At 35.6% G+C, this 72,089-nt stretch overlaps 4 protein-coding genes and 3 long non-coding RNA genes across 8 annotated transcripts; 4 read left to right on the top strand and 3 right to left on the bottom strand.

The window, feature by feature from the left end:
- Positions 1–9,511: 9,511 nt before the first annotated feature.
- On the top strand, positions 9,512–11,388 carry LOC131012336 (uncharacterized). Its single transcript, XR_009097292.1, has 2 exons — positions 9,512–9,629; positions 11,067–11,388. It is a non-coding gene; the product is annotated as an uncharacterized LOC131012336 (long non-coding RNA).
- A 1,867-nt stretch (positions 11,389–13,255) lies between these two features.
- Positions 13,256–15,410, top strand: LOC131012309 (ABC transporter G family member 10-like). The gene has a single exon (XM_057940239.1). The coding sequence runs from the start codon at positions 13,598–13,600 to the stop codon at positions 15,392–15,394; it is 1,797 nt and encodes a 598-aa protein (XP_057796222.1). The 5' UTR covers positions 13,256–13,597; the 3' UTR covers positions 15,395–15,410.
- Positions 15,411–18,073: 2,663 nt separating this feature from the next.
- LOC131012326 (heavy metal-associated isoprenylated plant protein 28) lies at positions 18,074–20,196 on the bottom strand. The gene is made up of 3 exons (XM_057940267.1): positions 20,047–20,196; positions 19,485–19,560; positions 18,074–18,548 (listed from the first exon to the last, which is right to left on the bottom strand). Exons 1-3 carry the CDS (start codon positions 20,050–20,052, stop codon positions 18,211–18,213), a joined length of 420 nt encoding a protein of 139 aa, XP_057796250.1. The 5' UTR covers positions 20,053–20,196; the 3' UTR covers positions 18,074–18,210.
- A 2,075-nt stretch (positions 20,197–22,271) lies between these two features.
- Positions 22,272–59,385, bottom strand: LOC131012318 (B3 domain-containing protein At5g25475-like). 2 transcript variants are annotated; one of them, XM_057940260.1, is made up of 5 exons: positions 59,283–59,385; positions 50,610–51,119; positions 50,283–50,525; positions 24,954–25,004; positions 22,272–22,663 (listed from the first exon to the last, which is right to left on the bottom strand). In XM_057940260.1, exons 1-5 carry the CDS (start codon positions 59,331–59,333, stop codon positions 22,547–22,549), a joined length of 972 nt encoding a protein of 323 aa, XP_057796243.1. In that variant the 5' UTR covers positions 59,334–59,385; the 3' UTR covers positions 22,272–22,546. The 2 variants fall into 2 exon arrangements, with proteins under 2 accessions (XP_057796243.1, XP_057796242.1); XM_057940259.1 differs by lacking the exon at positions 22,272–22,663 and having other exon boundaries at positions 24,813–25,661.
- LOC131012332 (uncharacterized) lies at positions 54,079–55,288 on the top strand. Its single transcript, XR_009097288.1, has 2 exons — positions 54,079–54,302; positions 54,999–55,288. It is a non-coding gene; the product is annotated as an uncharacterized LOC131012332 (long non-coding RNA).
- Positions 57,840–59,039, top strand: LOC131012331 (uncharacterized). The gene is made up of 2 exons (XR_009097287.1): positions 57,840–58,053; positions 58,750–59,039. It is a non-coding gene; the product is annotated as an uncharacterized LOC131012331 (long non-coding RNA).
- A 4,221-nt stretch (positions 59,386–63,606) lies between the features above and the next one.
- On the bottom strand, positions 63,607–66,921 carry LOC131012308 (B3 domain-containing protein At5g60142-like). The gene is made up of 8 exons (XM_057940237.1): positions 66,784–66,921; positions 66,534–66,635; positions 65,252–65,660; positions 65,098–65,178; positions 64,514–64,600; positions 64,306–64,380; positions 64,076–64,215; positions 63,607–63,999 (listed from the first exon to the last, which is right to left on the bottom strand). Exons 2-8 carry the CDS (start codon positions 66,591–66,593, stop codon positions 63,751–63,753), a joined length of 1,101 nt encoding a protein of 366 aa, XP_057796220.1. The 5' UTR covers positions 66,594–66,635; positions 66,784–66,921; the 3' UTR covers positions 63,607–63,750.
- Positions 66,922–72,089: the final 5,168 nt, after the last annotated feature.

Genomic DNA, 72,089 nt, shown 5'->3' with positions numbered 1-72,089 from the left:
AAAAATGAGAGTTCGGGACATTTTATGAAAAACACTGAAAGTTCGGCACATAAAACACAATTAACCCTAAAAAAATGATCAACTTAAGTTGATCTGTCTTCAAAAAATGGATGATACGTCTAACAACATGAATTATTTTAACGGATGATATGCCTAACAACATGAAATATTTTTTACTATGCTAAAAAACTAACAAAAAATCTTAAATTGTCACAAAGGTCCTCTACAACCTACAAAGTAAAGCTAACTCAGTTTTTATTCAATAAATCTATGAGCTTAGAAGTATTTATGTGGACACGACATTTGGAACGTGGGACGAGATTCACCTCTGATCAAGAATGTTTTAAGTATTTGGGATCGAATTCTCCATGACTTTAATGAGGATCATGAGATTATCACACTTCTACTTGAAAAGTGGTTCTCTAATAGTGGAACAACTGATGCGTATGACCACCTACGTGGAAATGGTGAAAAGAAACATTGATACAAGTTTATCTGGAAAAATTATACACCTTTCGTCCCTCATACTTATGCATACTTTTTCTTTTTGGTACGTCCTCCAAATTTATGCACACTCTATTTTTGGACACTGCCTCCACATAATTTTCATAATTTTACCCTTGTAACTTACACTATTTACTCACAATCTACTTAACAATACCTTCAATGTGGGACCATTTCTCCACTATTAATACTTCATTATCGATTCATCTCTCTAAATTCCCAAATTGTGCCCTAATCTCTAAGCCACAATTTTACCGCCTGCACTGTAATTTGCAGAGACGTTGTCACTTCTAGGCTCGCGCTGCTCCGCCTGAGTCCGGCATCTCTCTCTCTCTTTCTTCTTCTTCTTCACTCTCTCTCTGTTTCATGCCGATAGCACACACATATACAAAAAATACTGCTGCTCTTCTTAAATCCGGAGTCGCATCCTCGTATTGCTTCAATCGTCGTCTTACGTTGAAGCCATCGTCTGATGTCGCCACTGTTAAAGCAGTGAGTCCTGACGCCGCTGCCCGGAGCCTCTAAAACTCGTTCATCTCTGTCATCGCGTAATTAAAATCGGCGAGATTCCCTCCACCTCTATTATCTCTCTAGAGCTCTAACGAGCGGTGAAAGCTTCGTCGTCGTCGTCCTCTTTGGTTTGAAAAAATAAGGCAGTCAGCATTCCCCCTCACAAGCTAAGCCTTAATCTTGCTATATGTGTAATAAAGTGCTTGATAATTCTTATGCATATGTGAGGTCTTTGTTTAGCTATTGTAATATGGTTCCTCTTTGTTTGTTCGTCAAATACTCGTAACATAGGCAAAACATCTCCTACAAGCTCCTATTTTCTAAAGTTAAAGAAGTGTAGTCTGCTCCATTTCCTTTGCTTAAGGAAAACTTCATTGTATTGTACTTATGTAGACACTCATCTATTGACTTTATAGGAATAAGGTCATCATACTGTGTACTCCGTCATTCCCGCTTCAAATGTCTCCTTTCTTTTGGGCACGGAGATTAAGAAATGTGTAAAAAGTAGATAAAGTGGGTATAAAGTAGATAAAGTGGGTTGGTGGAAATTATTTAAATATTAGGTATAGAGAGAGAGTGTATTGCCAAAAAAGGAATGAGACATTTGGAGTGGAACAACTCAAAATAGAAAATGGGACATTTGAAGTGGGACGGAGGGAGTATTTCTTAAACTGAACATAAGGTGCGAAGCATGTAAATGGAGATAGTAAACTAAGATAGTAATAAATACCTTGAAGTATTGGTGTTGGTTGGTTGTTGTGTGGTATTAATGAGTTGAAAACTGAAATAGTATCATTGTTGTGTGGTATTAATGGGTTATCTATTTTTGTGTTTTTCACGTGATTTAGCAGATTACTCACCATCTTCATCTCCTTGTTGCGGCGGGAAAACTCACTGTGATTCATTGGCGTGGATGTGCTCCCCTGGTTGACTACATGCCTCCAGATCCACCTTTGAGAAAGATTTTTCTCTCTACTATGGTGCAATAGATTCCCCCTGATTCCTCATTGTTGAAGCTGAACACAAATGGATCTTACGACTCTCAGACTCAAGGAGTTGCCAGCGGAGGCGTGGTTTGCGATCATACATACACCATACTCATTACTTTTTGTGCCCCATATGCTGTCACTTCTAGCTTTGAGGCCGAGTTATCTGCATTTCTTAAGGGCCTTAGACTGGCTATTATTTCGCATCTTACATCTAGGTTGAGATGGATGTCGAGGTGATTGTGATGCTCATGTCTATGGCATCATGGTTATGCTAGTGTATTACATTCTATTGCCTGGATTCGGCAGTTTACCTAACATCGGCGGGTCCGTTTCACTCACATCCACCGCGAGGGAAATGAGCATGCTGACTTTATGGCGAATAGGACGCATCAGACCCAGGCTTTGACTACATTTGATCAGTTTTCTGCTCCACGATACTTTATGACTTTAGTTATGATGGACCAGCTTGGTTATCATAACTTTAGATTTCATTTTTATGATGATAGTTAGTCCGCATAGGTTTGTCTCTTGGTTAATGATGTTTCATTTGTTGTATAGGTGTAGTTATTTTTGGACTATATCTATGTATGTTTTTAGTTCGTTTGATTTACTTTTTCCTTCTTGATTCCTTTGAGCGTTGTCACTTTTGGGCATCATTGTGCATGAGATACTGATTACAGGTTGAGGTCTGCCTAACCCCTTACCCTCCGAGTGTTTTTTTTGTTTTTAAAAACCAATAAATACAATGACTATGCAATCGTAGAGGCTATATTTGTTTTTGTACAAACATAATGTTTGAAGTCAACACACTCATTTTATTAACATAAGGCTACTTTGGACGAGCCACTAAGGCAGAATGAATTTTATTTACATTAGTTATTCACACACACAAAACACAAACGTATATATAGTATTCTTGCAAATAACCAAACCCCTTGCGTACCATCGTGACAAGATGAAGCTACATCCAGTTCCCTGTGAATTCGATCATGGACTTGTCATTAACTAAAATTAGTTGTGGGTACATGACTACAAATTTATTTGTCCGAAGCTAAACGAAGGTTTCATCAAAGTCACATGATCATTTCCTTTTCTCTTGCAAACTATCGAAAGTTGTTGGGGAATGAATTAAAGAATGACTCTGCATTACAAGAAGGATGACGACTATCCTCTAGCGCCATCAAGTTCTTTCAAAGAGAAATGAATGATCAATTATACAAAAAGTAAAACTAATAGTTTAGGCCGCCCCAGTAAATCACATTTGGTATGCACAAAACTAGCTTATATTCGAGGATATACCTTACGTTGTCAATATGATTGTAGACAACATTAAGGTACGTGTTTACATGGTCATGTATACTCAATTTTTACACCACCTTGTAGCCCATCTTAATTTTCGCACATTAGGTCGTTAGGTTGTATGGTTGTATAGATGATACTGTTGAGGGTCATATTTTGATATTTTAGTATTGGTAGGTTCTGCATAGATCTCATTTTGGCTACGGTGTATGATTATCCCATCGATTATATGTTCTGTCGTGGTTTTCAATTTTTTTTCTTGAATTTGATTCGGCCCCTTACTCTTTGAGTGATAGGTTTTTCCCTCCCTACTGATTATCTAGTCTCAGTTATTATCACTTAGGTATGCCCAAAAACCTTGTACTTGTATTTTTTATTTGTTTAAAAAGAATCACTTCTATCAATAAAAGAATCACATGAAATTTACGGTATTATTATTTTCATTATAAACTTGAATGAATCAATTAGAACATAAATAAATGACATGAGTTTGTCATCACCAAAATTGCAATACCTCATATTTCCGTCATAGGCTTAGAAATATCTTAGAGATATTATAATATTAAGATATGTTCATAATCCCGGTAATTAAGAACAATTATCTCACATGATAATAAGATTCTTGATATCTAGTGAGTTAAATATTTGAGACGGTGAATAAAATAATAGATTTTGATTTTCTAAAAGCTTATAATTGATTTAAAGTCAACAAGAATTTATGCATTTTATGAGCATAATACAGTGAGTTTCAATTTTCATAAGATCTCGATTAAGTGTGATTTTTGTGTGATCGTGTGCTCATGTTTTGGGCCGAGTGAGAACTGATTTTTAGGGAGGAGAGTGGGCAAATTTTGGGCCAAATTATAAGCCCAATTTTCAGCTATTTGTAAGCTAATTTTTAGCCAATATTTGAAATTTAAAAAATAGACCAAGAGGCTATCATTGCTATGCATGGGGAAGGAAAAATCATCATTGTTGAGTACACTAAGGCACTACATGCATTGGTGAGAAGGACTCCCTCTCTTTTCTCTCATTTTCAGCCACCTCCTCCCCCTATTAAGTGCATATTTTATTCATTTGTCTTCCACTCTAAACCCTAGCACAAGTAAAATAAAGAAAGTTCTCTCTGTCTCCCTCATTCCCCCTCCATTTCGAAACACACACTCACACATACCTTGCAACTTCTTCCACCACCTCAAAAGCATCATGTTGACTGTTGAGGCTTCAACTAAGCCAAGGCGGCGAGTGAAAGGGGCTAGAGTGAAGAGTTATCAACAAGGGTAAGTTCCATTTTGTTTAGCATACAGTGTTCTTGAGCATGTTCCCTTGCTTCAAAATGGCATAAGTCCAGTTATGTTCCGTGAAAACCTTTAAAATGTTAGTATGTTGTACTAGACCCTTCCGGTTTTCTATAGCCGCAAACGTCACAATTTTGGGATGAGAAAAATGACCGAAATAAATTTCTCAACTTCAATGTTGCCCAAGTGATCCTCCTAGTGGGTTATGCAAATCTACGACTTTAGGAAGGCAAGTGCCAACCCAAAACACCTACTCCGAAGCCCATTTTTTCACAGAGTAACAATTTAAATATTTTGGACCTCTATACCAAGTTTCACTATTTTTAGTCGAGTCAAAGTATGATTTTCCTATTTTTGTTTCGGATCTACTGATTTGAAGCCCAGTTTGAGCATCATTTTTCAGACTTGAATATCTCCTAAACCGTATACCTTTTTGGGGTTGAGTTCAAATAATTTCAGTTAATTCGGTTGGTTTATTTAGTTAATTTGATTTGATTTTTATTTTAAATTAAATATAAATTTAATTTAATTTTAGCAAAAAATCTAACTGAAAATTAAATGCAGAGTCCTACTAAATTAATGGATATCGTATTCGAAACAAATTTGTGCATCCAGGTCCATTTTTTCAAAATTTTGGGTGTTAAAAAATGTCGACCCATTATTGGGCCCGGATTTGAACCCTATTTTAAATTTTGGATTTGGATATAAGTTTTGATTTTTGAGATTTGGATTTGGGCCGCTGATCCATTTATATTATATTATTATATTTATATATTTTATTTTATTATTATTTTAATATTTATTTAATTTTCTAATTCTAATATTTTCAAAGTACAAATTTGCTTATACTATAAATTTATAGTTTTTTCTTTTCTTGAGAGGATAATAAATTTATAGTTAAAAAACAAGAATAGCTCTCCATTTGAAACTACAAACCGCAGAAACAAAATTGTGTGAAATAGTATGTCATATATGAATCTCAACTTGAGTAATCTAGATGTGATCTGGACCTATGCAAAACAAATTAAATTTGAATATGAGTCTAACGAAATTCGGTACAAATTCGATTCATCAATCATCATACCTAGATGCTAGCAAGCTAATTGAATCGGTTAATTTACAATATTTATTTTGAGTTTGACTTGTGCTCAATAATATAATAAAATATTGAATTAAAAGATTATAATAAAATCTACAAATATTGGCATTGATCGGTTTGCAAATTCCTGCGAGACTACGATTTTTTTTTTGTCAATATTTATTTGAAATATGAAGGGCTGACTTACAAAGAAAATGATCAACAACTTGAAAATTTGATTTTGTATTGTCATAAAAGGATTTACCGTTTCACAATTTGCGGCTTCAAATGGATATTTTCTTTATTATGAATATGTTTTCAACGGGTCAAGTTGGAAAATAAATATTATAAATATTTAAATAATTATATCTACTAATTAAATTACAACAGCAACGTATCAGACAATCGAGCTGCAGTCGAAAATAAATATTTCTCTGACTTTTATTAAATTTTTATAGTTAAAAAATGTACTCCACAATAGATTTTGGGCAGGTGAAAGGTTCCTGCGAGCATGCGCAGCTGCTATTTGACATCGAAGCCTCGACTTTTTTTTTTTAATTTTGTTACACCCAAAGAAAGAAGAACCACACTCACACTCTAGCCTTCTAGGTGACTCGAACCCCCGATTTATTAGTTAGAGGAAAAGCGTCTTACTAACAGACTGCGCTTCATCGTCGTATTTCCTCCCATCTTATATAGCCCCATCCAATATATATATATAGGGTGGGGTTAACATAGAAACCCTCCCTAAGATGAAAACTAGGAACCAATATATACCATTGATTACATTAAAATGGAAGGCCCAGATTAACTTTTGAATTGATAAACAAAAATCTACACGGCAAATTAAAAGTGGAATAAGGATAAAAAAGTAAATTTAGATTTGTGACTAACTTTTTTACACTTTCATTCCGTAATTAGCGCACATTAATTTTACCATTTATTGTTTTCAAATATGCATGACAAATCATCCGTGCAACACGAAAAATAAACTATGCAACAACATATTAAAAGATTTCACAATTTTTCTTATGTGCAAGGTCAAATCCAAGCAATAAAATACAACAACCGAGCAACACAATAATCTCATCTAACTATGCATCTACAAAAATACTTAACTATGCAAACTACGAATCATTCAACCATGCACCTCAAAACTTCAAACCCTTCAAATATGCAACTATGCAATTACGAATCATTCATCTATGCAACTACAAATCCTTCAACTATGCAACTCAAAAACTACTAATCTTTCAACTATGCAATTCAGAACTTCGAAACCTTCAACTATGCAACTATGTAACTACGTTGATTGCATTAAAATGTTGCACAAAAGAATTTGTAATTGAATAGATTAAAATTTGTGCACAATAAATAATATGTGTTGATCGATAATATTGTGTGTTGGTTATTTACATAAGTTTTTCACTATAAGATTTTGTTAGTGTAACTTGGTGCATAGAAATATGTTTGTTGCACAATTAGAATATGTTTGTTGCACATTTGAAATTGAAATTGCATAATTATTTTAGTGTGTTGCATACGTGAAAATATAAATGCATAGATTAATTTATTCCAATTGTTCCTCAATTTTAATGTGTTGGTTTAATTGTTTTGTGTTGCACATGTGAAATTTTAGTTGTATAAATTAATTTTTGTTGCACATATATTGTTTTCGGTGCACATATTAAATATACAGTTCAATAGTGGCGTTTGGACAGAAATGTGTTTTACAGTTCAATAGAGTTTTAGTTACACAGATATTCCTTTAGATTAATTATAATTGCACAGATTAATTTTACTTGCACAATTATGTAGTATTTATTTTTATAATTGCATAGTTGTTCATAGTAATTACACAGATATGATCTTATTGTTACATAGAATAAATTAACATTCTTTTATTGTTACATAGAATAAATTATGATTGCATAGTTGTTCATAGTAATTGCACAGAGAGTACCAAATACAAAAATTAAAAAACGTGTAAAACCTAGATGGAACGTGAAACTTTAAAGAATAAAGCTCTTTAATTTAAAAATATTATTAGAAAAAAAAACGGCTAAATCAAATTAACCAACTAATTTAGAGTGATTAATTAAATAAGAATAGTAAAAGGACATAATTAACCTTCTAATAACTTAAAAGAGAAAAAAACGTGACTAACCACTAATGACTAATTATTAGGCGTCTATTTTAAATAATTAAATCCTAACCACTAGATCTAAATTTTAAATGGTCAAGATTAGGTTCCTAGTTCTCATTTTAACAGAGGTTTTTATTAGAACCTCTTCCTATATATATATATATATATATATATATATATATATATATATAGGGGAGGGCTACGGTAAAAACACTTCTTAAAATATAAATATAAACGTTTTTTAATGTACGAATTTTATCCAACAAGGTTACGAATTCATCAAACATAATTACGAATTATGAAAAATAATTTTTTGCTACCTTTGGGATTCGAACCCTGGACCACGAATTCATCCAACAGGATTACGAATCAACCGTAGATCTTGATGATCTAAGGGATGAAAATCATTTATATTTTATACACTTAAGAGTGTTTTTATTCTAGCCCTCCCCTATATATATATATATATATATATATATATATATATATATATATATATATATATATATATTTTATCATAATTAAACCTAATGTTACTATAGTGATATGTCATACAGAAAGACAGTTCACTATATTTTATTCGTACTTCAAATTTAAAGAGGAGTCACTACAAGAAAATCGCTCAAACTACGACGAAATGGACGATGGAACGACGGACGTCGGCGATTCCTGACGGCATTATCGCCGGAATATAGATGGAAAACGGGATGCCACATTTATCGACGGACTACGACACAAAAAAATTTCATTGACTTTTCCGACCACTTTACCTACGGCCGTCCAACGGACAATTTACCGACGAACTGAAATCCATAGACAAATTGAAATATTTTTTAATTTATATTTAAATTACCGACGGAACACCATTGTCGGCCATTATTGACGACCGGCGCCATTGGTAAGCCCTAATATAATAAGTACTCTAATACTATCCTAAATCGCGAACTTTCTCTGAACCACTGTGACGCCCGGGGACGAAGTGCAGAGTGATCGCTGGTGCAAAAGAGGCACAGACAAGGAGCGGCTCCGATTAAGATTTCCAAGCGGAGGGGCACAGGGATGAACCGGAACACACCCGAACGAGAAGGATTATGAGAATATGCAGGTATGAGACTGCATATTCGAGGAGAGTTTAAATAATTTGATAGGGGCTACTCATATCAACAATATATGCATCTTCTTTTCTGGAGCCCATGTGGAAGAAATTTCAAGGTTAAGCGTGCTTGGCTTGGAGCAATTTCAGGATGGGTGACCCCCTGGGAAGTTTCTCGGGGAGCGTGCGAGTGAGGACAAAACACGCTAGAAAAGACTCGTGTTGGTTTGTGGGGACAGCCGTCAAGTCTGGAGCCGGACTGTTACAACCACTCTCTCTCTGTATCGGCTATCAATCTCCCTCGCGGACTTAATCTCCGCCGCTCGCGCCATAAATCTCGTCGCCGTCCCCTGCCCCCATCCCGCCGCCGTCCCTACCCGTCCCTGCAACTAGCTACCGCCAGAGAAGAGCTTGCCCCCGCCCTGCTCGCGTTGTCCAGTCGTTGGTTGGAGCGCCGCCCCAGCTCCGCCCTGTCCCGCCAGCGTCCCGCTTAGCGACGGTCGCCGGTCCCCGTCACCCTCCGTCGAATCTACGGTTTATTTATTTAATTTTGAGTTAGCTTTTCTCTTTGATTTTGATATGTGTTCATTTGATTTCTATTGATTTCTGTCGGTTTCAGTCGTCCCTCCGTCCGTTCAAGTCACCAGTTGCCGATCAGGAAGCTACCCCCTCCATTCGTCCAGTCGCCGGACGCGGGGCAGCCATCTTCCTGGTAAGTGATTTTTTTTTTTTTTTAATTGTATTCTTATTCCATTTGTTTCCTTCTTTTTACAAGAGTTGGTAAAATTAATTAATGTGGGGATTTGGATTTTGGTGGAATTAGCTATATATGACTTCATTCTTTAGACTTTGCTTCCACTGTTTAGTAGATTCATCAATTCACGATCATCATGTTAAATGCTATACTATGAATTATTAAATGTAACTACCTCTGCTATTTAATTTTATAGGATGTCTATGTATATTTCTTTGTGACCCATGGTGGATATCCTTAAATTAAAGTAGTACATAGTTTCTCGTTTTTTTTTAAAAAAAAAGTAGTATATAGTTTCTGTGTATTTGCCACCTCTCCATACTACAAAAACACTATTGAAATACCCATGTAATAATATAATCCTTGCCCAAACCTGATGAAAAACTCGCATGCATATCTATACTATATTAAAAAGGGAGTTCTCAATTTCAAATTGATTTCAAATCAATTTCAAAATTGAGTGGCAAATTTGTGATTATAATAAAATTAAAGGTTTTTTTTTACTTGGGGGAATAAAATTAAAGGTTTATTTATAACCTATACATCTTTTTTTTTCCTTTTTTTTCTATTTTATTTCTTTTCTAAAAATGTGAAATTCGACTAATTATAAAATATTTGATATGCATATATATCAAATTAAAGATCATGACATGAGCTTTAATTTGATACTGTAAATATTAGATTTAAAATATAAAAATTATATTTGTTTAAAGATTAAAACTTAAGAAGATTCTCTCTCCTCTCTCCTCTTTTTTTTTTGAATAAATCTATTTTTTTTCAATTATCTTTTAACTTATAGTATTGTTTTCTTTTTTTCACAATATCAATTTTTATTAATGTGGATTATTCTTTATTTTTTATATTAAACTAAAATATTTATCTTAAATTACAGTATTTTTTAATTATATTTAGATTTTGTATATAATAATCAAATTAATATAAATTTTATATATAATAAAATATAAAAATATGTTTCGCGCGTTGCACGAGTGCAAATGCTAGTATGCAAAACTGGAACAAGAAATTTATTCATCATTGGAGCTAGAGTATTTGACTAATTAATGGAAGAAGACCAAATATAAACTGATGATTCATCCAAATCCCATATATAAGGAATATCAAAATAAACATATAAGGAATATGAAAATCCTTGCAATTCGAGAACTATGTTTTGAAAGTCTTCACAGATTCATTATCAGTATTAATATATTATTTATAATTAATTATTATAACTAAAGTGATTAGTATAACTATAATGATTAATTATTAATATTTCTTTTTTTGTATTCTTATTCATTCATTTTATTTTCTTATTTTGATGGAATTTATGTAAAGTGATAGCTAATTCTAAAAAATTTATATGTTTGTTTATATATGTTGTTGTAATGGAGTAAGACAAAACAAAGGCAGAGACCAAGGAAAGAGAGTTGCTACGAGGGTAAGTATTTTCTTCATTTTTTATATTTAACTATGGCTCAAATAGCGGCTATGGTCTAGTTTTAAATTTTAGATGAGCATGTATCCAGATAGTAAATGAAGATTAGGTTGAGGGATAGTTGTGTTCCATCTCATTTTATTGTTAATTATATGGTGATGATCTGGAGTCGTTTACATATTGTTGTGTTTGATTTGCTTTTTAGTTGTTTAAAATTCAATATTCTATATTATCATGTTAAAATTCAATGTCCTAATTATAAAATTATAGGTTTTGTTAAAATTTTCTAACATCGTATTATTTAGACATTAGATAAAATGAGCGAAAATCGTGAGTGGATATATCGGCGGTTTCTACGCGATGGAACTTTCAATCCCAAATTTCAAAGAGGTTTTCAAGAATTCATAAATTTTGCTAATAGTAGATGAGATTTAATGGATGGGAAAAAGGTTAAGTATTCGTGTAGGAAATGTGATAATATATATTATAGCACTAAAGACGTTCAATATCACATTGCAAAAAATGGATTTGTGCGAAAAAACTATAATTGGAGGTTTCATGGAGAAATTGACATGCCCACGACTGAATATATATCATTACTTTGAAGATATATATTGAGGACAATGAAGATAATTATTAGAATATGGTGATGGATATTGCTGCATCTCAATATAACATTCATAACATTGAAGAACCCCCAAACCCTGAAGCACAATTACTATATAATAAGTTGATTGTTGCTGATAAGGAACTGTGACCTGGTTGCAAGACTCATTCACAATTGTCTCTTGTGGCTCGTGTAATGTGTTTAAAAGATTTAGGTTTTAGTAGGCCTTAGTGACATATTTCCTTGAGCTTGATTTTTTTTAACATTTATTAAATTTATATAATAAATTTGTATACAAAAAATTAATAAGTCTTGGATTGAAATAGTAATAAATTTATATGTGATAAAATCTCATGAATGAAATAAAGATTTTATTAAGAAAAAGAACAAAAAACACAACAAAAATCCTTGAAGCACAAGACGCAGACAAAGGGCCGAGTCTCGTTAAAACCTCTGACAGACAAACCCAATGAAAAAAAACCTAACAGAGGAAAAAGAGTGCTCGTCATAAACGAAGTCAAAAGACGGGGGAGGAGCGGAATTGGGATTGTCTCAAAAGCTCCGGCGGAACCATTGCCCCTAAACAGCCCCCGCTCCACCCACCCGAAACAAACATGAAAACGCGACAACAAAAACCACTAACAAAGAAAGCAGAACCAAGCAACGACGAAAGAAGAGACCCAAAGAGTCCGACCGAAAACATGTGATAAAATCTTATAAAATCTTTAGAATTGTGATTGGAGTGGAATTCTTGAATGTTTCATGATTATGATAATAATTAAATAAAAAAAGATTAGGCTAATAATAATAATAATAACATTATTATTATTATTATTATTATTATTATTATTATTGTAAAATAATATGAAATGGGATCGATTGTGTCTACTTGTTAAACAATTTTGTTGGGAAACAATAAAAAATCCCAAAAAATTAAAAATTTAAAGAATCTTAAGCATATATAGCAAAGTTTTAATGGCAAGTGGCAACCACTGACAATTTGCAGTCGTAGTCGCCTAGGTTATAGTAGTGAATGAATATACGAAGTTGGTGTACCCCTAATGCTGGTCCCTGCATATTAAAAACACTACTATATCTTTTGACATTGGTAATATCAACATTTAATACTATGGTTTCGCGAGAATAGGTAATAATGGTGATGCTACGTTACAACACAGTTCTAATCCATCCACTGAACGCTTTCATCAAGTTAGTGAAATTAATTGATAGCTTCTACTAATTAATTTTCTGTACTTATTAATTTGAGGTCCAATATATTTTTGTGGATTTATGAACACTATTTTCTAATTTTGATATTGTGATATAACCTAAAATGATATTACAATTATATTATAATTATTATTAATTATCTCTAATATTATTTTAAAAATTAATCTTATTTTTTCTATAGATTACATATAATTGAACCCTCCTAAAAAAATATTTGGCTCACCCATATATATATTCAAATTCTTGAAGCAACAAACTGTATATCATCGCAATAATTATGCTAACCCTATATGTACCATGTCTTCTCAACAATAACGAAAAACTTTATAACTACCATGTAACATTTCATGTGTCTTTCTCTCTCGCTCTCTCTCCCCAACAAAAATCTCCTTGTATAGTGGGATAATTCAACTTGAGGTAGCCCACATGATTAGTACCATTTCTGATTGACTAAGTGTTACCTGTCCAAATTTAAAAAGAAAGAAAAAAATATCTCAACCGTTTGAGGCGCAATAGGGCCATGAATCACGAAACAAATGCCCATGCATGCATTCATACACCTCTCTCACTACCTATAAAGAAAAGGGTTTCATTTAATTTAAAGAATTAGGTCATCTCCCTCCTCTACCTCACTACCCAATTATTTCTCTACCAATGGAGCTACCCATCCAATCTCACCTACAAACTTCTCACTACAAGCTCAACACCGATAACGTCTCCTACGAATTGTCTTCAAGATACAACGATTATTTCAACCGGCTACCTTTCATCTCATGTCTCGACCACAACCAATGTTCCAAGTTCCTCCTCAAAAACGTGACCTGTGACGCTAACCCGGGGAAGCTCACCGCGGTCGCGGGCCCCAGTGGCGCCGGCAAGACCACGCTGCTGGAGATTCTGGCCGGGATGATCGTCCCGGCCAGACTCTCCGGCCGCGTCCTGGTCAACAACCGACCTATGAACCCGCCCCATTTTCGGAGGGTTTCGGGGTACGTGACGCAAGACGACGCCCTCTTCCCCCTCCTAACCGTCGAGGAGACGCTCACCTACAGCGCCCGCCTCCGGCTCAAGGCCGGTCGCGACAAGGTGGCCGCCAGAGTGCAGAAGCTGCTCAATCAGCTCGGACTTGATCACATCAGCGGCGTTAGAGTCGGCGATGAATCGAGCCGGGGAATCTCCGGCGGCGAGAAGCGCCGGTTGTCGATCGGGGTGGATCTAGTGCACGATCCCTCCGTTCTGCTCCTCGATGAGCCGACGTCGGGGCTCGACTCCGCGTCGGCACTGGATGTCATATCGCTGCTCAAATCAATGGCCAAGAATCAGCACAAGACGATCGTGGTAACCATTCATCAACCCGGGTTCCGGATTCTTGAGTTGATCGATCATGTTATACTGCTGAACAACGGCGCAGTTGTTCACAACGGCTCTCTAGCTCTCCTCGAGGAGAGGATCAAGGCCGCCGGTCACGTCATCCCTCCTCGTGTCAACGTGCTCGAGTTCGCCATCGATGCAGACGTCGAAGCTCAGAAACAGAGCGATGTTGATGAAGACGAACATTTCTTGATTAATCACGAAGAAGGGAATCATAACTCATACTGCAATTCTCATCTCGATGAGACTATCGTCCTCGGCCAGAGATTCGCGCGTAACATTTTCCGAACCAAACAGCTATTCGTGACGAAAACAATCCAATCATTAGTAGCAGGAATTGTGCTAGGCACGATCTTCATGGACGCATTCGGAGACAAGGAGAGAAAGAAGGTGCAAAACCAAGTAGGTTTCTTCGCCTTCACTCTCACATTCTTGATCTCAACGACAACGGAGGCTCTGCCAATATTCCTGCAAGAGAGGAGGATTCTAGAGAGAGAGACGTCGAGGGGAGCGTACAGGATGTCCTCGTACGTGGTGGCAAACGCTCTGGTCTTCCTCCCTTTCCTCCTAATAGCGGCGCTATTATTCGCTACTCCAGTATACTGGATTGTGGGACTGAGCCAAAATATTGAGCAATATCTCTACTTCGCTCTCGTGGTCTGGATGGTGATACTGATGGCCAACTCCTTCGTGGCGTGCTTCAGCGCGCTGGTGCCGGATTTCATCACGGGAACGTCCGTGATTGCGGGAGTGATGGGCTCCTTCTTCCTCTTCTCCGGCTACTTTCTGAGCAAGGATTCGATGCCCAAATGCTGGACTTTCATGCAGTATTTGAGCGTTTTCAAGTACCCTTTCGAAAGCTTCCTCATAAACGAGTTCGGCGGCGAACAAGGGAAGGGGAAATGCTTGGAGAGAATTGAAGGTGAGTGCTTGATCTATGGCGATGGCTTCTTGATTCGACAAGGTTTGAAGGAGCCGCAGAAATGGACCAACTTGTTCATGATGATGATTTTCGTCGTAGGATATAGATTCCTTGGTTATCTGTTTATGTGCTATAAATGTTACACAACTAGAAATTAGTGTTTCGGGGACTAAATATTCTTTTTTATCTAATCTACTCTTATTACATTTTGCGGTAACTTATAAAAACTATAAAAATAAGGATTAATTGGTTGTAAATCCGACCAAATTCTGGGTTTTGCTCGAATTTTTATATAAAGTTGGTGAGTAAATACATACACTTAATTTGGTGCATTAATTTCGAAAATTTCCACAAATTTGCAATTTCACAACTGTCAAAATTCTTTCGTGGAGAGAACCTTCACGGAATTAACATTTCGTATAGAAACAATCATTTTTAATGTAAATAATTTGCATAAAGTAATTGAACAAGGATTTTAATCGAATAGTTGAGCTTCCATGCTGTTAAATGTGCAAGAAAACAACTGGCATGTTATATATATATATAGAGAGTGGCGCATGTAAATCTATACAGATTTAGATATTAATAATAATTAAAAGCAATTAAGGTTTCCCTAAAAGAATTTATTTGTGGTGAAGATAAAAGAAAAATAAAAATCCGAGAGGAGAATATGCTAGAAGATATTATAAGATCATGCTCATAAATATGCAATGAAATTATTTCTTCGATTTCTTAGCGACGATGAGAAGATAGCTTTCAAGGGATTAACACTTCGTACCTAAACCAAGCATTTCATCGAGCCGGTGTGTAGACATTTGCTAACATATATGAATATTGTAAATTTGGCTTAATATATCATATTATTTCTATCTATCCATTACTTTGATACAAGAGATAATAAGAATAAATGAATAAGAATAAAGGATCTTTTTCTCACATTTCCATGGGAGACTATAATTTTCTAAGTTATATATATGTTAGTCAAAAGAGCTATTCTCTATTTTGTAGCTCTTGCATGCCCAACATTTATGACAACATGAATTTCAACTTTTGCTGCAATATGTTGCATTCCAGCTAGTTTTTTGCCTATAAATTGAAGGTCTCGCAGCAACCTTGAAGACACACCAAAATCAGAAACATTTCCGATCTTTAATAAAGAGAGAAACATGCATCTTGTGAGGAAAAATTTCAGTGTTGAAGTTACACGATGATAAAAGTGAATTGAGAAATAACATCTGTGCGGGCAGATACAAATTAAATACAATGTGGTATTTGTACTCCTTCTTCTTAGATTGTCTAATATATTGATGTGTGTCCGTGGATGTAGGCTGAAAGAGTTTAGTGCCCCAAATTATCAAAAAGTATAAACTGTGTAAAACGAAAAGTAATATTGATAGGAATGTTATCAACAGAATGTTAATAACATTGAAACCAACATGCAGCGGAAATTAATAACACACAGAATAACTTTTTCACGGATTATATAACTATAATCTGTGAGTGCCTCAAGGTTAAAATTACTATGATAATCAACAATACAAAGTACAGATTTGGATCTCTTGGTGATCTATCTTTACAGATTGGCTGCCTAAGATAAATCAACCTACCTACTCATTGCACTAGAATGTCGAATCAACACAGAAAGAAAACACAACTGAATAACAAATGTTACACAGCCAAAACAAACAACCTGCTACGCTCCAATGGCCTTGTACTTCAACTCTTGCCCTTGACCTCCCGTCAATATAAAGAGAGACTTTACAAATTAGTTGTCTAAGCCTCATTCGTCAAAGCAATCCTTGAAGAACCGGTATCATATTTGCAGCAGGAAAATAACGAGATGGGTTGTGAGTAAATGTTAGGCCACTAATTTTGCACTTCCAAAACGTAAGAATGAATGAGGTTTGTTGCTGCTTTTATAGACCTTCATGTAGTGGTCACTTCTCTCCACTTCCCACTTCCAAAATGTTCCTATAACCGCTGCAATCCACCTCTGAAAACTGTCAGTCAACCAGTCTGGAATGTTGGTTGAAGAGATCATGGATCCTGAAAAATAGAAACTAACAGTCCACTACTTTGGACCATGATAAATTACCTTTCCACTTATTAAAAATGTGGTCAACAAGCATAAAACCTTTATTCTAATACCAAAGAATAATAAACCGTAAAAAGAAGGTAAAGATTAAATATATACAGTTATAAATGGAGAGTCAAAGTACAGCTTCAAGGCAAACTCCAGAATGTTGGCTGGTTCCCAGAAATATTGACAACAAGAATGTTATCAACATTCAATCCAACATTGTCGGAGTCAACATTGACTCTAACATAGACAATTTGGTTGAAACACGTTAAAAATATCAGTGCTATTTTTTTCATTTTCATATCGGTCGAGCTTAAATATTGTGTCACACTTATATTGAGGGCGGAATTAATTAGTACATCTAATACCCAACATTATATATAGTTTTTGGAGTGAAGAGAGACTCTAAATTTTAAAATGCTACAAATTTGTACTCTTTTCGTCCAGAATATATACAGCACAACGTGAGAGATACACATATATTTGCATTTAGAAATACTAAAAATCAATAATATCCTATACTTCATCAGAAAAATAAAACTACACATATATTGTTATTATTATTATTAGAGAAAAACATACCGTATTATTACTCCGACTTAAAATCCAACGATACAATAGCCACAATAAGCTACATTGAAAAATCAGATGAGCACATGGTTCTACAACGCCATTCCTCGCAAGAGGATATGCTGCCGAATTCACGATACGTGCAACACTAGTAATCAAAACTTGCTTAATTACTAAAATTAATTAATGTTATCAAAATTAAATTTAATTTCAAAATTTGACGTCACTATGATTCACGCTACATGATATAGATACTTAATTCTATAACCAACAACACAACATAGAATTAAAAATGTTACATGAAAATCAAACTGTGTGTTGTGATTACATTATAGAACATGCACGTGGGTTCTCGTCACTAAAGGTATCCCCCGTTCGAGTTCCAAATATAGTGGAGCTTCCAGCATAGGTATAGGCATGGTGGTCGTAGCCGTGCTTGTAGTAGTTGTAGGAGGAGCCCGGCGTCGGGCCGCCGTAGTTTTGTTGGTTGTGGTCGTGGTGACCGGTAACATTGTGGTTTCGCATCTCTGGATTGTACGGAAATTGCCACAGCTCGGCTCTTCTTCCGGTTTTCCTGACGCTTTTTAGGACTTTCTTTTGATCGGCCCACCCGGTTGCCGTCACCTTCTGCAGGCCCATGTCTATGTCTACTTCGTCCACTCCTGATTTTTCATCCAATATTTATTTACTTTAATCAATTTAAAACATTACATATATACTTTCACTAACTTTGAAATTTTTTTAAGCAACTTTATGTTTTGGAGAGAACATATTGTTAACAAACAATTATGTGATATTGACATAAATAATCTAGTAGTATTATTTTTATTTGCTTGTGGAATTAGTTTGATCTTATTTGAATACATATGAATGTATATCTACTAAGGAAAACAAACTTTTTGGTTTAAGTTAATTAATCTGAAGATGTTGTTTCCCAACATATTCCATTAAAGATATTTAAGTAAGAAAAACTAGATTTAAGTTTAAAACTTTAAATTTGAAAGTAATTAAATCTACTATAAACAATTAAATTGAAGTATGCATAACTTATGCACGTCTAATATTTGTACAAATAAATAACTTCATATCTTAAATTGTGATGTTTTTCATTTTTAATTTAAATTCAGATATATAATAGTATTTGAAATAACACGAAAATGATTTTTTTTCTAGCTAGCTGAAAGCTATCACGTTGAAAATTAGGTATATACGCTATATTGGCAATTCATTTAAGTTAGCTCATCTACTTCCCATTTCCCAACTTATATGCTTAGCTTGTTCCTCGTAAGAATTAGGACTAAACTCGATTGACGTCTTCAGATTATAGTTGGGCTCAACAATTCACATTTATGAGAAAAGGAGTAGAATTTTTGGAGGGATAATATTATCCATTTATAGAGTGAAAATAAGGAATGGAAAAAGGTGAAATTCTTTTTTGTAAAAAATAAGAAATTTAAAAGGATAATTTTTTTTATCCTTTATTTTTCCATGATAAATTTGAGAACACATCCTTAATAAATTAAACGTGATAAGCATAATAAAAATTTGAAGCAATAGAATTTGAATAAAATTTTCACGGCGAAAAGAAATTGATGTACCTTTGACCTTGTGGAGGGCTTTCTTGATCTTGCTCTCACATCCGGCGCAACACATGTGCACACGCATTTCCGTGGTCTGAAATGGCCGAAAAAAATTCATTCAAAAAAATAAAAATAAGGGCGAAAATTATTTTTGATTTAAAAATATACCAAAAATAATTTAATAAATTCTATCGAAGTTCAAACTCATTATAACTAGAGGTGTCAAAGTAAAGCAGTCAGACCACCAGGTGGTTCCAATTCTGTCGGGCCGGGCCAAAATGATTTTTTGGGTCATGAAAAATGCATCCCAACTAGTTTGGGCCGGAGCAGGACGAACTGGCAAGTAAGGATGGCTAGATTGGGCAGCTCAAATAATAAACATACAATTCCATTCAAAAATAAAAATAAACATACAATGTCTTTTCCATAAAATTTATAACTTCATAATCCATATATTTATGTTCGCTCTCGGAATGATAAAAGAACAAAGAAAAAAATTAACCTACCTTATTTCGAAATGAATAGATACATAACAATTTTACACACAAATGTCTGAGAGAGAGAGAGAGAGAGAGGTTACCGTCATCTTGGTAAGATCTTGAATCTTGATGAATTCCTTGTTCGTTGGCAACAAGTAATCACTCACAACTTTGAAGATAGACTTACGTTAATTAGTATATATGAAACAAATCAAACAAGTTTCTTGATCTATTTCCCTCTATTCATGTGTATATATATATTTCACAACAATCATAAAATATTAGTACCACGCCGACCTTTTTCTTGTCTTTCGCTAGCGGCAAAATTAAAATAAGCTACCAAAGAGTCAACAGAGAATAAAATAAAAAGTTAACGCTATTTAATGAAATAATACACGTTACTAATTCTCATAGTTTAAAAAAGCATCGAAAGTCAAACCTAGGTTGTCAGTACACATCATTTCGTCTATGTAGAGGGTAGAGTATGGAGGAATGTCGATGTAACCTGAAACTCATAAATTTGCCCGATATAGTCTGCCACTTCGCAAGGGTTAAGATTGAAATTTTTAATCCGATAATAATAATAGTCCGCAATCTCGATAGTCCGACATCCGATAGAATTGGCTTGAAAATATATGACCCAAAACCTTAGGGTTGACCTGAAAATAATATTTTTTTTTAATTATTTGATTTTTTTCTTCTTTATTTGATTTTCAACTAAATTTTTGACTTCTGAAAATTAGTATGATAAGATATTTTTTTCAAAAATTTGTGAAATGTGTTTTAATTTAATATTAAAAATTCAATATTAGAAAATTACGCTCATCATTTCAATTTTCTGTACTTTTAATTCAATACTTAACATGAAACATTTATATGTAAAATTAAAAAATGATGATTATTTAACAAAAATATTGCATCTTTATATCTATGAGAGTTGCATATTAGTTATTATGTAAGTTGGTGTTGAAACATCACTTATTTATGTGTGTATTTGTTTATTACAAATATTATATTATAAAGAAAAAGATATTAGTTATTTTTTAAAATAAATTTTCGAGTCTGACTAGTCCGATTGGTTGGCCTGAAACCCAAACGTTTAGGATTAGGGTTGAAAAGTTTAACCCGAAAATTTTTCAATTTCATTAATATGCACCCGAATAATTTGATAATTTGATAGATTTGCCTGAAATTCGATTAGTTAACCTTGACATCCTTACTCAGATGTTACTGGCTGATTCTATCAAATAGTAGTTCGGGTTTGGTCCATCACCAATCCAATTCCACCTATTCATTATTTTTCTATTTTGAATTATAAGTTTAAATGATCAGATAATAAAGAAGTAAATCAAAGTCGTTCACTCGTAAAAGGCTGAACGTCATTTACAGCAAAATTAATTAATTCATAATTAAGATTTAATTAGACACAAATCAAGGTTAATTGGGATTGGCGAATAACATTTGCCTACCTACGAGGTTAAGTCGTTGCCGATTGCATATGATTGCCTGTGCAATATGCATCCTGCAAATTAACACTAATTTATATAAGGGATAATTGCGTGAAAATACACAAATTTTGCCAAAAATCCATATTTGACGCGAAGTTAGGATTGTACATTTTAATACACCAACTTTCGTTGTTGTCCAAATTTGACACGACTTAATTCTTAAAAATTCAAAAACAACCCCTTTTTGTAAATAATTATACAAAGACCCACTTATGTTATTATTTGGGACATTTAAACCAAAACAAGATATTTCCTTATGATGTTTTCTTTTAATCTTTGATCCGCGCCTAAAATGGTTTAAAAGAAAACATCATAAGGAAATATCTTATTTTGATTTAAATGTCCCAAATTATAACATAAGTGGGTCTTTGTATAATTATTTACAAAAATGAGTTGTTTTTTGAATTTTTAAGAATTAAGTCGTGTCAAATTTGGACAACAACGAAAGTTGGTGTATTAAAATGTAAAATCCTAACTTCGCGTCAAATATGAATTTTTGGCAAAGTTTGTATATTTAGGTTCAATTTTCCCTTTATATAATAAGCTTTTTGTGCATGAAAAGCAAAGAGTGTATAATTGAACGTTGGAAACGGAAATAATTGGAAAATGCATGTGAAGGGCGACTCAAACGGATCATGTCTTCATCTCTTGTCTCTTATTTCCCCCACTAATCTTCTTCAATTATTAGACTAATAATGAATATTGTATAGCTTTTTTTTGACGAAATATTATTATTATTTTTATATAATTTTACAAGTTTTTTTTTTTTTTTTTTTTTTTTTTAAGAATTACAGCTCGCACCATTTTAAAACAAGATTTTTGTGCACCATTTGGTCAAATCTTGTGCAAAGTGGCTCACCAAATTTGGAGTTTCTATATCATAGCAAATTACAATCGAACCTAATTAAGTTCCAGCACAACATACAATCTTTCTGCATTGTTCTAATCTTTCCCAATTAAAAAGAAAATGTACATTCTTTTTAACGATCTCCACCTTTTGCTGCTTATCATGCACGGAATAAACTTACCTTGAGGTGCAGATCCTCATTTTCTCCACTGCCGCTTTGTATGAACTCGCAGATGAGCTTGTCCCCTATTCCCGCCAAATTCGATCTGCCCAACCATCCTTCCATGACGTGCGCTTCGTCTCGAACTTTCTCCCTACCGAATCCACCAGCAACATCATCTCCGGGAGTTGTAGCTTGTAGGACTTCACCACATTTGCTGACTTATTAATTCCTTGTTTAAATATAATTAATTAGGATAATATCACGACATTATCAAAACGTAGTTAGGTTATCACATATTGTAGTAAATTGACCTCTCAGGTATTGTACTCACTTAAGTAAATTCCTACAAAAGATGGGTCATGGCTGTCCAACTTACAAATCAATCTCTTTTGATAGAACAAAATCTAACAATACAAACTAACAAAAAAAAGATTGGTGTAAATTGAAAAAAAGCAAATAAAGCAACAAAAGAAAAGAGTGCACCAAAATTGATACAAATGGAGAATGCTAAAATGGCAAAACGCAAAGTACAAAAACAAAAGAAATGAAGCACAATACATTTGATAATCGACGTTTGCTAACGTTTCATGTACATCCACACGTCACCATCTACAATCAATCACTTTACCAAATTATAGCAAAGCAAAAATTACTCTTAATGGTGTATTTATTTTAATTGTATAATTTTCACTAGAAAATGATGGATAAAAAAATAAGAAAATATTATATTTTTCTCATTTTTATCATATGTTTATTAAAGATGAAAAGTATTAGGATAATATAATTCACAAGGATTGTATGTTGTGCTAGAACTTAATTAGCCTCGATAGCAATTTGTTATGATACAGAAACTCCAAATTTGGTGAGGCACTTTTGCACAAGATTGACCAAATGGTGCACCAAAATCTTGTTCTAAAATGGTGCATATATGTCTGTGCCGCATGAGTTAATATTGGTATAAAGGAAATGTTGAAAAATATTTTCACACCATTATCTAAAGATAATATTTTCCAATATTTGAGAGAAAATGAGTTGCCCGAGAAAAAATATTTCATGTCCGGATAAAATTTTCTATCATAGTGAAAATATGGAAAAATAGTGAAAAAATATTTTTTTCGCTCATTTTTCATCAAAGTAAATTGACCCTAAGGAATATTTTGGTTGGAAGGAAAAAAAAAAGAGCTCTTTTATCAATAAAATAATAAATTAAGTAGTATTTCAAGTATGGTGTGTGTGTGTTGGCCTAACGACATAATGATTAATGCTTAAAGTCAAAGATATTGGGTTTGAACCCACTGTAGTGCAATCATTAAATTTTTTTTGTTTAATAATCATTAATTTGTCAAAAAAAAAAAGTATTTCAAGTATGAGTTCAATGTGAGATAGAGACTATCCAAAACATTTCTTTTTTTGAGCTCCAACCAAAACATTTCTAGTACGTACTATTTTGGTGTAGTAACGGCAACAAAATAGTCCAAAGCATTGAAGTTAGTCTAATATTACATTGCAAGCATTGTTTATTATTCCTTACATCTTAGAAAAATAGTCTTAATTTGTTATTTTGGGATGTCTACAAAAAAGTTTCATTTCATTTATAGGCACTACCTCATAAAAAAGTTTCAATATATCAACTTATTTGCTTATTTTATCCCATTATTTACTATATCACTACCCTTAAAGTAAAAATATTTCTTCACTTACAATACATTAAACCACTTTTATTAAAATTTGTGTCACTCATTTCTATCAATATTTCTTCAAAATTGAGGGACTACTAATAATGTTGGCATCGTTTTCATTATCATGATATCATCACTTACTCCTATGTATATCAAATTACATAAAAATTCACATGTTGCAACTTCAAGTTTAAAAATGGTTGTAATTTATGCTTCGTGTGCTTTTTATTTTCTTCTTCTTTACATTTACCATTGATTGTGTTGTTTATTTAGAAGTTGTTCCCATTCTCAATGTATGTCCTCTAAAGTAAAATATAATTCTTTATCACATTATAGATTGCTCATTTTAGTTTGCTTCTTAATTGCATTTATCAATTATAATTTTATTCTTTTGTGGAGTGAATTGTTGGAACAAATTTGCTAGCGTAAGCCACTATTTATAGGAATTTCATTTCTTCAATTTCACCCACTTTTTTAACGGAATATAAATCAAACAGAACTAATTTATTTATATGATAAAATAATTAAAAGTCTTGAAATATACCACGTTTTAATCCTATTAAGCAAATAAAAGATTAATATAATTATTTTTTTATCTATTAAAACTAATCGTTTGTATTAAGTAAATAAAATATTAATATTATTATTTTTTATCTATTAAAGTTAATCCTTCAAAATAAAAGTCCCTTATTGCTGTAAATTGAAAAAAAAAGAAACCATTACAATAAAAGAGCGCACGAAAATTGATACAAATGGAGAATGCTAACATGGTAAAAAGCAAAAGTTAAAATTGAAGGAATGAGGACAATACATTTGGTAATTGACGTCTGAAAATGTTTCGTGCACCCCCACGCGCCGCCATCTACAATCAACCACTTTACCAAATTATAGCAACGCCAATAGTACTCTTAAATTATGAAGATTTTGGTGCCAAGAAAAGAAAACAAGAGCCCTTTTATAGATAAAAAAGAATAAGCATTTTGAGTATGAGTTCGATGTGGGATAGAGAATATTCACTACGAGCTCGATGTGGGAAAAAATCGAAAGACGGTTAAAAAAGATTGCATCTTATACCATAAAATGCAACATTAGAAAAGATGATTATTGCTAAATGGCGAGAGTAAGATCTGTGCAGCGATGACTAAGCGCACAAAGCTGACGTCTAATCCGTTTATGTCAAAAGTTATGACCGTTGTTCACGGCATTCTTCTTCATGTTGAGCTGTATTTATCGCCTTTTAGTGTGTTCATTAACTCAATGTTGGTGGCTAGGATCATGGCTGGACCAAATGATGACAGAGACTTCCTTTCTCAAGACATCTGCGATATCCTTACGGTGGCCAAAGATAATTGTTTGCTGGGAGTGTTCCACATGTATCGCACGACGAATGAGGCCGCGCACAGCCTGACACAGTATGTGCGTAGTATTGAGCATAGGAAGGTTTGGACGAGTGATTATCCCATGTGGTTGAGGGATATTGTATGCAATGATCTTGAGTAATAAAATACACGCCTTCCGCCTAAAAAAAAAAGATGATTATTGTGTGGGTGTGTTTGTCAAGCGGCAGAATGGTTAATGATTATTGTCTGATAATAGTTAGGCATAATAAAAAAAAACTAGCAACATAAGATGCATTTACTAAGAAAATCTCCTTATATATTAGTATATTACTAGGCTTACACCAATTCAACTTGCATTTTATGCAACCATTCTCCTTTTCTCATAGAACGCCTCTTGAAATAAACAAACTTGTACATGTTATGGTTTCGTAGCCCTGCATATATACTCGTGCAATCTAGTTGGACTTTCATTGCATAAAGATAAACACACACATGATTAATTAGAGTTGGACTTTCATTGCATAAAGATAGACACACATGATTAAAACGTATTATTATGTTAAGATTTTGCAATAAAATGAATGAAAGTTTTATTTTCATGCTTTTTAACTACTTCCATCTATCATCATTGTTTCACTTTGGGATAAATGCTACATTAGCAGATGCTTACTCCCTTTGTGTTCATGCCTAACTTGGTACAAACATTTTTTCTTTTTGGGGATTAAAGTTTGGTACAACTTCTAACATTATATTGGTATTCAATTAATATTTACAACCTGCATCAAATAGTTAAAAACAACGAGGAAGTTGGATCATTTTATTGTGAAAAAACGTGTGCCTTAACTCAGAGAAGGACATTACAAATGCATCAAATGAAAGCATTTTTAAATCCATATCACATTTCAAACATGTCCGTAAAGATTCACTTCAAACTTTTTTAATGGGAATCAAGAAATAGTTGAAATACAAGTGCCGAAATTGGGGAGTGGTAGATCATTTCCCTCAATTTCATTTTATGTTTCAAACTTGTAAGTAAAAAAAAAAATTACTGCACATATAGTGAACGTTATAATAGTGCGCATACATATATAATGCATTTAGTGGGAAAACCTGAGCAACCAACTCAACCTAAGATTGGAGATTCCTAACAATACATTTTTTATTTTTTAGATTGCGAAAGCGCAAAAATAGTATAGTTATGTTAGAAATGTGATATGGTGTTATTCGCCATAAAGCACATAGATTTTGTATTAGAAACTATAGTTTCTCTTTGTAATGAGATCTCTCTATAGTTGCATATATATATGTGGATTCAATGAATTTGGATATGCCTTAAAATGACCACATAAAATCAAGAAATGAATAATCTACCATTTTATGCTTCTATCAACCAATCATGATATTATAATATAAAAATAAACTAAGGCAAGAATGTCGTTGAGAAAGGAAAAAAATAAAAAATTAAAGGCTGGAAAAAGTGGTTGTGAAAGAAAAAGAAGAAAACAAAAATAAATAAATAAATAAAATCGGCAATGGAGCTGTTAGAATTCAAATTAAAGAATTTATTATTATTTTTTTTATATATATTCAGCCCATGTCACTATAAAAAAATGCATAAATACCGGCGGCCCACCGACGACGACTGAGATGAGCTGTGTGTTTCAAAATTGCGGCACCGCCGCTGCCGCCTGTATTCGTAATATGAATTAATTTATATACGTAAATAAGTTACCGGCGGCGATGGGCCGCCGCTAATCACCGGCGGCGGAGCCCGTCGGTGACGTCTGGCAATAGAACCACCGCCGTCCGGCCACAATTACCAGCGGCAGTGCCGCCACCGCTAATCACCGAAAGCGCTCGCCGCCGGTATATTTAATATTAACAAATTTATATATTTAAAAGATTTACCGACGACCTTTCCGCTGCTATTTACCGCCGGCGGCTAGGTGCCGCCGCTAATTTAGTCTTTTTTTTTTTCCTTTTGTTCATTTTATTTTTTGTAGTGACCCGCTCTTTTATATATTTTAAATCCAGTAATGAGTGTTTATTTTTGTTCATCAGTGAATGAAAACAGTTATTATTCTGATATGAATTCAGCTTATGATCCTGAATTTATATTGTTAAAGCAGTCAATGATATTATTTCAGAGTTATAACTGACTTAGCAAAGTCACGTTATTTATTTATTTTTTTTAAGCGAGATGGAATTTGATTTTATTTTACTCAGGTCGGGAATTATTTCCGACTCAAGAAGTTAATTAAATCTGCGGATTTAATTTACATATCAGAACAACGAACGAATTAAATCTATGGATTTAATTTAGATTCATTTTATAACTTATCGATTTTAGCGAGATATCACATGTCAAAATCGAGATTTATTTAAATAAACAGTACAAGCAAATATGAGCACGCGATCCACTTTACAGTTACAGAATCACGGAGACATAGAAAATACATCATTAATTATTCTCTACATTTTTTTTTATTTCTTTTTCTTCCATTAACCTTTGTTCCCCAACTCCTCCACACCATTATCATCACTTTTCCCCACCACTACTCAATTTTTTTTCCCACTACAATAATCCTCCACTTAGCCTACATCAACTCACGTAAACCAAATACACTTAGTTGACTCCATCCAAGAACACCATATTCTTCATCCTTCACTTAGCAATTTCAGAAGAACAGAGATCTTTCTTCACTGCTCCTACCAACATTCAAGGTAAGACTTTAACTTCGATTCTTCCAATACCTCTCCCCGTTTCCTCCTGCATTCATTGAGGAAAAACAAATAATCAGTTTTCATTTCAGTTCTTCCCACTGATTACAATAGCAACACAACAGCCAACCAACACATTCTCAAGGTATTTTATGCTATATCAGTTCACTACTTTCATATACACATTTTACACCCCAACAGAGCATGCTTCATGTATTAAAGGTTCAGAAATATAGGATTAAGCATATTACAGAGAGACATAGCAAACCATATGCGAATACATGATTTAAGGCGTTTCACAGAAGTAGTATGATTCATATATTGAGATATTACCACAGTATCAAATGGGCATAATATGTATAACCATAGAAAGATTTATACTTTACATCCTACTGCACTCTAGAACAACCAACTTAAGAACCTCCATCCTTAACAACTACTAGAAACTAGAGAAGAATAGGGAGATCGAATAAAGACTTAGCTCTTAAAAGTCACCCGATAATTGGTATGTTCCGTCGAACCGGAAGACAGACGGCGAGCCTCGCCGATTTCAGATCAAGTAACGACATTCCACTGGTTCTTCAACGAGGGCAGCGGCCATTCGCGAGCTTTCCGAAAATAACAGCAACGTCGGACCCTACTCGTCGGACTCGTGCGTAGCAGCGGCAAACCTCACCGATTCTGGAGTGCAGCGGCACGGCGAAGCTGAAGATTCCAGTAGCAGCAGTGGCGTTGGGGCTCGGGGAATCGCCAGACGCGGTCAGAGAAGAACCTCGATGACGACCACAACTCGCTGATCCCAGGGTTGGCAACGCGACGACACGACGATGAGGCACCAGGGCTCGGAGCAGAAATTCTTGAGAGGGCCGATGGCCAAGGACGGTACTCTCGGCCGGACACCTTCGCCGGGGCCCTTCGCGACGGAGCTGTGGAGGCGGCGGACGTCCAGACGCAGGGAGATCTGAATTTTGTGAGGGAGGAGCTTCGAGGGAGAAGAGAGAGGCGAATCACGTCGGACTTCCAGTTCCAGCGACGGCGGCGCTCTCTGATTTGGGGAAGAAACTAGGGCTCAGGCGGCGCCTCCGTTTGAAATCGGAGCGGTGGCGACCGGCCGGCGCATGGGGTACCTGTCGCACGAGAAAGAAGAGAAGGGAGAGGTGGAGACAACGTTGGGGGGGGGGCTGCTTTGCCGGAGTCGAGCCGGAGAGCCGAAAGAGAGGGCGGCTTGACAATGACGTCGCCGGAAACGGACGGAGAGGGGAAAGCAGCGGGTGACGATGGCTTAACGCCGCTGCTTCCCGGCGAGCTTCCGCAGCGGAGGAGCTTTGATAGAGAGGGAGGGGAATCGCCTGTTATGTAGAGAGAGAGAGATGAGAATTGAGAGGAAGAGAGAGATGTGGGTGAACGGCTGTGAAGGGGGAAATAAGGGAGAAAAGAGTGTTGGGCCATTACATTGGGCCATTTCATTGGGCCGGATTTTATTTAATTATGTTGGACTCCTTATTTGGGCTTCGTTTCAGTGGGCCGATTTTGTTTTAATTTCAGTGGGCTTGAGTTGGGCTGGCTTATTTATTAATTTTGGGCTCTGAATTTATTTATATGGGCCGATTTTAATTTCTGAATGGGCCTCTGAATTTATTTATATGGGCCTTTGATTATTCACATATTTGGGCTGCTGTATCATTTCAGTTGGGCCTTAGTTATTTTATTTCAGTTGGGCCTCGTTTGATTTATTTAATTAAGCCCAATTAATCAAATTATTTATTTATTTATTGGGCCAAGATTTATTTAATTACTTGAGCCGATGAATTATTTCAATTGGGCCTCTCATGTTAATTATTCAAGCTCACTTCTATTTAATTAATAGGCTGCCTTATGTTGAGCCTTTTAATTATTTGAAATTATATTATTATTTCCATTCATATTTGATAAGCCCGATAAATTCCTACGAGGTTATGTAATGAATAAGCCGAGTTAGTTCCTTTCTATCTACCACATAGAGCGGGATTATTTAATCAGTGGAGTATAACATCCTGAAGAGAATAGATTAATTTTAGTTAATTATCCAGCTTCATGAGACGAGACTTAGCTTTTGTTTAAATCTGATAGCCTGGATTAACAATAGAAATTCCCTAATTATTATTTCAGAATAATAATTCATGCATAAGAATCATGCATCATTAATTCTGTATTCTCAATAATTGAGGATTTTACTCGAGCAGTATCTTACTTATATTCTCGTAATAAAGGTCAAGCACGAGATTAATAATCAGTTAAGGAGCTACTGTACCACAGAAAGTTTCTAACAGGTGGGCATTACTTTCATATATATCAAATGAGTTTAAATATTACGTTCAAGCAAGTTATTTCATGACTAAATTAATTGAAGTTATTTCAAATATTGTCTTGCCATAAAATATTTAAATTTCAGTATGATATCTATCTGATGTGACTTTTATCATGTAATCGAATTCGGGTCTTGAGCAGTTGATAGCTATCCTGCCAGGGCTAGTGTACACCAGTGGCCGTGAGTCATCTAGCGGGTTGGCCGGTCAAGTGACCGTGAGAGGTGGCCACCTCTCCGGCGCAAAGTTCCAGATATGATAGATTACAAGAGAACTTAGACTGCAGTCGAACTTTAAGAATCACAAATGAATTTAGTAAGCTTGGGCCTTTTAGCGAAAAACTCCCTTGCTGTACTGTTTATTATGGCATGACAATTTACAGTTTTGAAGCATGTATTTTATACTTAGGCATACGTGCCCACTGAGTACTTTTGTACTCAAGCCCTGCATATATTTCTAAATGTGCAGGTTGAGCAGCTGCCGATGGTGATGAAGTGACGAGCAGGATTCTTTTGTCTTATTATGTATTAATGAACTCTAGGGTTACATGTCTTCATACATGTAATCAGAACCTTATTCCGCTGCGTACTCAGAAGTTTTATGTTTATTTGGCTAAGTCAGAGATATCTGAACTTACTAGTTATTTGAGTCTATACGACTAAACTTCTGTTATATTATAAATATTCCTTTTGTTAAATGATGAAATGTGATCCTTTCTTGTTTGATTATTCCCCTTTCTACCCCGCTTCTAATCTCCCTCCATTAGTCATGGTTTCCCCGGCTTAATTATCCTTAATTAGGACCGGTCGTGACAGAGTGGTATCAGAGCAGTTCATTTGCTCTGAACCCTAGAGTTAGCCCATTTTTCTAGTATGATCACTAGTATATATGAGTCAGTCAACCAAAGCTCATCACTTCATCACATCGTCATGCTCAGCAAGAAAGAAGGTGGTAATGGTTTTAAAACATTGAGAAGTTCACGTTCTATATGAATGTACTGATGCTTACATTCAAGTTTTATGCTTTATTGATTGATTAGATATCTCAATGAACTTAGATGCGTTAAGAATGCATGATCACTGTTACGAGAAGAACAATAGAAGCTAGAAACTCAGTTATATTTCACTATAGCCATGGTGAAGAGCTAAGAAAGAGGAAGAGAATCCAATGAAAACAGTGCAAGCAGAGTGCCACGCACGAATCACTGAAGCAGGCATAGTTCTTCATTCAGGTTGTTCACGCGAGACGGAGCACCTAATCGACTATTGCCTTCGATGATAGTTTAAGTACAATATTGCTTATAAGTGATGAGTGCGACTGATGTAATCAGTTAGCTAATCTCTAATAAGCTGAGACTCGCTTCTAGCCTCGATTGTCACTAGCTATGGCTTGAGGATAACCTTCATGATTCATGTATGAACTTCAGAGTTAGACTTACGAGGGGTCAAAATGCTTTGTATATGATGTTATAATATTACGATTAAAGCTATCAGCTTATAGTTTCAGATATTCGGAACCATTCTACTTACAGTACCTATCGCAATAGATAAGGACATGACTGAGAATCCCTATTGATTACGATCACCTACTACGAATTTGAAAGACGAGATGTGATATGGGTACTAGTAGTTACCAACCATTATGATTCATCATAAAAGTTTACACAAGTGTGTAAGAAGAGAGAAGTTCTCGAAGATGGTTTAGAGTTTAATAATAGCTAGAAGCGCCGACAGTGGATCAATGCTGAAACAAAAGAATTAAGATTCTAATGAGACCCTAAGGATATACTCAAGATAAATATATATACCTTAACCTATCGAGGACGTCGCCTCAGTTAGAACGTCTTGGATTATGCATTTAGTCTGGTAACCGCAATGAGAGCATTGACTAAGGTCATTCTATGACTTAGCATTACACATGGAGACACATACCCTATAAAGGTGCTCAGATGAGCAAAAGCTATTTCCTTATTGAATGCGTGATGATTCAGAAGGTCTTTTGCAATAAAACGGAAGAGTGCTTCAAATTATATGGTTGCATTTCAAGCGCTATGTGAAGGAACACTAAGTACTAGAAGTACTACATTAAGATCATAAAGAGGAACATTGTTGAGTAAGGTCGAGCCTACCTTATTTCTCCTATAGAAGATGTTTAAGGATTGCATTAAACTAGGAGGTAGACTCCAAGTCTGAGAAGCTCTAGAATATTCTCAAGGACATGTTCAAGATATTAAGAAGAAAGTGGTGATTTTAGACCAAATATACCTTTTGCAGCCAAGGAACAAGAGTTGCCAAGTTCGGAAAAGTATTTCCGAATGACTGAGAAGTAGTTGTGTCGGACCTGGCCAGTCCACATGGCCAAAATCCCAGTAGTCGTCATATATGGGTCTTTAAACCTTATATATTTTAAACCTTCATCTGAAAAGCCAAACGGGTTCAGACTATTAGGTCATTTCGTTTCGACCTTACAGTCAATTCATTTCTATCCTATGGTTATTCATTTTCAATTGTTTGGCAAATTATTGAAACACTTTGCCTAATTGCCATTTTTGATTTGAATCATTGCGATCTACTAGCTGTTGGTAGATTTTTTTTGTGACCCAAGGACAAACAGATACTCATCAGATTAAATCAGTCAAACACGTATGCATCAACCCAAGGGTCAAGCACGTAATGCATACAAACAATCTCTTGTGCATTTAGTAGGATCTTATTTGTATATTTCGAAAACGATGATCATTTCGATGCTTTTGTATGCCCCTATGTTGGCTTAGTTATTTTGACTAGTATTAAGTACGGAGACGTGAAACCTTGGGGCGTTCCGTGACTGAGTACTTTTTGTGATGGCTTCGCTAGGTAGCCAGTTTATCATGTGTGGTACTTAGATAGGTCTTTGAATCTAGACTTTTATGATGATGTAAAGTCCTCATTGAGGCAATTTTCCCTATGTTATATATGGTGACCTTATTGATTTTTCGCGGCAAGTCGTTCCGCTATGTTTTATTTATATGTTCGCTCAAGTTTTAGTAGGAGCAGAACTCGATGAGTTAAGGAGTAACTATAGAAATGATAGTATGTCCTTATTGTGCTTTAATGCGCTGAGAACTTGTGTTTTGACCTAATAGAATGCCGCCAAAACGAGGACGACCAAGAGGAGGGGGCAGGATTCCCCGAAATGAAAGAAGAGGCCCAGAAACAGGGCCAGAACCAGAACCCGAAATAGTTCAACCACCTGTTCAGCCAGAACGACGGATTGAAGAATTATTCTTACGACAGAACCCACCTACCTTCAACGGGACAGGAGACCCGGCAGAAGCTGAAACTTGGGTTCGCGCTATTGAACGCATTTTCAACTTCTTGCGTTGCACCGACCAAGAACGTCTGACTTGTATGTCCTTTCAGTTGACTGGGTCAGCTGATTTCTGGTGGGAAGCAAGGATGAAAACGATGACAGCAGAGCAGTTAGAAAACCTGACTTGGGAACAATTCAAAGCCGGTATATATGACAAGTATATACCCAAGAGCTACCGCAAGAAAAAGGAGGCTGAATTTTACAATCTAAAACAAGGAAAGATGTCGGTAACTCAATACGACAGGATGTTCTGCGATATGTCTAGATATGCGCCGGAACAAGTTGACACAGATGAGAAGATGGCTGAAAAGTTTTATGCCGGACTGAGGCACGAGATTAGGATGGCTTTGGCAAGCCACGGAGGATTGTCTTACAATGAGTCGCTCAGCCGAGCGTTAGACATTGAGGCAGCCATGCCTGGAGAAAGACTTGCAATTGTACCTGCGCCAGCACCTCCACAGGATCAAAATCATAATCAGAATTTTAAAGGAAAAAGGAGATGGGACAACAGTAAACCGAACCAAGGCGAGAAGAGGCCATGGCAGGGACGGGTCTTCCAGTCACAGGGCTATGGAGGCCAGAGTGCACCGAAACAGATGGGAAATAACCAACAGAGAGCCCCACATTGCCCCAAATGTAACAAAAATCATGTGGGAATCTGTAAGGCTGGCAGTGATAGTTGCTATATCTGTAACCAGAAGGGGCACTATGCAAACCGGTGCCCGAATAAGCAACATGGAACGGGTTCAAGACCAAACCCACCTATCCAGGCTCCACCTCTGCGAGCAATTCAAACTCTGCCCCAACCATACCCAAGGCAGCAACCAAAGTATCAGCAGCCACAGCAGCACCAACAGCTACAGTACCAACCACAACCTCAACAACAGTATCAGCAACAGGCCCGCCAACAACAGCAGCGACAACAGAAACAACATGAAAAACCTCGTCATGCTAGAGCCTATGCTATGAGGCAGAAGCAGCCCGAGAACAACCAGGGAAACCTGGCAGGTATGGGCATGCTACTCAATACTCCTGTTGTACTTCTATTTGATACGGGCACATCGCATACTTTCATTTCAAGTACATGTGTCGACACATTAAAACTTAAAATGGAAAGAGCTGACCAGGAGTTGAGTATATCATCACCTATAGGAGGGATGACGACAGTAGATCATGTGTGCTTGAACTTAGAACTGAACATAGGGTCACACAAGATTGTAGTGAACAACTCGTATGTTATTCCGATGGGAGATGTGGACATAATCCTAGGAATGGACTGGCTAGCCGAGAACTATGCCACCATCCTTTGTAACGAAAGACGGATATCGTTTCGACCCCCAAGAAGGGAGCCGTCACATTTCCACGGAATTAGCATGGGGAGAAGAAAGATGATCATCTCCGCCCTACAAGCAACAAAAATGATGAATAAGGGATACCCAGCTTATCTCGTATACTTGCACGGAGAAATGGGAACTGAAAGGAGCATAGAAGATGTAGCAATTGTACGGGACTTTTCAGATGTATTTCCAGAGATTCTGCCAGGGCCACCACCGGACAGACCAATTGAGTTTACCATTGATTTGGAGCCCGGGGCAGCTCCTATTTCGAAGGCACCGTACCGGATGGCTCCTAAAGAGTTGGAAGAACTCAAGATACAACTACAAGAACTTTTGGAACTTGGATTCATTAGGCCAAGTGTATCACCTTGGAGTGCACCCGTACTTTTCGTGAAGAAAAAGGATGGCACATTGCGAATGTGCATAGACTATAGAGAACTTAACAAAGTGACACTGAAGAACAAATATCCTTTACCAAGGATAGATGACCTTTTCGACCAGCTCAAGGGAGCAAGCGTGTTCTCAAAGATTGATTTGCGGTCTGGTTATCACCAGCTGAAGATTCGACCAGAAGACGTACCTAAGACGGCGTTTCGAACTAGGTATGGCCACTACGAATTTGTAGTTGTGCCATTCGGGCTAACCAATGCGCCAGCTGTGTTCATGGACCTCATGAATCGAGTATTTCATCCGTACTTAGACAAATTTGTCTTGGTATTCATAGATGACATCCTGATCTACTCGAAGAACGAGAAAGACCATGAGAAACATCTGAGAATTGTCCTAGAAACGTTGAGGATGGAACGCCTTTATGCCTAATTCAGCAAGTGTGAGTTTTGGCTCAGCGAAGTCACGTTTTTAGGACATATTGTATCATCAGAAGGGATTAAAGTGGACCCTAAAAAAGTGCAAGCGGTGCGCGAATGGAGATCACCTACTAACCCTAATGAGATAAGAAGTTTCTTAGGATTGGCAGGTTACTACCGGAGGTTTATGGAAGGATTTTCCAAAATTGCAAGGCCAATGATGCAACTACTCAGGAAGGGAATAAAATTTTCTTGGACAGAGGAGTGCGAGAAGAGCTTCCAAGAACTCAAGGAAAAGTTGACTACGGCACCAGTATTAGCCGTCCCAACAGCTGATAAGGAATACGTGATCTACACAGACGCGTCCAAAAATGGACTTGGCTGCGTGCTGATGCAAGAAGGAAGAGTGATAGCATATGCGTCACGACAGCTTAGGCCACATGAACTGAATTACCCGACTCATGATCTGGAGTTAGCTGCAGTGGTGCATGCGCTGAAGATTTGGAGACACCACCTATATGGAGTTAGGTGTGAGATATTCACAGACCACAAAAGCCTGAAGTACTTTTTCGAGCAAAAGGACCTTAATATGAGACAAAGGAGGTGGCTCGAACTAGTGAAGGATTATGACTGCGGTATTAACTACCACCCGGGTAAGGCCAATGTAGTAGCTGATGCATTGAGCCGTAAAACTCAATCTAGGTTGGGATGTCTCGTCACCCAAGAGAATGAGCTCATCAAAGAGTTTGGAAAAATGAGCATAGAAGTAGTTAAACCACCAGGGACGATAGCAAGCGTTGTTGCAACAATACCTAGCTTGAGAAAGATGATTGTAGAAGCACAAAGAAAAGACGAGAAAATGGAGAAACTACGGGAAGCAGTAAGGAAAGGAGGAGTCAAGAATTATCAAGCAGCAGCAGATAATGCTATCCTCTTTGAGGGAAGAATATGCATTCCCCACGATGATGAGCTTAAGGATCAAATCATGAGTGAGGCTCACGATACCCCTTATACTGCCCACCCAGGGAGTACTAAGATGTATCAGGACCTAAAGAAACACTTTTGGTGGGAAGGCATGAAGAGAGACATAGCGTCATTTGTGGAGAAATGCCTGGCATGCCAACAGGTGAAGGCCTTACACCAGAGGCCATATGGAAAACTACAACCGTTGGAAATCCCAGAATGGAAGTGGGAGCACATAGCAATGGATTTTGTGATCAGTTTGCCCAAAACAAAGAAAGGAAACACTGCCATTTGGGTAATAGTGGATCGACTTACAAAATGTGCTCATTTTATACCAATACCGATCACACATGGGTCAGACAAGTTAGCTAAGTTGTATGTTCGAGAGATTGTACGCTTACACGGTGTACCCGTGTCAATCACTTCAGACCGAGACTCAAAATTCACATCTAGATTTTGGACAAGCTTACAGAAAGAGTTAGGCACGAGGTTAAATTTCAGCACCGCCTTCCACCCGCAGACAGATGGGCAATCTGAAAGGACAATTCAGACCCTCGAAGATATGTTGAGAACAGTGGTGTTAGATAGAGGTGGAAGTTGGGAAGTAGTGCTGCCGTTGATTGAATTTGCCTATAATAACAGTTACCAGGCGACTATCGATATGGCACCATATGAGGCATTGTATGGAAGAAAATGTAGATCACCACTTTATTGGGATGAAGTGGGTGAGAGAAAAGTTTTAGGACCAGACATGATCAATGAGATGGTTGAGATAGTCCGCCAAATCAGAGGGCGAATAAAGGAGGCGCAAGATAGACAGAAATCTTACGCTGATGCACGCCGAACCGAATTACAGTTTGAAATAGGAGATAAGGTCTTCCTAAAGGTATCTCCTACCAAGGGGATAACTAGGTTTGGTGTCAAGGGAAAACTTAGGCCCCGATTCGTAGGACCTTATGAGATTTTGGAGAGATTAGGCCCAGTAGCCTATAGGTTGGCGTTACCGCCAAGCTTTGGAAACGTTCACAATGTTTTCCACGTATCACAACTCAGAAAATACGTTTTCGATCCAAAGCACATAATCCACCAAGAAGAGATGATCCTTTGCCCAGACTTGAGTTATGAAGAGAGACCAGAGGCCATTCTAGATCGAAAAGTACAACAACTCAGGAATAAGGCAATCACATCAGTGAAAGTCTTATGGAGACACCACGGACAAGAGGAAGCCACGTGGGAGCTTGAAGACAAAATGAAGGAGAAATACCCCGAACTGTTTTAGAAGAAATATGCAAATTTCGGGATGAAATTTTTGTTAAGAGGGGTAGTATGTAGTGACCCGCTCTTTTATATATTTTAAATCCAGTAATGAGTGTTTATTTTTGTTCATCAGTGAATGAAAACAGTTATTATTCTGATATGAATTCAGCTTATGATCCTGAATTTATATTGTTAAAGCAGTCAATGATATTATTTCAGAGTTATAACTGACTTAGCAAAGTCACGTTATTTATTTATTTTTTTTAAGCGAGATGGAATTTGATTTTATTTTACTCAGGTCGGGAATTATTTCCGACTCAAGAAGTTAATTAAATCTGCGGATTTAATTTAGATATCAGAACAACGAACGAATTAAATCTATGGATTTAATTTAGATTCATTTTATAACTTATCGATTTTAGCGAGATATCACATGTCAAAATCGAGATTTATTTAAATAAACAGTACAAGCAAATATGAGCACGCGATCCACTTTACAGTTACAGAATCACGGAGACATAGAAAATACATCATTAATTATTCTCTACATTTTTTTTTATTTCTTTTTCTTCCATTAACCTTTGTTCCCCAACTCCTCCACACCATTATCATCACTTTTCCCCACCACTACTCAATTTTTTTTCCCACTACAATAATCCTCCACTTAGCCTACATCAACTCACGTAAACCAAATACACTTAGTTGACTCCATCCAAGAACACCATATTCTTCATCCTTCACTTAGCAATTTCAGAAGAACAGAGATCTTTCTTCACTGCTCCTACCAACATTCAAGGTAAGACTTTAACTTCGATTCTTCCAATACCTCTCCCCGTTTCCTCCTGCATTCATTGAGGAAAAACAAATAATCAGTTTTCATTTCAGTTCTTCCCACTGATTACAATAGCAACACAACATCCAACCAACACATTCTCAAGGTATTTTATGCTATATCAGTTCACTACTTTCATATACACATTTTACACCCCAACAGAGCATGCTTCATGTATTAAAGGTTCAGAAATATAGGATTAAGCATATTACAGAGAGACATAGCAAACCATATGCGAATACATGATTTAAGGCGTTTCACAGAAGTAGTATGATTCATATATTGAGATATTACCACAGTATCAAATGGGCATAATATGTATAACCATAGAAAGATTTATACTTTACATCCTACTGCACTCTAGAACAACCAACTTAAGAACCTCCATCCTTAACAACTACTAGAAACTAGAGAAGAATAGGGAGATCGAATAAAGACTTAGCTCTTAAAAGTCACCCGATAATTGGTATGTTCCGTCGAACCGGAAGACAGACGGCGAGCCTCGCCGATTTCAGATCAAGTAACGACATTCCACTGGTTCTTCAACGAGGGCAGCGGCCATTCGCGAGCTTTCCGGAAATAACAGCAACGTCGGACCCTACTCGTCGGACTCGTGCGCAGCAGCGGCAAACCTCACCGATTCTGGAGTGCAGCGGCACGGCGAAGCTGAAGATTCCAGTAGCAGCAGTGGCGTTGGGGCTCGGGGAATCGCCGGACGCGGTCAGAGAAGAACCTCGATGACGACCACAACTCGCTGATCCCAGGGTTGGCAACGCGACGACACGACGACGAGGCACCAGGGCTCGGAGCAGAAATTCTTGAGAGGGGCGATGGCCAAGGACGGTACTCTCGGCCGGACACCTTCGCCGGGGCCCTTCGCGACGGAGCTGTGGAGGCGGCGGACGTCCAGACGCAGGGAGATCTGAATTTTGTGAGGGAGGAGCTTCGAGGGAGAAGAGAGAGGCGAATCACGTCGGACTTCCAGTTGCAGCGACGGCGGCGCTCTCTGATTTGGGGAAGAAACTAGGGCTCAGGCGGCGCCTCCGTTTGAAATCGGAGCGGTGGCGACCGGCCGGCGCATGGGGTACCTGTCGCACGAGAAAGAAGAGAAGGGAGAGGTGGAGACAACGTTGGGGGGGGGCTGCTTTGCCGGAGTCGAGCCGGAGAGCCGAAAGAGAGGGCGACTTGACAATGACGTCGCCGGAAACGGACGGAGAGGGGAAAGCAGCGGGTGACGATGGCTTAACGTCGCTGCTTCCCGGCGAGCTTCCGCAGCGGAGGAGCTTTGATAGAGAGGGAGGGGAATCGCCTGTTATGTAGAGAGAGAGAGATGAGAATTGAGAGGAAGAGAGAGATGTGGGTGAACGGCTGTGAAGGGGGAAATAAGGGAGAAAAGAGTGTTGGGCCATTACATTGGGCCATTTCATTGGGCCGGATTTTATTTAATTATGTTGGACTCCTTATTTGGGCTTCGTTTCAGTGGGCCGATTTTGTTTTAATTTCAGTGGGCTTGAGTTGGGCTGGCTTATTTATTAATTTTGGGCTCTGAATTTATTTATATGGGCCGATTTTAATTACTGAATGGGCCTCTGAATTTATTTATATGGGCCTTTGATTATTCACATATTTGGGCTGCTGTATCATTTCAGTTGGGCCTTAGTTATTTTATTTCAGTTGGGCCTCGTTTGATTTATTTAATTAAGCCCAATTAATCAAATTATTTATTTATTTATTGGGCCAAGATTTATTTAATTACTTGAGCCGATGAATTATTTCAATTGGGCCTCTCATGTTAATTATTCAAGCTCACTTCTATTTAATTAATAGGCTGCCTTATGTTGAGCCTTTTAATTATTTGAAATTATATTATTATTTCCATTCATATTTGATAAGCCCGATAAATTCCTACGAGGTTATGTAATGAATAAGCCGAGTTAGTTCCTTTCTATCTACCACATAGAGCGGGATTATTTAATCAGTGGAGTATAACATCCTGAAGAGAATAGATTAATTTTAGTTAATTATCCAGCTTCATGAGACGAGACTTAGCTTTTGTTTAAATCTGATAGCCTGGATTAACAATAGAAATTCCCTAATTATTATTTCAGAATAATAATTCATGCATAAGAATCATGCATCATTAATTCTGTATTCTCAATAATTGAGGATTTTACTCGAGCAGTATCTTACTTATATTCTCGTAATAAAGGTCAAGCACGAGATTAATAATCAGTTAAGGAGCTACTGTACCACAGAAAGTTTCTAACAGGTGGGCATTACTTTCATATATATCAAATGAGTTTAAATATTACGTTCAAGCAAGTTATTTCATGACTAAATTAATTGAAGTTATTTCAAATATTGTCTTGCCATAAAATATTTAAATTTCAGTATGATATCTATCTGATGTGACTTTTATCATGTAATCGAATTCGGGTCTTGAGCAGTTGATAGCTATCCTGCCAGGGCTAGTGTACACCAGTGGCCGTGAGTCATCTAGCGGGTTGGCCGGTCAAGTGACCGTGAGAGGTGGCCACCTCTCCGGCGCAAAGTTCCAGATATGATAGATTACAAGAGAACTTAGACTGCAGTCGAACTTTAAGAATCACAAATGAATTTAGTAAGCTTGGGCCTTTTAGCGAAAAACTCCCTTGCTGTACTGTTTATTATGGCATGACAATTTACAGTTTTGAAGCATGTATTTTATACTTAGGCATACGTGCCCACTGAGTACTTTTGTACTCAAGCCCTGCATATATTTCTAAATGTGCAGGTTGAGCAGCTGCCGATGGTGATGAAGTGACGAGCAGGATTCTTTTGTCTTATTATGTATTAATGAACTCTAGGGTTACATGTCTTCATACATGTAATCAGAACCTTATTCCGCTGCGTACTCAGAAGTTTTATGTTTATTTGGCTAAGTCAGAGATATCTGAACTTACTAGTTATTTGAGTCTATACGACTAAACTTCTGTTATATTATAAATATTCCTTTTGTTAAATGATGAAATGTGATCCTTTCTTGTTTGATTATTCCCCTTTCTACCCCGCTTCTAATCTCCCTCCATTAGTCATGGTTTCCCCGGCTTAATTATCCTTAATTAGGACCGGTCGTGACATTTTTGTTATTTTTTTCGTTTTCCTTTGGTTTTATCACTAATCAATTAGAGAATCTTAACAAAATTATAAGATTCTTACTAAGAATTCAAGATTCTTAGTAAGAATCTTATATTATAACTTAAGAATGTTAATTTGATTAGTGATTCACTCATCACTCGTCACTCATCACTAATCTAATATTCTTACTAAGAATTCAAGATTCTTAGTAAGAATCTTATTATTATAACTTAAGAATGTTAATTTGATTAGTGATTCAATCATCACACATCACTAATATAAGATTCTTACTAAGAATTCAAGATTCTTAGTAAGAATCTTATAACTATAACTTAAGAATGTTAATTTGATTAGTGATTCACACTTCACTCATCACTAATCTAAGATTCTTACTAAGAATTCAAGATTCTGAGTAAGAATCTTATAATTATAACTTAAGAATGTTAATTTGATTAGTGATTCACTCATCACTAATCTTGTTAAGAATTCAAGATTCTTAGTAAGAATCTTATAATTATAACTTAAGAATGTTAATTTGATTAGTGATTCACTCATCACTCACCACTCATCACTAATCTAAGATTCCTAGTAAGAATTCAAGATTCTTAGTAAGAATCTTATATTATAACTTAAGAATGTTAATTTGATTAGTGATTCACACTTCACTCATCACTAATCTAAGATTCTTACAAAGAATTCAAGATTCTTAGTAAGAATCTTATAATTACTCCTTCCGTCCCATTAATAAAGACAGTTCTTTTGAGCACGAGAATTTAGGAGAGTTAAATTAGGGAGTAAAATATATTAGCTTATTTATTTAATACATTTAATATTAATCTTGTTTAATTCTTCTTTTTCTCTCTTAGTTCCACCATTGTTGTAACCTCTTTTTACTATCTTTTCTCCCGGCGGAATCGCCGGCGACCACCACCGCTGACCACCGTCGAAACAGCAAGAGCAAAATTGAAATCTGCCATTTCCATTCCTTACATTCATATTCCCAAATTTGAACCATGAAAACCGAATCAAATCCAGAAATCCAGAAATTTGAACCATGAAAATCGAATCTAGAAATCGAAACAACACAACCAAAAAATCGAATCATGAAAATCGAATCAACACAACCAGAAATTCAACACAGCTAGAAATTTTGTTTTCCCCGATTCCCAAATTTGAACCATGAGAATGGCGGCGGAGATGGAGGGTTTCAGAAGGAGGGTGGTGGCCTCACCGCTGCGGCGGCCGGAGAAGGAGAAGAGAGGGGGATGTGCAGCGGTTTCAGACCCGCACGTATCTCGAGATACGCCTCCGCCTCTCCAGAACCAGATCCACCACTATCTTTCTCTCTCAAATCGAACCTAGAAATTGAGGGTGGTGGTTTGGCGGATCTGGGTTTTTGGGAGAATGAGACCGGAGACCAGAGCCGCTACTTTTCAGCGGGGCTAGGTCTCGGCCCTCTGCCCCCGTCAGTGTGTGCACGAGCGATCGGAGTCTCACCGAAGGGACGAGGGGTGCTCGGCGGTGGTCGTGGGTCGCCGGCGGCGACTCCGCCGAGAAGGGGAAGGAGATGGGCGGCGGGTTGGGAGTGGAGAGAAATGAGGGAGGCAGCTGAAATGTGTAGATTAGGGTTCAATTAATTAGTTATAATTAAGTCCTAAATATTTCATTATTTAGAAGTGTGTCTTTATTTGTAGTAGCCCGCTCTTTTATTTATTTTTTTATTAAGACCAGTGATTGCAATAATTGTTATATTGCCTCTTCAGTTACGGTAAATCCAGTGTTTAGTTATCAACTAATTCAGCTCAGAAATCTGAATTTGATGCCATTGCGTGATATGATCGCAATTGAATTATTGAATCATTCAATAATTTATTTTCCAGTTTAATAACTGACTTAGCAAAGTCAAGTTATTAATTTATATGCGATAGAAATATTATTTCTATTATTTACTTGGAAGTCGTGAATTAATTCCGACTTTCAAGTATTAAATCCCAAGTCCGAGGATTTAATTTAGATAAATACGACGAGTACTTAATTATCGAGAATTAGAGAATTATTACAGAAACAAGTACGAACTATGAGAAATTAGATCACGATAAATAGTCGAATCACTACACTATTACACCAACCCCTTCATCATATCATTACTACAACTATTCATCTTCAATTTTCAAAAGCTTCAGCACGCCAAGGAAGAAATTTCACGACAAGATCACAATTGTCAAATGATGCAAATTTCAACAATTGCATCATGCAAATCTTCAAAAGTTGCAACTCCCGGTACCAAAAAAAATTTCCACCATTTTGATTCTGTTGTCTGCAGAAATTCCTCTATATATTCACAAGTTATCAGTTCAATACTCGTCACCACACCTATTCCACTTCCGCAAAAGCAATACCCCATTATCGTAAAATCTTAAGTTTCTTAATTGCAAGAGCTCAAGTGAGCTCCCTTCGTCGGCCCGTTTCTTCGCCGACCAGCCACTAGGACGTGAACCAGGAACGTGTACTTGTTCCTCCATCTTCAGGCTACCAAATCCAACAATTCTTTGTATTTGCCTGACCAAAGGCCGCCATATCCTTCGGAGGCCAACGTCGAATTCCCGACTTAGCCACCGGCCAACTTACGGCCTTCGTTTCTCACTATCCTTACGACGAAAAAGGATCGAGAAACCACCGTTGTGTAGCCTGATCTATCTCGCACGAGGAAGACTAAGTCGTAGACCTTCGCGGCTAAACACCATCGCGGAACGACGACCAGAAAAACCCCCGGTGAACAACTTCCATTAGTGCTCACTTGGACAGGGGTAAGTTGACGCCCTTATTTCGATGCATTCCCGTTTCTATTATATTATGGAAAATTTCTGGGGTATAGATGGGAGTGTGGTGAATATTCTTACAAAGTTTCATGTCATTTGAACTTTGTTTACTACCCTTTTAAAATTCAAGATGTCTACTGCCAGTATCTGCTGAAACTGTCATGAGGAAGATGATTAGGTTAATTATTTCAGTAACCATATGTTGATATTTAGCTCTCAAATTTTTATTGTATAACGATATATGTGTTAGATAACTGCATATACAATTTTAGGTCATTCCGGTAACGTTTGCTATTTTTCAAAAATCTGGACTTTCAGTTGGCAGAAACTGCCGAATCTGGTAGGCGATGGGAAAATCGCTATATCTCTTAAACTACTTGGAGTTTTTCAACATAATTTTTTTTCAATTAAACTAGACTCAAAGAGGTTTCTATTGATATAAAATTAGACTCCATATGAGTTCGGAGTCAAAGCAGTTTATTAGTTGAAGTTGAGTCTCTACAGTTTTGTTGAGATGAAATGATTCAAAATAATTCATATTAAGGATTTTAAAGTTCTATTCGACCACGCTAGACGAGAATTAGCTAAATCTATTAACGAGGATTAATAGTAGAATTCCCGATTATCGCTCAGAAGATTAGTTCATGCATACAAGATTCATGCACAGTTAAATTACGCTTTCTCATTAATTGAGAATTTTTTTCGAGCCAATGTCTTATTTTATATTCTCGTGATTAAGGTCAAACGCGAGAGTAAGAATTACTCAAGGAGTCACAGTACCTTAGCAAAACCTTGCTATCAGGTGGGCAATTTCTTACGCGTAAGATAAAATGCTATTAAAGAACTATGCAAGTTTTATGCTTTATTATGCCTAAATGAGTTAAGCTTTATTATGCTTCACGCTAAATGATTTACGCTATGCTGTTTATACTATTTACGCCTATGTAATTTATGCTTTGTTACGCTTTAATAATTTACACTATGCTATTTACTTTATTATGCTTAAATGAGTTAAAACTTTATTTCTCTTTATTATCTACGCTTGTCACGCTTTAATAATATACGCTATGCTATTTACGCTTAATTACGACTTAAATTTTTATTATTTATTATTTATGCTTTGTTACGCTTTTAAGTGATTTACGCTTAAGTGAGTTACGCTTTGTTACGCGCCTATGTGGTTCACGCTTTGTTACGCTTTAATGCTTTACGCTTATTATTTAACGCCTATGTGAGTTACGCTTTAATGCTTTATGCTTATTATCTAATGCTTATGTGATGATGTTAACGAAATCGATTCCTGAGCGGATAGCTATCTTGTCAGGATATATATTTATATATGCAACGCGACCGTGAGTCAATGAGAGGGTTGGCCGGTCAAACGTCCGTTGAGGGAGGCCTCCCTCAACGGTACGATGCTAGCGTCTGTTGGGGGAGGCCTCCCTCAACAGTACGATGCCGTGTCCGCTGAGGGAGGCCTCCCTCACGGCGCGATGCCTGTGTTCGTTGAGGATCTTCCTCACGACACGATGCTTATTGATATGACTTTTGATGATGAGGAATGCACTTACGCTATTTATGAATTTGAAAATAATAGTATGCAAAGAACTTGAAAGAAGATTCATGTCGCTTATATGATGCTGTGGTTGATGATAAAATGTTAAGCTTATAATTTAGTTTTTGGCAACTGCCCACTAAGTACTTTTGTACTTAGCCCTGCATATGTTTATGAATGTGCAGGTTGAGCTGTGATGAACGATGAAGTGTTGCTGAGTGGAGCTTTTGTCGAACTTAGAATAGGCTCAGAAAGGATATGTGTCTGCATACATGTATCTCAGTCTTGCCTTCCGCTGCAAACACTGATTATGATTTAGTCAAGTCTATAACTATATGCCAATTACTCTTCAAAGAAATATCTAATGCTTACTCGGGTTCATCGAGTATTTTTTTTTAATTATATGCGTCAATGCTTCAATGTCTTAAATTTTATTTCAAGAATTAATGCTAGATATTAATGTCTATAATCGAGTTATGAATGAGTCAAATGTGCCCTTTCTAAACCCCGCTTCTTAAATCCCCTCCCTAGTCACGATTTCCCGGATTAATTATCTCTAATTAAGGCCGGTCGTGACATTATTATTGGAACAACCCAATAAGGAAAGTGTGTCTTCATTATTGGGACGGGAGGGAGTATAACTTAAGAATGTTAATTTGATTACTGATTCACACTTCACTCATCACTAATCTAAGATTCTTACAAAGAATTCAAGATTCTTAGTAAGAATCTTATAATTATAACTTAAGAATGTTAATTTGATTAGTGATTCACTCATCACTCATCACTCATCACTAATCTAAGATTATTTTCTCACTTTTCAAACAACATTGAATTTACCTCGTTCTCCATCCCTATTTATTGCCATTGTATAATTAAGTCGAAAGATATATATACTTTAAAAAAAGGTAACCTAGATTGAATTTAACGTATACAATTCAATTCAAAATACATTATAAATACCAAATTAAAATACTTATTGTGTATAAACTAGATTGATTAAATAATAATAATAATAATAATAATAATAATAATAATAATAATAATAATAATAATAATTAATAAATAGTATTTTTTTCGACATAAAAATAGGACGGGAATGAGACCGATCAATAATTAACGATATCTCTTGGATATCATCTAGACATATTCTAAGGTTATGTATGTATATTGTATATTGTATATTGAAATAGAGTTTAATTAAATGAATTAATAGGTACTAGATATATCAATAATACGAGTGTTCTGTACTGGTGACCACTCGAAAGGAACTTAAAGATTAAGCGTGTTTGAATTAGAGCACAACTAAGATGGGTGACCGACTGAAAAGTTTGTCTAACGTATGCAATACCATATAAATACGAGAATACTTGTGTGAAATAAAAAAAATAAAATAAAATAAATAATAATATAAAAAAATAAATTAAAAAAAAATTACTGGCGGCACGTAACCGTAGCTAATCACCTGTGGCCGACGCCGCCAGTAACACTCCGACAATCCGGCGAGGGTCGCCACCGCCGTCCGGTGAACATTACCGGCGGCGCGCCGCCGCTAATTACCGACGAAAATTACCGCCGGTAACCTTCCGACAAAGGTCCGCCGATCAACGGCAACGTTCACCGGCAACATTCACCGGCGGCATTGCCGCCATTATTTACCGGCGATGGTCATTTGCCGTTGGTATTGTGATCACCGGCGAGGATGTTACCGACGACCGCTCGCCGCTGGTGATTGTAATTACCGGGGGCCGCCCTAAATTACTGACGGCAAATGGCCGCCGGTAATCCCGCGTTTTTTTGTAGTGTGTAGACATGCATTCACCTAAAAGAGTGGATAAGCCGACCTCATCCGAACGATTCGTGACTTAAGTCCCCCCATGTGCATCGGGTGGCTCATTCCCAAGGCGGCTTGAGCCGGCAATGAGCCACCACCGATGTGGATGCTCTTAGACTCTTAACTTTCAAGTGTATATTCCATATAAAACTAGTGATATCCTAAGGTTTAGCTATGTTGTTAATTGATTAACAACATTTGATATCTTTCTTTCTTCATTCAAATGGGCGTGCGTTGCCCAACTTGTGTCCCATTATTCGGACTCAGCAAGGCTTGTTCATTGGTTATTTCTATGAAATGGTTGTACCTTGATTACAGTTATTTCTTCAAGAATTGAGGTCACCACTATAGCTTGTACATAAAAGCATGGCTTTTAAAAAAATGAAGTTGATTTTTTTTTTTTTTTTTGAAGAAATATGAAGTTGGTTTCTATGTTGCATAAACATGTGTGAAAAAAAATTATGGTTGATGGTAAGTGTTTTAAAAAGTCTATGATGTGGTGATGCGACAACTAAAAATCATTTTGTCAAGCTTACGGATCTGTAATAATTTTCTTGGGTCTCGCTAATTTTATCGCTTTGTTATAAAATGGCTTCGAATTAAAATCTTTAATTTAATTCATGCTACAAATCGGAATTAAATCATGACTTAAATTAAAATAATATCTCTATCGTAATAGTTAAATAACGTGATTATAACAAAGCAGTTATTAATCTACATAAAAGAATTATTGACTCGCTCAATAATCGGATTGTGATTCCCGCGTGTAGTTAATAGATAGAAGTAAAATCACTCGTTTTGGATTTTGTATTGATATTTCAATTCAAATAACTTAATTAACTTTATCTAATAATCATAATCTACATGATCATAACTAGAATATGCAAAATATAAATACTGCATTTAGTTGTCTTAAATATTATATATACCAGACTTAACTCAATATTTAAAAATCAACGTCTGAGCTGATATAATGTTTCAAATATAAGATTTTCTAAGTAACTAACACGAGTAACCTAATCACAACACTTTCTCACTCGAAGTTACCAGTTGGATGTAGGTTAGCTAACTGATCTCATACTTAATAAGACAAAGTATCTTAATAAAGTTAGTTCGCCGATCGTGTGTTGATCTGAGTCAGCTAAAGCTAGTTGATAAGTCTTAGTTGGTTAAATTGAACAAGCAATGTCATAAAAAAATGGGTAAATATCATTTTAAATCCCAAACTATTTTCGTACTATCAATTATATTCTGAACTATTAAAAATAATTTTTTAAACCTTGAACTATTAATTTTATATCAATTGTACCCTTTATCCATTTTTCATCTGTTGAATTTTTAATGAGTAATGCATATAATCATGTCGCTTTATATAATATAGGTCAAAAAAAGAATGATTCAAAATATATTGTAACGCCCGGTGAGCCACGTCAAATTTTTTAAGCTAAAAAAATGAACGAATGGTACAATTGATAGTTCAAGGTTTAAAAAATTATTTTCGATAGTTTAGGATATAATTGATAGTGCGAAAATAGTTTTGGGTTTAAAGTGATATTTACCCTAAAAAAATTTATGAATGATATATTTTTCCTCTATATCAATATTTAATCATGCGGCACAAAACATGCACCATTTTTTAACAAGATTTTTGTGCACCATTTGGTCAATATTGTGCAAAAGTGTCTCACCAAATTTGGAGTTTCTATATCATAATAAATTACTATCAAATCTAATTAAGTTCTAGCACAACATAAAATCTTTTTGCATTGTTCTAATCTTTCCCGATTAAAAAGAAAATGTGCAATTTTTTTCTTTTTTACGATCTCCACCTTTTGCTGCTTATTTTGCACGGAATAAACTTACCTTGAGGTGCAGATCCTCCCTTTCTCTGCTGCCGCCGCCGCCTTGTACGAACTCGCAGATGAGCTTGTCCCCTATTCCCGCCAAATTCGATCTGCAGAGGGCTTTCCACCCTCCATGGTAGTTCACCCGACCATCCTTCCACGATGTGCGCTTCGTCTCGAACTTTCTCCCTACCGAATCCACGAGCAACATCGTCTCCGGGAGTTGTAGCTTGTAGGACTTCACCACATCCGCCGGAATGTACTGTCGTCATAGCCCAAAACAAAACACGTCATGCAATGTACAAAATTAAATGACACATAAATTAATATTAGGACACTTAATTACCATCTCATTGACTCTCTTTTCTCTCACATCCGCCACGAAGTAAGGGTTCGTGGGCGGGCGGGCTCGCCCAGATTTAAAAATCTCGGCACCGTAGAAATCCTGCTTCTTCTTCCTCTTTCCAAGCACGCTACCACCGGCGGGCTCCCCAACCTCCCATTTTATTGAAGGTATGTTATCAATGTCGTCGGCAGCCTCGATCTTCACTTCCGTTTTCACATCCTGTGGTTTGGTGGTTCGGACCTCCTCGAGACACTCGACTTCGTCATCTTCACAACGGGAGGGACTCAGAACTTTGAAATCGAGTACACCTTTACAAGAGGATTGGTAGAATAACACGTCGCCCCTTTCAATCATGTTATCTTCTACAAATTTCACCCAACCATCTGTAAAATACCAACCATCGTGAAATTTTTCTATCTTGAGGTGCCACAAATTGTTACTGCAGTCGCGCAGGGCCAAATCTTGCGGCTCACTTCCTTCAATAGACTCCACAAAGATGGAGGGAACTCTCTGAATTAAAACAAGTGAAATTATATATATCAACACTACGGCCACAACCACAAATATTGCCAGAGATCAAATATTATAACCAGCAAGCATTTGCGTGCATCTTTGTGCAAACTCGAAAATTGGAATACAATAAATAAAGATTGATTGAACTATCTCTAATTATATGTTATTAGATTGACATATGAAATAAATATATATAAGCCTCTACACATAAAAGGGAAATATATGTTGTATTGTTCCAATAACTAACCAAAAGGAAATATATATACTCATCTATCAAAACCTCTCACATCTACGTGAATAATGACGTATTTATAATCTTTATCAAATTATATGAAAATTAATTCACTTATAGCAACTTTAAGTTTAAAAATGTTCGTAATTTACGTCTGTTATGTATCTTTTCTCTCTCTTTTTTCTTCTTCTTTACATTTACCATTGATTGTGTTGTTAATTTGGAAGAAGTTCCAATTCTCAATGCCGTGTCCTCTAAGTTTTATAGATTGCTAACTTTAGTTTGTTTTTAATTGCAGTTATCAATTACTATAATTTTTTTTTGTGAAGTGAATTGCCGGATCAAATTTGCTAGCGTAAGTCACTATTTATAGGAATATCTAATTTCATTTTATTCTTCCTTAGATGAATATAATTTAATTACTCTTTAATTTTTATAATGGGGAATACTGACACAAAAAGGTTTAGAATTATGAGGAATATAAGAGAAACTAATATTTTCACTTATGCAATACACGAGAAACTAATATTTTATATTTTACACGGATGTAAAGAAAAGATTGGTGTAAATTAAAAAAAAAAAAGTAAATAAAGCAACAAAAGAAAAGAGTGCACCAAAATTGATACAAATGGAGAATCCTGAAATGGTAAAACGCAAAATACAAAAACAAAAGAAATGAAGCACAATACATTTGATAATCCACGTTTGCTAACGTTTCATGCACCAAAATCTTGTTCTAAAATGGTGCATGTTTGTGCAGCGTGAGTAAATATTGATATAGAGGGAAATGTTGAAAAATATACCACTGCCTAAAGATAATATTATCCAATATTTGAGAGAAAATGAGCTGCCCGAGAAAAAACATTTCATCCTGTCCGGAGAAAAATTTCTATCATAGTGAAAATATGAAAAAAATACTAAAAAAATATTTTTTTTTTTCGCTCCTTTTTCATCAAAGTAAATTGACCCTAACCAAGGAATATTTTGGTTGGAAGGGAAAAAAATAAGAGCTCTTTCATCAATAAAATAAATAAATATCTAAGTAGAATTTCAAGTATAGTGTGTGTTGGTTTAGCGGTAGAATGATTAATGCTTAAGTCAAAAATATTGGGTTTGAATTCACTGTAGTGCGACCATTAAATTTTTTTTGTTTAATAATCACTAATTTGTAAAAAAAAAAGTATTTCAAGTATGAATTCAGTGTAAGATAGAGACTATCCAAAACATTTCATTTTTTGAGCTAGAACCAAAACATTTCTAGTACGTAAGTTCTACTATTTTGGTGTAGAAACGATAGCAAAATAGTCCAAAGCATTGAAGTTAGTCTAATGTTACATTGCAAGCATTGTTTATTACTCCTTACATCTTAGAAAAATAGTCTCAATTTGTTATTTTGGGATGTCTATAAAAAAGTTTCATTCCATTTATAGGCATTAGCCACCTCACAAAGAAGTCTCAATATATCAACTTATTTGCTTACTTTATCCCATTATTTACTATATCACTATCCCTAAAGTAAAATATTTCTTCACTTACAATACATTCAACAACTTTTATTAATCATTAATTTGTCACTCACTTCTATTTTCTTCAAAACAGAGGGACTACTAATAATGTTGGCATCGTTGTTATCATCATCACTTACTCCTATCTATATCAAATTACATGAAAAATCACATGTAGCAACTTCAAGTTTAAAAATGGTTGTAATTTATGATTCGTGTGCTTTTTATTTTCTTCTTCTTTACATGTACCATTGATTGTGTTGTTTATTTAGAAGTTGTTCCCATTCTCAATGTATGTCCTCTAAAGTAAACTTCTTTATCACATAATAGATTGCTAATTTTAGTCTGTTTCTTAATTGCATTTATCAATTATAATTTAATTCTTTTGCGGAGTGTTGTTGGAACAAATTTGCTAGCGTAAGCCACTATTTATAGGAATATCTAATCTCATTTCTTCAATTCCAATTTTTTAACGGGATATAAATAAAAAAACTAATTTATTAAAGTGATAAAATAATTAAAAGTCTTGAAGTATACCAAGGTTTTAATCCTATTAAGTAAACAAAAGATTAATATAATTATTTTTTCTATTAAAGCTAATCCTTTGTATTAAGTAAACAAAAAATTAATATTGTTAATTTTTATCTATTAATCCTTCAAAATGAATGTTTGTAATGACCCGCATTTTTATTTTTATTTAATATGGTATCGCGATAATTAATATCGCATCTTTTAGTAAATGAAACCCAGTTGCCAGTTATATATGAATCCAGTTTATGGTCCTGATTTTTTTTATAAAAAACGAAGTTATTATTTTAGCTTTATACTTTTATAAGTATGAGAAAAACGCGACGAGGATTATTGAGCCATTCAATAATCATTATTTTCAAGTTATAACTGACTTAGCAAAGTCATGTTATTTATTAATCGAAAAAAAAACAGAAGCAGTTATATTTTATTAGTGCTAATAGAAGTCGAGAAATTATTCCGACTGCAACGCAGATTAAATATACGTATTTAATTTATACACGAATAATGAGCAGAAGCCAGTATTTAATTGCAAAAACGCGATTAAATATACAGAATCAATCAAGAAGACAACCAAATCAATTAGCAAAAGCAAAAGTTTTTTCGCAATCAATTAAAGTTTACACGCCTTTGCTCCACCAAACTTCCCACCTACTCCATCAGCTACCCACCACCCTTTTGCTCCCCACCATATTCGATTCTTTAAGGCTATTATCAGCCCTTTTACTCATTCCTTAGTTCTTCAACAACCAAAGGAATGAGAGATTTCATTTACTGCTGCCAAACTTCGAACATCTATCTCCTCATTAAATTCAATGGCAACAAACAGCCACCAACAACAAGCAATTACAGGTCAAGCGCGAGAGTAAGAACTACACAAGGAGTTAGAGTACCTTAGCAAAACTTTGCTATCAGGTGGGCAATTTCTTACGCGTAAATAAAATGCTATGCATGTGTTATGCTTTAAAATGCAAATTGGATCTTCAAGTATGGTATGCTTTATTACGCTTAAATGAGTTAAGCTTTATTATGCTGCACGTTAAATGATTTACGCTATGCTGTTTATACTATTTACGCCCTATGTAATTTACACTTGATTACACTTATTTACGCTTGAATGCTTTACGCTGATAAGTTTATGCTTATGTTTGATGCTTGCGTCTGTTGGGGGAGGCCTCCCTCAACAGTACGATGCCGTGTCCGTTGAGGAGGGCCTTCCTCACGGCGCGATGCCTGTGTCCGCTGAGAGAGGCCTCTCTCGCGGCGCGATGCCAGTATGCCAGTATGCCAGTGTTACAGCGTCTATTGGGGGAGGCCTCCCTCAATAGTACGATGCCGTGACCGCTGAGGGAGGCCCCCTCTCACGGTGCGATGCACGTGTTCGTTGGAGAAGGCCTTCTCCACGACACGATGCGTGTATATGATTGTTGATGATGAAGAATGCCCTTATGCTATTTATGAATTTGGAAATGTTTAATGAGCAAATGATATGAAAGAAACTCATGCCTCTTATGCGATATTGTGAAATTGTTAATGATGTTATGTTATATGCTTGGCAACTGCCCACTAAGTACTCTTGTACTTAGCCCTTCGATGTTTATGTTTGTGTAGGTTGAGCTGTGATGGGCGATGAAGTGTTGCTGAATGGAGTTTTTGTCGAACTTAAAGTAGGCTCAGAAAGGATACATGTCTTCATACATGTATCTCAGTTATGCATTCCGCTGTAAACACTGATTATTTCAGTTACACCTTCCGTTACAAACTCTGATAATGTTTTAGCCAAGCCCCTAAAAATGCCTTTTTCCTTTTAAGGAATATAACGCGTATACAAGTTCTTTGAGTACCCTTTTTATGCGAACTATGCCTTTTTCCTTTTTAAGGAATATTTCACGCGTATTCAAGCTCTTTGAGTATTCTTTTATGCGCCCCTTTCTAAACCCGCTTCTTAATTTTCCTTCCCCAGTCATGGTTTTCCCGGATTAATTATCCTTAATTAAGGCCGGTCGTGACAGAGTGGTATCAGAGCAGTTCGTTTGCTCTGAGCCTAATAGTTTATTTAAGCCAAACTTAGAATGGATCACTAAAGTGTCTAGAGTTCAATCGACAAAGCTCAGCACTTCATCGCATCACACTCAACGAAGCAGAATGGTAAGCTATTCCAAGTTTTGAGTTAATGTTTACAAAAAGTGAGAATTTTCGTAATAGCAAAGTGAGTAACTGTTAATAGCTATGTTATGTTGTTATTAAATGAAATGATTTACGCAAGCGCGATTAAGTATGCCTATGGAATGAATCCCTATGAACATAGAGCTATTAAGATATGAGATCACCACTACTACAGAACATAGAAGCAAACGTAGAAGAAATTCGATTGTATCTTTTGGTGGCTATAGTGAAGGCAGCAAGATAAGTGATGCGTATAGAATAATTTTTAAGCTCATGATTTTATAGCCGCTATAAATCTCCATGACTTATGTTTAAGTATCCAATTTAGATGATGTGATATTATATGCTTAAGAATTGTTATGACTCATGGATTTGAGATGCTAAGGACCCTTAAAGCTTACTACATCAATGTTGTCATTGGAGTCTTGACTTGTTTACAAGTTAGAATAAGTTGACCTTTACAAGAATTCTTTAGAGGTTTGTATTAGGTTATGCTAGGGTGTACTAATTGGCACATTCTTGCTATCAGAATGCCGCCTAAGAGAGGACGCCCTGCGAGAAACAATAACAATCGCAGAAACCGTAACGCTGTACCCGAAGAACCACAAGATGCTCAAGGACATAACCCATCCCCTCCGCCCCCAACTAGGAGAGTCGAAGAACTCTTTTTAAGGCAAAATCCACCTACGTTTGACGGAACGAGTGAACCGGCTGAAGCTGAGATTTGGGTGCGTGCAATGGAACGCATTTTCAACTTTCTACGTTGTACTGATGAGGAACACCTATCTTGCGTCTCATTCCAACTAACAGGATCGGCTGACTTCTGGTGGGAAGCACGACGAAAAATTCTGACACCTGAACAATGGGCAAGTTATACTTGGGAAGATTTTAAGACAGGACTATATGATAAATATATTCCGAAAAGCTATAGCAAGAAGAAAGAAGTTGAGTTCTACGAGTTGAAGCAAGGAAAGAAATCTGTGGTTGAATACGACAAGGAATTCTGCAACCTGTCGAGGTTTGCTCCACAACAAGTGGACACAGAGGAGAAGATGGCAGAGAAATTTTGTGCCGGACTGCGCTACGAAATTAAGATGGCTCTAACAAGCCACGGAGGACTCTCATACACGGAGTCTCTGAACAGGGCACTTGACATTGAAGCTGCAATGCTGTCGGACAAGTTAGTCTCACCATTTATCTCGACGCCAAACGACTTACCAGCAGTCTCACATACTTTCAAAGGGAAGCGCAAGTGGGACAACAACGAAGACAATATCAATCAGACCAGTAAGAAAGTGTGGCAAGAAAATGAACGGGCCGAACAGTTTATTCAACCAAGGTACGAGGCACAGACTAACCTCAAGTCAACTGGGGGTAACCAAAGTCGGAAAGGAGTTTTACCTTGCCCAAATTGTGGTAAGATGCATAGGGGTGTTTGTCGAGCTGGAACTAACGGTTGTTACAATTGTGGCCAAAAAGGTCACTACTCCACGCAATGCCCCAACAGACAACGAGGTTCATCAATTGAGAACACCCATACCCCCTTGCCAGCAATACGTGGACACTTGCGAAATCAGCCTCAATCACATCAGTGAAAATCTTATGGAGACACCGCAGACAAGAGAAGCTACGCGGGAACTTGAAGACAAGATGAAGGAAAATACCCCGAACTGTTTTAGCAGATATATGCAAATTTCGGGACGAAATTTTTGTTAAGAGGGGTAGTATGTAATGACCCGCATTTTTATTTTTATTTAATATGGTATCGCGATAATTAATATCGCATCTTTTAGTAAATGAAACCCAGTTGCCAGTTATATATGAATCCAGTTTATGGTCCTGATTTTTTTTATAAAAAACGAAGTTATTATTTTAGCTTTATACTTTTATAAGTATGAGAAAAACGCGACGAGGATTATTGAGCCATTCAATAATCATTATTTTCAAGTTATAACTGACTTAGCAAAGTCATGTTATTTATTAATCGAAAAAAAAACAGAAGCAGTTATATTTTATTAGTGCTAATAGAAGTCGAGAAATTATTCCGACTGCAACGCAGATTAAATATACGTATTTAATTTATACACGAATAATGAGCAGAAGCCAGTATTTAATTGCAAAAACGCGATTAAATATACAGAATCAATCAAGAAGACAACCAAATCAATTAGCAAAAGCAAAAGTTTTTTCGCAATCAATTAAAGTTTACACGCCTTTGCTCCACCAAACTTCCCACCTACTCCATCAGCTACCCACCACCCTTTTGCTCCCCACCATATTCGATTCTTTAAGGCTATTATCAGCCCTTTTACTCATTCCTTAGTTCTTCAACAACCAAAGGAATGAGAGATTTCATTTACTGCTGCCAAACTTCGAACATCTATCTCCTCATTAAATTCAATGGCAACAAACAGCCACCAACAACAAGCAATTACAGGTCAAGCGCGAGAGTAAGAACTACACAAGGAGTTAGAGTACCTTAGCAAAACTTTGCTATCAGGTGGGCAATTTCTTACGCGTAAATAAAATGCTATGCATGTGTTATGCTTTAAAATGCAAATTGGATCTTCAAGTATGGTATGCTTTATTACGCTTAAATGAGTTAAGCTTTATTATGCTGCACGTTAAATGATTTACGCTATGCTGTTTATACTATTTACGCCCTATGTAATTTACACTTGATTACACTTATTTACGCTTGAATGCTTTACGCTGATAAGTTTATGCTTATGTTTGATGCTTGCGTCTGTTGGGGGAGGCCTCCCTCAACAGTACGATGCCGTGTCCGTTGAGGAGGGCCTTCCTCACGGCGCGATGCCTGTGTCCGCTGAGAGAGGCCTCTCTCGCGGCGCGATGCCAGTATGCCAGTATGCCAGTGTTACAGCGTCTATTGGGGGAGGCCTCCCTCAATAGTACGATGCCGTGACCGCTGAGGGAGGCCCCCTCTCACGGTGCGATGCACGTGTTCGTTGGAGAAGGCCTTCTCCACGACACGATGCGTGTATATGATTGTTGATGATGAAGAATGCCCTTATGCTATTTATGAATTTGGAAATGTTTAATGAGCAAATGATATGAAAGAAACTCATGCCTCTTATGCGATATTGTGAAATTGTTAATGATGTTATGTTATATGCTTGGCAACTGCCCACTAAGTACTCTTGTACTTAGCCCTTCGATGTTTATGTTTGTGTAGGTTGAGCTGTGATGGGCGATGAAGTGTTGCTGAATGGAGTTTTTGTCGAACTTAAAGTAGGCTCAGAAAGGATACATGTCTTCATACATGTATCTCAGTTATGCATTCCGCTGTAAACACTGATTATTTCAGTTACACCTTCCGTTACAAACTCTGATAATGTTTTAGCCAAGCCCCTAAAAATGCCTTTTTCCTTTTAAGGAATATAACGCGTATACAAGTTCTTTGAGTACCCTTTTTATGCGAACTATGCCTTTTTCCTTTTTAAGGAATATTTCACGCGTATTCAAGCTCTTTGAGTATTCTTTTATGCGCCCCTTTCTAAACCCGCTTCTTAATTTTCCTTCCCCAGTCATGGTTTTCCCGGATTAATTATCCTTAATTAAGGCCGGTCGTGACAATGTTCCTTATTGCTGTAAATTAAAAAAAAAAAAAAAAAACATTACAATAAAGAGCGCACGAAAATTGATACAAATGGAGAACGCTAAAATGGTAAAAAGCAAAAGATAAAATTGAAGGAATGAGCACAATACATTTGGTAATTGACGTCTGAAAACGTTTCGTGCACCCCCACGCGCCGCCATCTACAATCAACCACTTTACCAAATTATAGCAACGCCAAAAGTACTCTTAAATTATGAAGATTTTGGTGCCAAGAAAAGAAAACAAGAGCCCTTTTATAGATAAAAAATAATAAGTATTTTGAGTATGAGTTCGATGTGGGATAGAGAATATTCACTACGAGCTCGATGTGGGAAAAACTAGGAAGACGGTTAAAAAAGATTTGATCTTATACCATAAAATGCAACATTAGAAAAGATGATTATTGCGAAATGGCAAGGGTAAGATATGTGCAGCGATGGCTAAGCGCACAAAGCCGACTTCTAATTCATTTATGCCAGAAGTTATGGCCGTTGTTCATGGCATTCTTCTTTTTGTTGAGCTGAATTTATCGCCTTTTAGTGTGTTCATTGACTCCATGTTGGTGGCTAGGATCATGGCTGGACCATATGATGACAAAGACTTCCTCTCTCAAGAAATCTGCGATATCCTTATGGTGGCCAGAGATAATTGTTTGCTGGGAGTGTTCCACATGTATCGCACGGCGAATGCGGCCGCGCACAGCCTGGCGCAGTATATGCGTAGTATTAAGCATAGGAAGGTTTGGATGAGTGATTATCCCATGTGGTTGAGGGATATTGTATGCAATGATCTTGAGTAATAAAATTACATGCCTTCCGCCTCAAAAAAAGAAAAGATGATTATTGTGTGTGTGTGTGTTAGCTAAGTGGTAGAATGGTTAACGATTATTGTCCAATAATAGTTAGGTAGAATATAAAAAAACTAGCAACATAAGATGCATTTACTAAGAAAATCTCCTTATATATTACTAGGCTCACACCTATTTGACTTAGCATTTTATGAAACCATTCTCCCTTTTTACTCTTCTTGAAATATAAAAGCTTGTGCATGCATACTCGTGCAATCTAATTAGAGTTGGATTTTCCTTGCATAAAATAGACACACATGATTAAAACGTTGTATTTTTCATGCTTTTTAACTACTTTCATTTATCATCATTGTTTCACTTTGGGACTAATGCTGCATTAGTTGATCACTCCCTTTGAGTTCATACGTACCTTGGTACAAACTTCTTTGCTTTTGGGGATTAAAACTTGGTTTTTACAAACTTGGTACAACTTCTAAAATATAAGTAAATGGTATCCAATTAGTATTTACAATCTGCATTAAATAGTTAAACACGGAGAAGTTATATCTTTTTATTGTGAAAAACGTGTGGCTTAACTCAGGAAAGGACATTACAAATGCATCAAATGAAAGCTTGGATTTTCAAATCCATATCACATTTAAAACATGTCCTTAAAGATTCACTTCAATTAAACTTTATAATGGGAATCAAGAAATGGTTGAAATACAAGTGCCGAAATTGGGGAGTGGTAGATCATTTCCCTCAATTTCATTTTATGTTTCAAACTTGTAAGTAAAAAATTATTTCACATATAGTGAATGTTATAATAGTGCGCATATATAATACATTTAGTGGAAAAACATGAGCAACCAACTCAACCTAATTTAGATTGTGAAGCGCAAAAAATTAGTATGTTTCTGATAGAAATGTGGTATAGTGTTATTCACCATAAAATACATATATAGATTTTGGATATATATATATATATAGGGAGAGGTTCAAATAAGAACCACTAAATAAAATTAGAACAGAGAACCATTTTAAACCATTCGATCATCAAGATCTACGGTGAATGCATCATCTTGGTGGATGAATGCAGATCCTGGGTTCGAATCCTGAAGGGAGCAAAAAATTTATTATTTTCGGATGCATTAAATTTAATAGCGAATGCATTAATTTATATAGTAGATGCATTGATTTTAATGGTTCTTATGTTCTCACGATAAGTGTGGTTCTCACTATAACCGCACCCTATATATATATATATGGGGCTGCTCCAATAAGACCCTTTAATTTTAGTGAGATCTAGGGCACGATCTGGTGCGTTTATTTTATCAATCCAATTGCTGATATTGTATCTGGAGGGAGATTTTTTTTCGCAGAGTTCGAATCCTGGAAGGAGCGGAATATTTTAAATTTTGTTATTCATCAGTATATACTGCCTTGTTCATCAGTATATATGTTTTATTCATTACCAATTTTTTAAATTTTATTTTTCATCAGTATGTACATCTTATTCGTTAGATTTACGTCTTGTTCATTAGTATTATATGTCTTATTCATTGTCCTCAGTGTTTCACGTAAAATAGGGGATTTCACTGGAGCGCGCTCCTATATATATATATATATATATATATATATATATATATATATATATATATATATGGATGAGTTATACTAAGTATGCTATTTTTCGTGAGAAATGAGAATGATTGAATAAGTCAGCATATAGTGTTGAATAAGCTGCTTGTAATGACTGCATAACATTTTTACCTAGGTTCGAATCCTGGAGGGAGCGAAAATTCTATCTAATTAATTGAATTTCGTTATTCAGTCATTACAAGCAGCTTATTCAACATTATATACTGACTTATTCAATCATTTTCATTTCTCACGAAAGATAACATTCTTAGTTCAACTTCCTCCTATATATATATATATATATAGGGGAGCGCTCCAATGAGACCCCCTATTTTTATTGAGACCTGAGACACGATCTCGTGCGTTTATTTCATCAATCCTATGGCTGATATTGTATCTAGAGGGATAATTTTTTTTGTCAGGGTTCGAATTCTGGAGGGAGCGAAATATTTTAAATTTCGTTATTCATCAGTATATACTGCATTGTTAATCGGTATATACTACCTTGTGGCCCTGGTTCATTAGTATAGTACGTCTTATTCATAGTACTCAGTGTCTCACGAAAAATAGGGGGCTCACTGAAGCGTGCACATATATATATATATACATATAGGGTGTGGTTCTAGAGAGAACTATATTATTTGTGAGAACGGGAGAACCATCATATCTAATGCATTCACTGTAAAAATTAATGCATCCGCTGTTAAAATTAATGCACTCAAAAAAATAAAAAAAATGCTCCCTTCAGGATTCGAACCCAGGATCTGCATTCATCCAACAAGATGATGCATCCACCGTAGATCTTGATGATCAAATGGCTGAAAATGGTTCTCCGGTCTTCTTTTATTTATGGTTCTTTCCTGAACCTCTCCCTATACATATATATATATATATATATATATATATATATATATATATATATATGGATTCAATGAATTTGGATATTGCCTTAAAACGACCACATAAAATCAAGAAATGAATAATCTACCATTTTATTCTCACTGCTATAAGTTCCCAAAAAAACAAACTTAAAGAGGCAAATAGCAATAACGAATCAAACATATATAAGTGAAACTAATTGCAGACACATCAACAAAATATCTAACACAACACAAGGAGCGGGAGAAAATAAAAGATAAAATACAAATTGTTGTAATCAAAAGAAAGAACAAAAATAATGGATACTATACCATCTCGTTCAACTGATTTACGGTATATATGTACAGCTCAAATAATAATGTGATATTCATTATTTATGTTTCCCATAATCCAATTTTGATTATGTTAAACAAACCTGACATATAGTGAAGAGTAAAGTAAAATCTTGATGAAAACAAGTGAAACAAACAAACAACTCTATCAAAATTAGAAAATAGTTATTTTTTATCTTGGGCCTAGTTGATTTTCCCGATAAATTGAAGAGTTACAATTGAAATTCGAAGAGTTTTTGTTGAGAAAACCAATCGATCCTATGAAATTTTAGAAACAGTGGTTTTACAATATGCTTGATTTTAGATCTATGTTTAAAGCTTAAAAAGTTTAACAGTTTTAGTTTATCGCCGCACAATATTCATAAATTTGTGTTTACACGGTGCACCCAAGTTTAACAGTCTTGTGTATGCAGCCCAAGTTTCTAAGCAAATTTGTTTTGCAGATAGAGTTGTTAGTTTACTACAAATTGTAATATTAAGTTCTAATTGAAGCAGTTCAGAGATTGAATTAAATTAACATTCAAAGATTGTGATTTAATTTACAATATTTATGTCTTTTTTATATGGTTATTATTTATGAAGACACGTTTTATTATCTGGTTATTATTATTACTTCAGTAAGTAATGTCGAATGAGCATATTAATGATTGATAATTAAAATTATAAACCAAGAAATATTTTTTCCTTTCTTGTGCAAAAGAGTGCAAACCATTGGACTTGAAAACCATTTTCGGGCACAATAAAACCACTATTTTAGTATGAAATTTAGTGCAAGATTGGAATGAGACTATTAGCTGAAACAACAAATCATACTTCTTAAAATCATATCCCAACAATTACTCAAAAATCTCAAATGCTAAAACAATTCATCCAAGACTATACAAATGTGAAACCCTCTATACGAATCCAATCCACTACTCCTCCATTCCACCATTGCTGCTATTTTGGGGGGAAGAAGCTTACACTGATGCGTAGATCGTCGCCATTCTGCAAAAACTCACAGATGCACGAGTCTTCGTCTTCCACCATGTTCACTCCACAAAGGCCTTTCCAGCCTCCAAAGTAGAACGTCCTCTCATCAGCCCATATCTTGCGTGTAGCACGAAACTGCCTTCCTTTTGGGTCGAGGAGCGTCACTGTCTCGGGGAGTTTCAGGTTGTAGCATCTTATCACATCCATGGGTATATACTATCAATGCAGCAGCAACATTGTTGTAAAAAGAGATTTTTTTGAAATGCTAAAGAAATGTGTTGTTTATGCTTACTAGTTCACCGGCTCTGTGTCTTCGTTTCTTGGTCACAAAATAAGGATTCCGGGGCTGGGGAATGAGTCCGGTTTTGAAGATCTCTACACCATACCAGTCATAATCCCTTTTGTTTTTATGCTTGCTAGAACTGGCCGTACCTGAGTCGGGCAGAAGGATCACATGGATGGATAGAGCATGGAAAGCAACACAAGCTACGAAACTGGGACAAAACTATGTATGTAACTTACCATACCTCACCAGCTCTTGTTGAGGAGTATCATCTCTTGGACCCTCTTCCCGAATTATTTGCACACATTTGGAAACTATCATGCACATCATCAGATCAATTCACACAATGTATTGGTTTGTATATGAATGTACATACCACAAGAAATGGTGAATTAACTAACAGCAATGTTCAGAAAATTTTGAAGAAATGAATTGATACGACTTTACCATTCATCAATTGCTTCCCTACTGGGTGAGCATCTCGTTGATTTGCTTCTTTAGTTGTAGGAAGACAACCGTCATCATCAGTGTCATCTACAACTCATTAGATAGTAGGTTCAGACTGACATGTAGACCGAAGAAAGGTCAATTAAAATTTAAACAAGAGCATCATACTATCAAATCCTTGGACACATCATAATCCAGTTGTCAAGTAAAAGATCCCATTATTGATTGAATCGGGGCAGATCCAGCATTAGCATGCTTACTTTGTATCAAAATCAAAAGATGATGTTGTATTTGCACAGTTCAAAAGTCCTTCCATAATTTTCAATTCGGTGCAAATGTCGTGCTGTTTTTGTGCATTTAACACATAATAAAATATATATATAACTGTACCATCCGTCACTTGGTCTGCTTCAAAAAAATCAAATCTTTGATTCTTCTCTACAGTTGCAGGAACAGAAGGATAGTCATTTGTATCTATAGTCGACTCAAATAGTAGGCTTAGATTGATAGAAAGACCGAAAGCAAAGGTCTGTAACTAAGATTACCATGCCAATAAAATCTCAAGATAAAAGATATAGCTTTACCATCCGTCACTTGCACCACTTGAAAATGATCATCCCTAAGATTCTCTTCTTTAGTTGTGGAATCATAATCGTCAGTATCATCTGATTCAAATAGAAGGTTCAGATTGATGATGACAGCAAGTCTGAAGAAAAGAAACCAAGTAAGAAACTTTACCATCCATTGCTTGCTCTACTTTATAATAACCATCATGCAAGTATTCTTCTTCATCAATAGGATCATAATCAGTTTCATTAGTACGAGTTACAATGTCATCATCTGATTCTATTTTTATAATCTGCTCTTCAATATTCTTAGTTTCCCGACCTCCAAATCCTTCGGTTAAGCAAGCAGAGCCGCCATGAACTTTAAAGTCAAGTAAACCTGGAGAGAAATATTCATATACTAACATATCCCCTCCTTTTATCATATTATCATCAGCGAACTTTGTCCAACCATCTTTAAAGTACCAATCACCGCCAACCATTTCCACCTTCACATTCCACAAATTGTTATACCGATCTCGAAGTGCCAAATCCATTGGCCATGTTCCTTGAACAGATTGAATAAACCTTGAAGGGATTTTCTGTAAGCATAAAAATCACCGGCCAAGTTGCTTAATATTATTCTATATAAACACTTGATATACCAGAATTTATATAGAAATGAAAATACAATGATAGAGTAAAATATTTCCATCGCTAATCAAACATTGTTATCTATCGTATGTTTGGTGGTGAAGCATTTCTTAGGTATTTAATTAGCTTGTTTCATTATCATCATCAAGAAATTACAACTCAATATTCAATGCAGATCAAAATTTATGATGTCTAACTATAGAAATATATTTATCAAGCCCTTCAAACAAGTAAGATAATATTGGATAGCCAAGGTGCAATATCACTCTTTGGCAACGAGGCACACGAGATATGTTAACAAGGGCTATTAAAAAGCAGCTCGCAATTGAAAAAATATGGCATGTGTCTCTCGTCCCACAAGGAGTGTAAAAAAAATGTTTAGCCCTCTTTATAGAGAGACATGCATCTTAGGCGTTTGAATTGGAAAGCGGAGCTGCGAAAGAACTCAAAGGTAGTGAACAGAGCTACAATGGCAGCCATTGATATACTTTTCGGGTGGGACGAGCTGCCTCCATTCAAAAAAGAGAGCAAGACGCTAATAAATCAAGTAGCCATCAAAGGGCATTACATCAAACATAAAGGTAGCATTACAACTCTCTAACTTAGAAATGCCACACAAATCATGGACATAAATAATTTCCATAAATCTCTATGATTTTTGCTTCAACATAATTTTACTCACATCATGCCGGACCTCCAGAAACAGAAAATCGAAATCAACGAATCTAACAAAAACGTCATCTTATAGCACAACGTGATATTTTGTTTAAAAAGAGAGTAAAACAGGTATAATCGAGAGAATTAAACTGAGAAAAGCTTACCAGATTCTCTTCGCCGAGCGAAGGTAAGTAGAACTTGAAGAATCCTGGACGGTTCACCATTTTTCACACCCAAAACTTGAATTTTTAATGCTCTACAAAAATCTGCAGGAAGCAAAGTACATTCAAGTTAGATGAAATTAAAAACGAAAACACCTCGAATAAAGAGAAATGAGAATAATTCAGCTCAAATCAAGAGAAATGAGATGAATTCAGCTCAAAGCAAGAGAAATGAGAAGAAATCAGGGTTTACGCGGTGCACGCGAAGCAGGAGGCGAAGAGAATTCGTAGCTAAATCCAAAGTGTTGCAATTTGCAAAGGTGATTTTGTTGGGGGATTTTCTGCATGGCCGTTGAAAAAAGGTCGTTGATTTTCTTAAATTAAATGCTAATTTCCCAAATTCATTCATTATTTCTTCAAATGGATTTTATATGAATATGGGCCGGGTTTCTTAATGGGCTTGGTCACTCGGAGGGGAAATTTCTGTCGCAAAAATTAGAGTAATGAAATAGGTCCATTTGATTTTAATATGACGTGGGCTTTTTTTTTAACATTTTGTATTTCTAGCTTTTTGTTTAATAAAAATATGAAGGACTAAGTGGGATTTGAAAATTTGGGCTTGCTTATGAAAATTTCCATTTTCCAAAAATTGGGGGAGCGTGTATTACATTATTTAATTTGTTGGCACGTAGTGGTTCTTTAATTATTGAGCGAGCTGACAATGACGCAGAGCCATGATACCATTAGTGAAAAAGCATCATGAATATTTCATTATTGAAATATTGAGTTTTTCATTGTAATTTCTGAAAATTCATTGAATCTAGAATATTGCTCCAAGGGTCATTAGCTATTCAAAATTGATACTCCCTTGCCTTCGTCCACAAAATAAGTATTTTTTTTAAGATAATACGAAATTTAAAAAATTAATTAAGTATATTTAAGTAGAATAAAAGATCAATTTTTATTGTGAATGAATTGTGTGTGATACATTTATCAAAAAATAAAATGAGTATTCATTTGGTGGACGGACCAAAAAAAATATAAATACTCATTTCGTGGACGCAGAGAGTAATATACTCCATCCGTCCATAAAAAATAGTAATTTTTTTGTCATTTTGGAATATCCACAAAAATTAGTCCCTTTTTATTTTTGGGAACTATTTATTACATGGTGGGTCATATTCTCCACTCACAATACAATTACTTATCATTATAAACACTATTTTTTATATTGGACTCTTTCTCCATTCACAATATAATAGTAACTATTATTATTAAAAATATGTGCCATCTTTTACTAGGATTATTTTTTGTGAACGGAGGGAGTATATGATTAAATATCTTTAATCATACAATTTTATAAAATATGAAACGAATAGTTTAAAACACATAAATTATCAAAAACTTTGAAATATTTCAATATTCTAATTCATCTTATTAAATTGATTTTATATTTGAGTTACCATTCATATTCGTTTTATATTCGTCCACGAAACATCTTCCAATTTCTCTATTTTTGTCTATTTCATTGAATATCACCCCTATAATTCTCATATATTTTCCCGCATTGTCACTAATGGACCCACTACTTTCAAAAATAACCCAACTTCTAACTATCACCATTTTTTATAATTTGCGGAACCCATTACTGTTGTGACGGAATATGATTAAAGAGCACAATCAAACAGAAAACGTAAAGAAGACACAAATTTACGTTGTTCACCAATTTGGCTACATCTACGGGCAGAGAGGAGAACAGATTTTATTATGCGGCTAGGGTTACAGATTACAGATTCTCAAGTATTTATAGTACTGAGATAAAACATCCAAATTGGGCTAAAAGCCCGAAACATACCGTCCATTTATACCGAAGCGGGAAATTCAAGACATAACAACAATTACCACTTACTAACTATACAACTAATTTTTCTTGGATACATGTGTTGGCCTAGTGGTAAGTGGTTAATATCCAAGGCCGGGTTCGAGTTTACTATGACGCAGTCTTTAATTTTTATTTATTTATTTATATAATTTATTATATTATTTTTTTTAAAAATTCATGTTGTCTTCTCTTTTTTTTTATCAAAAAAAAAAAAGATAATATTTCATGAAAAAAAATAAAAAATTCATATTGTCTTCTCTTAAAAAGATATTTCATGAACAGTGGGGATATTTAGCTTAATCTTCAATAGCAAACACACCAAAAAATGAAAACAAACTAATGAAATCGATTGCCGATAATATTCACAAGCTTCACTTGGTGAATTTTTGCGGAGTGGTGTCCCCTCATTAATTTAGTGAGATCCCTATCAAGACGTGAGTTCGATACGCTTTATCTAATCCAGCAACGTTAAAAGAAAGGAATGAAGCACTAATTCGAACACCCTGAAATAATTAAAGTAACAAAGTGCATGTAATAACTATTTTATTCAAGATGTTCATGAATGATACACACAAAATGTACATTCACATGCACATGATTGGTTTCCAAGTCGTTGAATAGGTTTGAAAGTATACTTGAAATGCACATTGCATAGCCCACAACAACTCATATCTCTTCGAGTAATAAAAGATTCTTGAGGCCCCATTAATCATCTCATTGTAAAGAAATGTGTTCCTATTTTGATGGCAATTTTTCAATCAATAGTCAATCACAAAATTGTTCTCGAGAAAATAGTTGGCGGGGAGTTTGAGAAACTATTTCAAAATAGGGGGTGGGCAGGGGTGAAATATTCTCGCAAATGGACAAATAAACAAATTGTTTTTGCAAGAATAATAGAGCCCACTCATCAAAAAATGACAATTTTGCTGCTTTTAGGAGTTAATTTTTGTTGGCGGTTGTATGGTAGTCAACACATATATGACTACTTATTTGAAAAAATATAAAAATTGAAGGGTTTGATCGAGAATTTTGATTATGATATCGAACCAATAAATTTGTGCTTCTTTTTCTTTGTATGATAACATATATGATCAAACGGCATGGTTGTTACGGGAGTAATTCAGATGGGATCCTCGGTCCCACAATTTAGTGTGTACCACCGTATACCAATCTGAATTTAATATAATTTTTAATTATATTTTTTTTAATTTTAATTTATTATACTTTAATATAATAAAAAAAATAATTAACTAGGGTTCACTCATCCAATTAAGTTTTATAATTATTTTTTTATATTTATTTGAATTAATAATTGATCATTTGGGTTAATTGATTCCAAGTTAGGGTATATAATTTTTAAAATTTTAATTTTTAGTGATAAATATTAATTAGAGTTTATAGTATAATAAAAAAAATTATTTTTATAACAAGCAATATAAAATAAAAATGATACATGGTGGTACACACTAAATTATGAAAAGAGAATTTCATCCGGGAATAATCAATCCAAAATATATGGGCCGATTCTATTTGAGCTATTTGATAAGATGAAACAAAATTAAATGTTCTATTTTGAAAAGATTTGTATTTCAAGAGGTCCACTTTTAAAAGGGTAGGAGACCCAATGACTACTTTTTCTTTGACACAAAGGTAATATTTCTGCCTAATTCGAAAAATTTATATTTGTAACGTGAAGTTAATTATATTAACTCTAGCTAGTCTAGAATCTTAGGTTGATTCTAGGGAATGGTTCATATGGGTAATGGTTTTAATAAGATCCTTCATATGTAATGAAATTTTAGATTGATTTGTAGGTGTTGATTTAATGTATTATACGGTTGATATTTATTTGGAAAGGAAAATTTTTTACATGAATTCGAAAATTTTATTATTCTTTTTAATACTGTTATTCAACACTATATAGTGTCTTATTCATTAATTTCATATTGTCTTATTCATTATTCAAATATATATAGGATTGGGTTCAATGGAGATCGTTCCGAATAAATCAATAACTTTTCCGAATAAATCAACAGACCACATGAACAGACATATACTCATAAAACACGCCCCATCCAGGATTTGAACCCAGATACAAAAGTCTGTTCAGTAAAATTATTGGCGTATTCAGAACGATCACCAATCTGTTCTCCACAATGATCGTGAACTTTTACATGGTACGTGTCTCGTTCTAGAAATCATTAATAAATCTAAACCCAAAATAACTTTTGATTCGTAACTCCTATTTTTCAAAATTAATTGAAGGAGAATTGTGGGTTGTGGCTATAATTTGTAATGTCTTGACTATTGCATTTACACCAAGTTCCAACTTGTATTTACTATCTAAAGTAAATGACAACTACAAAAGTATCAACAGACTTTTCTCACCAACTTCAATCATTTTAATTTTGGTCCCTTCTTTGTATGAGTCAAAACCTACTATATAAGTGTCATGTGTGTATCTAAGTATATACATGCTATATGAGTTAGATTTTGTGTCTTCTAAAAGGAAAAGAAACGCATATCATATCATTTCACCATTGATGGCATTTAATGGGTAAATATTTGTTTAGGTGCAAGACCCATGTGCTCCACGTCCAATAATAGTGAATGACTAATAAAATATATTTAAAATCTACAAGGTAGATCGTATATCAATTCTTAAGATATAATATAATATCTCTGTCTATTTTCTTAGAAACATTATTAGTACGTATCACATCATTTTAATGCAATACAATGCATTAAGCTAAAAATTGATATGTAATTTTCCCTGATGTGAGAGCACTCCCAGCAGAAATCCTAAAATTATGCTGCTATATTCCTCTCTAAAGCTTTCCTATTTAATTTTAGAATCTCGATTTTATAAATGCATATACCAGATCTCCTATCTTCTACATAAAAACAATAATTATGTGTGGGCCCTACTAATTATAAGCTTAAAATAAATTTAGGGTTGGTGTAAATTTAAGATTGAATTTAGGTAGGTGTAAAATTTTTTATGGGCCCCATCCAATTTAGGGGATCTGCTGGATGCATTTTTTTTATCTCATTTTCAATTGTTTTAGCCTAAATTTAGAGTTAGTGATGCATTTATGTGATCTGCTGGGAGTGCTCTGAGTTGATTGAAGGATAATTGTCGCTATAATTTGTAATTTGTTGATTATTGCATTTACACCAAGTTTAACTTGTTACTATCAAAAGTAAAGAGGTAATTGCCCCTAAATACATATATTTTCACAGATTTCTGGAATTGCACACCACCTCTAAATTCAACCCCACAATACATAACCTTTGATAATTTTCTGATTTTTCTCATGGCGCTTGAAACCCCCAAATTGAGAGTCAAATTGAGAGATGACGTGGACGCCGGATTATCCACGTGGAGTCACCGGCCGATTTCTTAAAACGACGTCATCCTAATTTAATAGGAAACCACAGCATTTCATATTAATTCCCAAATTAAATCTAATTTCCCCTCTTCCCTTTTCATTCTCGAGCCCTAATTTGCAGAACATCTGCTTCGCGTATGCTTAAGGATAGATTAAATTTGGGACAAATTGATGGTTGATCATGCTGCTGTATTTAGAAGTTTTTAGCTTACTGTTTGATCCAATCTAGTTTAAGAAATGAGTGGATATATGCAGAATTTTCAGTGGTTTAGAAGGAAATGAAGG

The sequence above is a fragment of the Salvia miltiorrhiza genome, chromosome 2 (genome assembly GCF_028751815.1).
Source record: "Salvia miltiorrhiza cultivar Shanhuang (shh) chromosome 2, IMPLAD_Smil_shh, whole genome shotgun sequence".
Lineage (NCBI taxonomy): Eukaryota > Viridiplantae > Streptophyta > Magnoliopsida > Lamiales > Lamiaceae > Salvia > Salvia miltiorrhiza.
This window is presented reverse-complemented; position numbering and strand designations above follow the sequence as displayed.

Excerpts from the sequence above, each read along its gene's own strand:
- LOC131012309 (XM_057940239.1), top strand. The coding sequence starts at position 13,598 with ATGGAGCTACCCATCCAATCTCACCTACAAACTTCTCACTACAAGCTC.
- LOC131012326 (XM_057940267.1), bottom strand. Across the intron at positions 18,549-19,484 it reads AGCCCTCCACAAGGTCAAAG|GAGTGGACGAAGTAGACATA; the intron begins GTACATCAATTT and ends ATGAAAAATCAG.
- LOC131012318 (XM_057940259.1), bottom strand. The coding sequence starts at position 59,333 with ATGGCGGCGCGTGGGGGTGCACGAAACGTTTTCAGACGTCAATTACCA. Across the intron at positions 51,120-59,282 it reads TCAGACGTCAATTACCAAAT|AGAGTTCCCTCCATCTTTGT; the intron begins GTATTGTGCTCA and ends GTTTTAATTCAG. Across the intron at positions 25,662-50,282 it reads GGGAGGATCTGCACCTCAAG|GCGGAAGGCGTGTATTTTAT; the intron begins GTAAGTTTATTC and ends TTTTTTTTTTAG.
- LOC131012308 (XM_057940237.1), bottom strand. The coding sequence starts at position 66,593 with ATGGTGAACCGTCCAGGATTCTTCAAGTTCTACTTACCTTCGCTCGGC. Across the intron at positions 64,381-64,513 it reads AGGGAAGCAATTGATGAATG|TTTCCAAATGTGTGCAAATA; the intron begins GTAAAGTCGTAT and ends TGTGCATGATAG. Across the intron at positions 64,216-64,305 it reads ACAAGAGCTGGTGAGGTATG|GTACGGCCAGTTCTAGCAAG; the intron begins GTAAGTTACATA and ends TGCCCGACTCAG.